We start from the raw sequence: 60948 nt of genomic DNA, 5'->3' as shown, positions 1-60948 counted from the left end.
CAGCAGCCAGAAAACCCCGTGGCCAGAAACCTGGGCGCCAACCAGCAGAATTAACAAGCTGATGAAATCCCAAGGTTGGTTGTATTGTTTCAAATGCTTGGGATTCAATCGAGTGGAATGTGCTCCCTGAGCTGTGGTGGTGCAGTGGTTAAGAGTGCAGTACTGCAGGTTACTTCTGCCGACTGCTGGCTGCCTGCAATTTGGCAGTTCAATTCTAACTGGCTCAGGATTAACTCAGCCTTCCATCCTTCGGAGGTCGATACAATAAGGATCTGGATTGTTGGGGGCAATAGGCTGACTCTGTAAACCGCTTAGAGAGGGCTGTAAAGCACAGTGAAGCAGTATATAAGTCTAAGTGCTATTGCAAAGGGAGGGAGGGAGCGAGGGAGGGAGGGAGGGAGGAAGGAAGGAAGGAAGGAAGGAATGAGCCATGGTGGCACAGTGGTTAAATGCAGTATTGTAGGCTGACTCTGCCGACTGCCAGCAATTCGATCTCAACTGGCCCATGGTGCCTCTGCCAGCGAAAACGGGATCTGGCAGAAGGCTGCTGGAGCCCAGACTCCATTTTTGCTGGCAGAGGACTAGCAAAACAAACTAAAAATAAAATAAAAAAGGAGAAATGTTTCCCCTTTTGCATTTGAACATCCAAAAAGGGACAGGAAAGGGGAAGGGGAAAGGGGAAGGACAAAGAAAAAGAAGGAAAGATGAAAAGATAGGAAGGAAGGAAGGAAGGAAGGAAGGAAGGAAGGAAGGAAGGAAGGAAGGAAGGAAGGAAATAATGAAAGGGAGGGAGGGAGGGTCTGAGGGAAGTCCAAAGGTGCCGCCCCCCCTCCCCGATACAAGTGATGTTGAGCTCCCCCCCCCCCCATCAAACACAACCCTGATGCAGCTCTCAATGAAATCAAGTTTGACACCCCTGTCGTAGGGAAACAAGGCAAAACTTGGGGAGGGGGGCGCACTAGAGTGAGCATAGGTGTGGAATTTTGAAAGTATGTGTTGGGTGCCCCCTGGTGGACAAGTCACTAAGTACTTTTCAAAAAGGAAGCTGGGACTTTGCTTCCCACCACCTCCTCGTAAACTTTCTACCTTTCCCACAAAACTTTGTCCACCCTGCCGAGTTTTTTTTTTATTGCCAAAGGATGCTCAGTGGATTTTTTGGGGGTGGGGGGGAGCTTATTCAAGCCACCAGTTAGATAAACCAAGGATGTTGGGATGTTGTGAACCCGGCCTTTGTCAACCTGCTTTCTGGATCTTTGGGGGGAAAGCTCAGAATTGAATCCAGAATAAGGGCTTCTTCCTTTTTATAAAGGAAAGGAAAAGGACTGACCTGGCTCTGCAAACTATTATTTTGATCTCACAAGTCTCACGCTACATCTCTTTAGACTGAGCGGGCTTCTAAATTTGGCTTCTTTTGCAGGCAAGACAGCTCGGTGTCCCTGACAAGGTTTTATTAATGTCTTGTTTGCAGAGAGCTGGCTGTTCCTAGGGCAGGCAGTTCCTGCAGGGGAGCCAAAATCTGCAATGGCCTTGCAAGGGCAGGCATTTTTTCAAAGGACTTGGCCCCAAAAATAAACATTTCTTTTGCTGTTGTTAGTTGCAAAGTTGTGTCCAAGCCATTGAAACCCCTGGACAACATCCCTCCAGGCCTTCCTGTCCTCCACCACCCTCTGGAGTCCATTTAAGCTCACGCCGACTGATTCAGTGACTCCATCCAGCCACCTCCTTCTCTGCCGTCCCCTCCTTCTTTTGCCCTCCATCGTTCCCAGCATGAGGCTCTTCTCCAGGGAGTCCTTCTTCCCTGGAGAATCAGGTGGCCAAAGTACTTGAGTTTCCTCTCCAGGATCTGGCCTTCTAAAGAGCAGTCAGGGTGGATCTCTGGCCTTGCAGTGCCAGGGACTTGCAGGAGACTTCTCCAGCACCAGAGCTCAAAGGCCTCCGTTCTTTGGTGCTCAGCCTTCCTTATGGTCCAACTTCCGCAGCCATCCATTGCAACAGCAAAAGAGAGGATCTCCTACAAGCAGAAGTGAGCTCACTGGGCAGTTCCCCCCCCCCCCCCCCCCGTTGCCTTCTTCTGCAATGTGTTTGCACCTCCCAGTCTAACCAATAAAACACCATGCTTTCCTTTGTGGTTTCTCATCCAAGTCTTAACCAGCTCTAACCCTGCTTGGATTTCACCAAGCTTCTGAACTTCCAAGGCTGGATTTGAGAAAGGGTGCAAGTGGCTGAGTTCCCACGCACCAAGGTTTGGAGAGGGCATCTCCTCGTGGGGTTTTCAGTGTCCGGGGTGGCGGCTAATGATCCCGAGCAATCCAACCCCTTGCACTGGGCAGAAGTAGTTCCTCAAACCCCCACTAAGCTTTAACCTTAAACTGTCCTCTGTGGGTTTCTTAAGCAATCCCTAAGGGAGTGTGCATAAGCGCACCAGCATGCCTACCATCCCCATTGATTTGTACTCATTTCACATGATCATGTCCATGCTTATACTTATTTGTCATCATTTCTTTATACTCTTTTTCCTGTGCTCATGTCTATGTTTGACCAACTAAATAAATGAAACAAACAAATAAATAAACAAATAAATAAATAGCACCAAGAAACCCAGCCGCTTCTGACAGGAAGAACCATCAACCCAAGGAACAGAAGTTGCTCCGGAAGTTGTGGGAGCTTCATCACTGGAAGCTTTCAAGAAGAGACTGGACTGCCATCTGTCAGAAATGGTGAAGGGTCTCCTGCTTGGGCAGGGGGTTGGACTAGATGACTTACAAGGTCCCTTCCAACTCTGATCATCTGTAAACCTGTAATACCTAAGCAATCAACCCAAGGAACAGAAGTTGCCTTCAGAAATTGAGAGAGCTTCATCACTGGAAACTTTCAATAAGAGATTGGTCTGCCATTTGTCAGAAATGGTGATGGGTCTCTTGCTTGAGGAGGGGGAGGAGGAGGTTGGCCTAGATGACCTACAAGGTCCCTTCCAACTCTGTTATTCTATATTCAATGGAATGACTTGCCTTCAGGAGTTGTGAGAGCATCATCCCTGGAAGCTTTCAAGAAGAGACCTGACTGCCATCTGTCAGAAATGGTGAAGGGTCTCCTGCTTGGGTGGGGGTTGGACTAGATGACCTACAAGGTCCCTTCCAACTCTGCTCATCTGTAAATCTTCCCAACCTGGCGTCCAAGGCGGGGGGGGGGGGGGAGAGAGAGAGCCTCAAGGGCGGCGCCGGGAGGCCGGGAAGCGGCTGGCCACAGGGGCGGAGCTGGCCCGCCCTCCCCGGGGCGGGAGGTGCCAGGAAGGTTGCCCCGCCGCACCGTCTCCAAGCGGCCACTTTGAAAAAAAAATGGGCCGGCGAAGGCGAGGAAGGCGGCGGCCGGCGATCGTCCCGCCGCGCTAAGCGAACCGCGATCCAGCCTTGCCTGATGCCCGGCCAGCATGTTGGCTTTCTCCCTCCTAGTGGCCCTGCTTTGCCCGGGAGTTGGGGGAACCGACCCGAAGGCGCGCAGAGCCGGGGGAGAAGGATCGGGAGGAAGAGAAGGAGGCGTCGCAGAGCCCTGGTGTCCTTACAAGGTGCTGAGCGAAGACGGCCCGGGACGGCTATGCTTCCGCAGCCCGGCGCTGGGTTTCCACTGCGCTCCGGAGCGCTGCACGGCTCACCGCTCGCCCGGCCGCGCCTTGCTGGCCAACGTGCTCCGCAACGGCAGCGTCTTGCTGCAGTGGGCCTGGCCGGCCGATCGGCAGCCTCCCCTGCGGGGCTTCGCGCTCTCCTGCTCGTGGGAAGGCGCCTACACGCGTTTCCAGTGCGAGAGCGTGCGGCTGGGCGCCGCCTGCCGGGACTACCTGCTGGCCGACCCGCACGGCAGTGTCCGCTACCGCCTCTGCCTCCAGCCCGTCTTGGGCGGCGGGGACGAGCCGGCGGCGGTAGCCGAGTGCGTGGAGTTCACCGTGGAGCCGGCCGGCATGCGGGATATCGTCGTGGCCATGACGGCCGTCGGGGGCTCCATCTGCGTCATGCTAGTCCTCATCTGCCTCCTGGTGGCTTACCTGACCGAGAACCTTACGCCCTCTTCGGCCAAGCGGGGCAGCTGAGCCCCGACGCTCGGATCTGGCCCGTCAGACCTTCTTCTGCCGCTTTGGGGCGGCGGGGGTTCAGCCGCTGCCTTCCAGCTGGAGAGCGGGACTACAACTCCCGCAAGGTCCCGGCCGGGGCTTAAAGCGCGAATGGAGGCTGCGGCATGCTGGGAGGCGTAGTTTTGGGCGGAGTGTTTCTTGGTCCCTGTTTGGGAAAGAAGGTGACTTCCCCACCCCACCCCGCCCTCCAAGTAAAGGGTTTTTCTTCCATGGAGGATTAGACTCCCGAGTTCTCTCTTTTGGTTTGGCAGTCTGGAGCGAAGACCACCAGGAGATCTCAGGAGGGTAACCTCCCAGAAGATGGCAACGACAAACCAGGGGCTCAAAAAAACTCAACACCTTGCCTGGGTGCATCCCATCACGCTGCTGGGGAGTTGAGCTGAACTAAGGGATTGAATAGGGACACAGTAGCTCAGTGAGTAAGACGCTGAGCTTGTCGATCAGAAAGGTCGGTGGTTCGAATCCCTAGCGCCGCGTAACGGAGTGAGCTCCCGTGACTTGTCCCAGCTTCTGCCAACCTAGCCATTCGAAAGCAAGTAAAAAATGCAAGGAGAAAAAATAGGGACCACCTTTAGTGGGAAGGGAACAGCATTCTATGCGCCTTTGGCTTTGAGTCATGCCAGCTACATGACCACAGAGACATCTTCGGACAGCGCTGGTTCTTCGGCTTTGAAACAGAGATGAACACCGCCCCCTAGAGTCAAGAACGATTAGCGCATGTGAGGGGAACCTTTACCTTTCTAAGGGATTTCATATTTGCCTTTTTTCTTTTGAGCAATGAGAAAATTCTAGACTGTCCTACTGAAAGGGGACGAGAGGGCTGCTTTCTGACTTACAGCTGGCTCTTCACCTGGTCCTCCTGGTGCTCATCTGGGGATGAGGGGCCCTTGGGACAGCTGCTTGTGGGAATGACTTCTCTGGAAAGGCATGCTGGAGTTGATCCGGAGGTAAAGTGCCCCGATGCAGGGCCAAACTTTTCAGTTGATGGTTGGATATAAGCAGCTTCCACCTTGGGAGAATCTGTTGGGAAGGATAAGTAGCCGCAGGGCTTTTTCGGTGCGGCAATTGCTGGGTTCGAACCCAGAAGCTGCTGGGTGCACAGGAAAAAGGCTCTGTTCTAGAAACCCTCTTCAAACTGTCCCAGCCACATAACATTTGAAAAAAGCCTTCATCTGAATTTGAATCAATCAGGAAACTCCATTTGGGGATCTATCCATGCCAGGGAAAATTCCTTGGGCTGCAGCTAAATGTAGCAATTGCCACATTTCCTTGTGTTTCTCCCATTATTTATTTATTTATTTAGTTTGTCAAAAATGTATGAGATAACAGGTATAACTCTAAACATGGACATGAACACAGGAAATGGGTATGAATAAATGGGGACAGTAGGACAGGGATGGTAGGCACTCTGGTGCGCTTATGCATGCCCCCTTTACAGACCTCTTACGAATGGGGTGAGGTCCAAGGTAGATAGTTTAAGATTATCTTGCCTTCAAATCTTCAGTAAACCCTCCACTTTCTTTTCTTTTTTTAAATTAATTTTCTTGCTGGCTAGACAAAGATACTGAATTTCCTAGCTTCATCTCAGTATCCAAAGTGGTTTTATATATAGCGTTCCGAGAGATGAATTCGAGAAATTGAAATGTTTTTGAGGGCTGGTTTAGAGAGGGTGATGGATGTTTAAAACACGTGCTTAGATGTTGGCTATTGCTGATGAGAATAACATCCAGTTTTCCCCTGGATCAGTGCTCGGGAGAAAAATGACTGACTTTGCGTTGAAATAGTTTAATTCCATTCCCCGAGGTATCTACTGTGCAATCCTATGCATGTCTACTGAGAAGTAAACTTCATTGTTCAATGAGTTTACTCCCAAGTAAGTGTATATTTGGTTGCAGTAGTGACCGTTTAGCTAAGTTTCCTTGGATACCTTATTCATGTGCTTGTGGAATTTAATATACTGTGATATATTGATCAACATGGAACATAAATACTGAGCAAAGTAGGCTTATTGCATAAAAGTGGCAATTACAAGTCTGGTCAATTTCAGCTGTAACAAACAAAAGCATTTATTAACTTATGTCCCAGTTTTTCTACCCTCAGGGACCCCAGATGACTAACAGGAAAAAAAAGAAAGAAAAGAAAAATATAAGCAATTAAAAACCTGTGAAAATAGCATTATTAACATTCCTCTTTGGCTTTAATCTGAGCACTTTTAATATTATTCCTGAATCGACAATCCTGCCTAATACTGTAGTGTGTTATGCAGTGATCCAATATACTATGGTTTATTTAATAATTTACAGTTAAGCAGTTTTGTGAATCCAGAACTCTAACTGTAACTTTGATTTTCAGCTGGGAATAGCTTTTAAGGACATTTTTATAAAATCGCAGACCAGCTATTTGATCTTCCAAATATAAATATAAATATATAAAATGAAAAACTGTTACCGTGAAAGAAGAAAATTAACTTTCTAATGAACGACAGAGTGGGGTTCCAGCTGAAGATTGTCCACATTTCACCACTGTAGGCAGTTTCTTGCTTTGACTTCCATTCCGTGTTGACATCCAAGTTCAAAACTGAAAAGAAATAAAATTAAAATCAGGACCAACCCAAGACATTCCACTGCCTGAAGCAAAGGGCAAAAGTCTGGAATAGTAGGAGCGACACTTGTTTTGTGTGTGTGCGTGTGGTTTAAAAGCACTGATTCATTCTATAGCCTTTTTATTCCGTCTCCAGATAAAGAGGCTGACAGAATGATTAATAATAAAAAAGGCAGTTTCTACCAGCTAGTTTCACAATCTAAAACAATCCAGAAAGAAAACAAAATGAGAGGAAAGAAAATAAAAAGTCTTAAGTCAAATGTTAAGAAGCATTCTCGATAGAACTAGTCTTTCAAGACTTCAAGGCTTTCTAGGCTGTTTAAAGGCTCTGAAAACGGAGATTATGCCAGAGCTTTGAATTCTAAGAAGTAAATTCTACAACATTTCTGTGTCGGATTGTCCTCTGCTCTATCCCGCCGCTTCCGTGGTAGCTCCAATGTAGCCAGGCTTGTTAAGCATTATTCTGTGCCTTCAGGCTGGATGTTGTCCTCTGCTATTCCCAGTTTTTGTTCTAAAGGATAACCAAACTCCTCCATTACTGTAGTCGCCTTCACTGGGCAAGTTTGTGCACTTTTAGATTTGATGTCCACACATTCTTTCCCCTGGCATTCCCAGTGGAAACTAAGGAACCCCCAACAAATGTGTTACTTGTTTTATAATGGTTGCTGCTAGGTTTTTTTTTTTTTTTAAATAAATGCCTTTGAGGAGCAAGGGTTTTTTTTGTCACTGTGCAACACGAAGGGTTGAGAGCCATGTAAAAAGAAGCAACTCACTGGCTCCCAGGCCACTCCATCAAGAACAAATAAAAGTGGATTAAAAACAGTATACGGGTCAACTTTTTATGTTTGTTTTTGCATGTGCCTTGGTACAATCTATCTATCTATCTATCTATCTATCTATCTATCTATCTATCTATCTATCTAGGGCTCTGTGTGTGTGTGTGTGTGTGTGTTTGTGTGTGTGTGTATGTGTGTGTGTGTATGTTCCAGCATAACTCTGGAACACCTCAAGCAATTTCAACCAAATTTGGTACACAGATGACTTGCTCTCTGAAGAAAAATACTGGGAGTAAGACACCCGTAACACCCCTTGGAGGGGGTGTTCTGTTAAGATGCAGCCTATTGTGCCTTCAAATGGCCTCTACTGTATTGCCGTAAGATGGCTTCTACTGTACAGCGCAGGGGAGTTGCCATAGTAACAGCTTCACAGTATTCCACAAGGGGGCTCCCTCTGGTATGAGGGAAAAATCCAACATTAGAAATTACGTTTGGTCCGGACATTTTCCCCCTATAAATAAATATCCGGGCAACACTGGGTTATCGGCTAGTTAAACCATTATTACAGGTTTACAAAAGATAGGGCTCAGATGCATCAATATGGATGTGATTGTTCAAGTAACATACGTAACAACAAAAATAAGACAAGATGAGGCTGTGTCCTATGTTGGCTTGTGTTGGATGCTATCGTCTAAGGTTAAAATCTTAACTTCCTTTGGTGGGAAGGTCACAGCGTTCCGTGTGCCTTCAACATTGAATCATGCCAGCCATATGACCATGGAGACGTCTTTGGACAGCACTGGCTCTTTGGCTTTGAAACTGAGATGAGCACTGCCCTCTAGAGTCGGGAACGACTAGCACATATGTGCGAGGGGAACCTTTACCTTTATAGTCCTGGGGAGGGGATGTCTGTTTATGTCTTTCTGTTTGTAGTGATGGGAAAGGGAATAACGGCAGCGAAACAAATTGGCAGATATTGGACAGAGTAATAGCTCTCTGCTCAACAGACCAGCTTCCAAATCTATGACATCCTTCAAAATATATAGCACCCACTGCATGGTTGATAGATTATACATATCTTAATATATTTTAAATCAACTATCACTGGCAAGGAATTTTAAGCAAAAAAAATATCCTTCACTCTTTTCTCTCTCTTCTGGTCTAAGTGACTGTAAATAACTTCTCTCTCTCTCTCTCTCTCTCTCTCTCTCTCCCTCCCTCTCTCTCTCTCTCTCTCTCTCTCTCTCTCTCTCTCTCTCTCTCTCTCTCTCCTTCCTCCCCTTTTCTCCAAGTAAAGAGTTTTTTTGCTTAAAAACTGGGGGGGGGGAGAAGAGCCAGGGGGAAGAGGAAGAAAGCACCTTCCTCGCCATATTGACAAATAGAAAACAGGATGGGAACAGAGGTCTATTTTTAAATCGGATGATGAACACATGTGAGGCAGGAATAGAAATGGAACTGCACCAGACTGATTTCTCAAAGAGCTGTAAATAAAGGCGCACATTGCCCTTCCCTCAGTCCTAATTGCCAATTCAGGCATAGGAAAGGGAGGGATAAAAACACAAAAGAGAGTTTGGGAGGGGTGGATTTAGGGGAAGAGATCGAATTGAATCATTGGCAGAGAAGAGAACAGCCCTGTGAGGTGGTGTACAATTTTAGACTCTGGTCAGAATGATTGAAAGTCCAACTCTTTTAAGATGATATATATGTCTTATTATTTCCTTGAATTCAAAAATGATGAAGCCAGCTCTGCTCTCTTTGGGAGTTCTGCTTTGGTGAATTCTTTCGTTGCTACGTACACATGGAGGCAGCTTTGCTAGATTGCCTTTCCCAGATAATCTTGTATAGGATGTTAGCATCCACCCCTCCTAGAAAAATGAAATAACCTGGGAAATATTGAAAAGGCAGAATATTATATTTCCCTGGATCAGAAATGGAGAAACATGTTTTTAGGCAGAAAACGGACTTACTCTTAATAGCCCCCACATTTGTCAATGGGCCATTAAAACGCCTGGGCCACTCTATTCTACATAACAAATATCTCCCCCTTCAGCTTCAGGGTGATGAGATGAAGGCATGATAGTATTCGCTCCTTACCCATCTCACCACCGGGCACCTGGGAAGAAGCAATGCTCAACCAAATCTGGACTCAAAACAGCCTAGAGAGTTGCCCCTGCATGGATCTATGAGAGTCTGACAACCAATCAGAAGACAAGATCAAGATCAAAGACCAGAGAGGGCATAAAACCAGGAACTTTCAGCATCTTGGTCTCTTTTTCTTCTTCACCCAACATCTGGAAGCATGTGATCCCCCTTTTCTGTTCAGGAACTCAAGCCATATGATCCTGTCCACCATTAAACCAACTTTCCAAGCAGCCTCCATGTTTCCAGAGTCTTTCCCCACACTTGGAACTGAAACCAGAAGGACATTTCTTCCAACATTTGATTTACACTAATAACTGTCATAGGTTTTTTTTTTAATGTGTGGCAGCTTATTAAAATGAAAGTGGGCATTTGTGCATTACTGGAATATATCCCCACCCTCTTAAAAAAAGCCCATTGAAAATCTTAACATGAAGATGGATACAGTCTAAGACTTAACTTTTTCTTTTCTGGGTAAAAGTCTCCGCTGACTAAGTTATCATCCTAGAGAGAAACTTAAGTTCCAATAAGGCAAAGTCCAGGAAGAACAAAGCTAGGAAGGCTAAATGAAGCAAGGCAGAGTTTGTGTTGCAAAGGCTACAGTCCGAGGAGAGAAATAAGCACCATGGATAGCTCTGATGCCCAAGCTGTGTAGCTGCTACCAGTAGAAAGTCCAAATGTTGTAGTCGCTCTCTTAAACCCAAAGGATCACCTTGTGGGGCAGAGAAGGCGGAGGTTGATTGGGATGCAGATTAACCTCCCTTTTATTGCAAGGAGGTCTTTCTCAACTGAGGGGGGCAGCCTGTCAGCCCTGAAGTCATTTTTGGGAGCATCTTCAGGGCTTTCACAGCAAGGCTGGGTGGAGCTGTGGCAACATAAGGGGGGTAGTAGAGATGGCTGGGGGGGGGGATGTGTAGCCAAAATAGCATTCTTTCCCATGGGAGCCAAGGATGCTCTATTGGTTGTTGGAAGGGCGTGGACCAAAGTCAGCCAGGAGTTGGGACTGCGACCTGAAGGGCAAGAATTTTGGGTTTTGATTTGGGTGGGGTCCTTCAGAGTCAGGTTTTCACCTGCTGTGCCAATATGACATCCCCTATAAAATTATGCTTTGAGGAAACTCTAGGCCTCAGAGTTTTGATTGCTTTGGGGTTGTTACTTAGAAACCTGAAAAGTTGCTTCAGCAACAAATAAAAACTGATCTCTAAGATGCAGACCCTCTTAAGGTAAAGGCCTCCAGTTTGTTTGTCATTGTGTGTGCCACTGCTCCCATCCTTACCCTGCCAATCACAGCTCCTTTTGGCAAATGGAACAGAGCCTAAACTTTATTTACAGCTTCTCTTCGCACCTGTGTGCCATAATTAGAATTTCCAAAAAGGGGGGGGGGAGTTAGTAGGCAAAAGCTAACCTCATCTTTGTTTTGCTATGACTTGCATTCTGCTGGTGCTCAATGCCAAAGCAATGGTCATTTTTACAAATAAAAATAAAAATTCGGCCTAAAGATCCGAATTGAAAACAAGTTACAGCAGCTCATTTAGTGCCCGTTTGACTTATGGCCATTTTTCAAACTTATGACCGTTACAGCATCCCCCATTGGGGATTAACTTTCGGGTGTTTAACAGCTGGTTCATATTTTATGATGGTTGCAATGTCCAAGGATCACGTGATCGCCTTTGGTGACCTTCTGACAAGCAAAGTCAATGGGGAAGCCAGATTCACTTAACAACCATGTTACGAATTTAACGGCTTCAGGGATTCACTTAACAAACGTGGCAAGACAAGTTGGAAATGGGGCAAAACTCACTTAACACATTTCTCACTTAGCAACATAAACTCTGGGCTCAATTGTGGTCATACGTCAAGGACTACATTTAGTACATCCATCACAATAAAAATCAGGTAGTTACTTCAACTAATCCGTCCCTCAAAAACCTATGCTTGGAGGGAGCATTTTTTAATCCTCAGCTACCTATATTTCCCAAAGTTAAGTAGATATTGTGGGGTAAACGCTGCAAGATTTTTGCTTCTGCCTCACAAAGAACAGAATAGACCAAAATTCTTCTCATTCCAAAGGGATTCTTTGTCCACATTAGGTTATGCCTGTCCATAATTCCTGAAGGAATCAAGAAGAAAATGGTGTTTTCTAACTAGTGAGCTTGTTTTTGAAGAAAGCTACTGGGATCTGGGAATCTGTGGGCTATGTAGGGATCTGCCAGTGAGCCTCAGTGTTATTAAAAGCTTTAGAGGGACTGATTTGTGCATTTTGCATCCTTTTGAAATCCAAAAGAACTGACCAGTCCTATTTCTTCGCTTGCCAATTTATTTTATTTATTTATTTATTAGACATATTTATATGCCGCCCAATCCCGAAGGACTCCGGGCGGCTTACAAAAATAAAGAGAAAAAAACACACAACGAAACACATAACGAAAGAAACAGTTTAAAAACAGCAACACCTCATACATTCATTCTAATCGGGGCTGGACCTCAACAGTGAGGTCAACAGACCCAGGCCTGCCGGATTGCCAACCTTAGCTGGAAAAAGAATCCATCCATTGTATTTCTTTAACCCTTTTCACTGGGTTTTTTTCTTTTTTTGCCTGGTCCGGGGATTCAAATCTTTGCAACATTTGACTGCCATCTAGCGGAGATCGGCTATTCTCAGGATCTGCTAACAGGGAAATTGGCAATGAGAAGTCTCAAAAGAGCAGCATAAAAGTTGGGGTGGTGAATCAGGACTGGAGAAACCTAGATTTGAATCTGATTTGGGCCATGGAATCTTATAGGTGGCTGTTTACTTCTTGCGCTAAGAGTCTGCAGAGAGAGAAATTCTCCTTTCATGAAGGGCTCATGAGAACTTCTTTGTCAGCGAGCTTGCATAAATTTTTTGGGGCGCCACACCGGCAGTAATGCTGGCATCACCCCACCCCTGGGCCAAAAATAGACATGGTCCAGAGCTTCAGGAGTTTGCCAACTTGTTTGTGTAAAGGAGTACTGGGGCAGAAGCTGTCCATTTGTGATGTCAGATCCTTAAGAATGTTTTGTTATCTGTCATTCTGAAAAAAAAAAACAACCAGATCTAAATCCTAGCATTTGGGCTCTTTCAACGGCAGAGCCATGTCAAATGTCGAAGTCTTACAAACCCCGGCTGTGATTATTGACAATGGATCCGGGTCTTGCAAAGCGGGGCTTTCTGGGGAGGCGGAACCGAAAGTCATTGTCCCGTCCGTGGTTGGTCGTTTCCAAGAGAAACCGGAGAAAATTTATATTGGGGGAGGAGCCATGGCCAAGAAAGGGGCCTTGCTGAGTTATCCTGTGGAACGTGGGGTTATTTCCTGCTGGGATGATATGAAGAAGCTGATGAGATATATCTACAGGTACGAACTTAAAGTGAAGCCCAGCACAAGGCCTGCGTTTCTTTCAGAGCCCCCCAGGAATCCGCTGAAGAACCGGGAAAAAATCACAGAGCTCATGTTTGAAAGCTTTCGAGTCCCAGCGTTGTACCTTGCGATCCAAGCGACTCTAGCATTGTATGCCTCGGCTCGTACCACTGGTTTGGTGCTGGACAGCGGAGACGGAGTGACCCATGCCGTCCCAATTTACGACGGATACTGCTTACCTCATGGGGTATCCAAACTCCCTCTGGCAGGAAGGGACGTGACGGACTACTTTGCCAATCTCCTGATGGAGAAGAACCCTGGTTTAGTGAGCCGGGCCAAGAAAACCATACTGAGGCGCATCAAAGAGAATTTTTGCTACGTGGCTTTGGATCCCAAACAAGAAGCTCTGAAGAAAGTGGAACAGAAGGTGAAGCTGCCCGATGGGAATACCATCAAGATCCATCTGGATCTCTGCCAAGCGCCAGAAATCCTTTTCACACCCAAGACCATCGGTGTCGAGGCACCGGGCATCCATACCATGATCACCAGGAGTATCCACAAGTGTGACAAGGACATTTGGGCTCCCTTATATGGCAACGTGGTCCTCTCAGGAGGTTCCTCTCTTTTCTGCGGTTTGGATGAAAGAATCTTTAAAGAGATTGAGCATCACGTCCCAAACGGGGTTCCCATACGGATCATAACACCCCCGGAAAGGTCCTGGGCAGCTTGGGTGGGCGCATCAATTATTAGTAACTTGGTATCTTTTCAACCAATGTGGTTTACAAAGGAGGACTACAAAGAATTCGGGGTGGCTGCGATACACCGGAAATGTTTTTAGGCAGCCGGGATGTCAAATTCCGCTAACGAAAAAGTAGGAAAAAGTATTTAATGGAACCAAAAGCAATTTTTTTAAATGCTGACTTGGGAGACTGTTACAATGATTAAAAGTGCACGAAGGACAGTCAGTTGAGCAATGTGTCTCAATTAAATGTATTCTTAACCTTGATGTGTTTAAAACCTTTTTTTTTTCTTTTGCAGTTTTCCTAGTGGAGTATTTTAGAGTTGAAGGGCTGGTAAAGTTATATGACAGGCACTGCAGTTAAATCTCTCTGTTTTTTGTGGTTTTTTTAAGGATGCGCTTCGGGCTAAATTTTAACAAATCTTGGAATGTTGTTGCTGGGAAAGTTTAGAAAAGAAGCCCCTTTTTCTAGGTGCACACCAACGCACCAAACCTACATTGTCCACGTTTGCCCACAAACAAGCCAGGCACATTTCAACCTACTGGTTATGTTGTCCTGATGGAATAAACCATTTGCATTTAAAAACATAGCTTGTCCAAGCCAGTCCCCTTAACTAACCATGAAGGTTGACGCCACACACTAAGCTCATATGGGCTTGGTTAATCAGTTGGATAGAGGCGGTGTGAAGAAACAAGATAGCCAATATTAATTCTTAACAATGGCATTCACACAACATGCTAGTTTGGGTCAAGATGGAATTTGACTCTTCTTGTTTTTATGGTTTAACATGATTTTCTTTTAAAGACCCCACAATCCATTACAGGGTGGAGTCTGGAGCTATTACTGGCCGGATGCCTTTCCTGTCACCAGAGCGGAGTTTTTTTCCCCAGCAGATACATTCTCATTGTGCCCAGAGAGAGAAATATCTGCCTCTACCTAGGATCGAACTCCCAGTCTCCTGATTGTGAGGCGAGAGTTCCACCTCTAGGCCACCACACCACACCCATGGTTTAACACCAATATAAATCTGGGTTAGTTGGCAGGCCACTTAATTGTCCAAATGTAGAAAGTGGGTTGATTTTCATGACTGGAATAAGCATCTTGTGTGAATGTATTGAAGAGAACTCAGGACTTCAGAGTTGACCTGTGAGACCCATAACTCTGGGAATACCTAGCCAGCATGGGAGGTGTAGTCCCCGCTCCTCTGGGAAGGCCCTGTTCGAATAGAAAGCCTGTCAGGAACCTTCTCCCCGTTTTTCAGGAGTCCATTTCTTGCGTTTCCCTGAGGTAACAGCAAAGGCTCATGGGAAATGTATTTCATTCGGGCGGGGAAAAGCCCGCTTCGGGCCGAACCCGCGACGCTCGCCTACAAATCCCAGCATGCCTTGAGCCGAAACGACGGCGGTTAAACGGATAATCCAGGGCGCGGTGTGCTCCGCGGCCGTTAGGGCGGCGCTGTTTCCGCCGCCTTTCCCTTTTGTGGGGCGCCGGAAACGGCTTCTTAGAGAGGCGAGTATTGGGTGTTGTCTCCCCTAATCCCGTTTCTCCTCACAACAGACCAGGCCTAAATGGTTAAAAAAGGATTTAAAAAAACCACACACACACATACCCCCTTACCTCACGGAACTATAATGAACGAGAGGGGAGGTTGGGCGGCCGCTCTGCCCCCTTCCCCCTCTATGGTTTGGCCAGCCGGACGGCGGAAGTGAAGGGACGGCGGATATGCCCGACACGTCGCCGGGCCCCGCCTTTTCCGGTCTGCGCGGCCGCCATTTTCTTCGTGTGGGGAAGAGAGAGAGAAGGAAGAAGCCGTCGTCGTCGTCGCCGCCTGGAGGAGCAGCTGCGTCTTCCCTGCCGCCGTCGGGAACGTCGCCGTGGGCCCTCACCTCCCCCCAGCCCCTACTCTCTCTCTGCCTCTTGCCGCGGGGGGGAGGAGGAGCGCCCCGCCAACCAGCCATGCCCTCCTCGCCGCTCCGGGTGGCTGTAGTTTGCTCCAGTAACCAAAACCGCAGCATGGAGGCCCACAATATCCTCAGGTAACGCCACGCCTGCCCGCCTTCCGACGAGGACCACGCGGCCCTCTTCCCCCTGGAGAGAAAAAATGGGATGCGGGGTTGAAGCGGGCAGTGAAGAGACCCTGATCGCCCTCCCCGCTTCTCCATATAAAACACGACGCCATTGAAACCTTGGGTTGAGGGGATTCCTTCTCCCTAAGGCCGGCAGGAGGAGGAATTGATTGGAATTATTATTATTATTATTATTATTATTATTATTATTATTATTATTATTGAGTAGCCAGCAATGGGGGTGTTGAATCATAACCCCCAATTATTTGCAGCATCCTCCCCAAGGCCTGGTACCCTAACAAAACGTGTTTTTGGTTATTTATTAGAATTATGTATTAGTATTCTAATATATTTATATTTATTACTAGAATTCTAATATATTTATATTTATGACTAGAACTCCAATTATCAGAATTTTAATGTATTTATATTTGTTACTAGAATTCTGATTATTAGAATTCTAATATATTTATATTTATTATTAGAATTCTAATGATTAAAATTCTAATCAATTATATTGATTAGAATTATACAGCTCCTATTGCTTTAGGAGCTAAGGGTGGTGTACATAGATTCCCGCCTCCTCCTATTTGCCCCACAACAACAACAACCCTATCAGATAGCCAAGCTGGAAGAGACCCTGGCCTGAAAGTCATCCATTAGGTATGTATTGAAGCTGCGTTTCATCATGCTTTGCTAGCTGCCTCTGGATAAATTTTAAGATATTTTTTTTAAATGCACTCAACAAACTTTTTGCCCCTTTGGTACATCTCAGATGCTTCTGGTTCAAATCTCCATTCTCCCCCATTTCTCCTCCTGCATTTGGATTAGGGAAATGCCCTAAATTCAAAGACCAGACAAGGGAGTGGGGATAACAAGGCAAACTGTTCGGTCCTCCCTATATTGCTTTATTGATGGCCAACAGTATGGGGACAGCTCCCTAGTCAAGATTCTGAATTAATATAATCCATTCAGGGGCTGATCCCACTGGCCTCTTTGTGAAGTTAGCTTAAATGCTGCTACCTGGATGAACGAAGGTAAGATTCCCTGGATTTGAATTGAGATTGTGGTGGTTACACAGACTCATCCGTGTGTAGAAATTAACTGCCCCTCCCCAGGTGTTTCTGATTTCTCCGCCTTACATTTCCTGGTGGCCTCTCCAAATAATAACCTGTTCTGACTGCTTTGGTTTCTGGATCAGCCACAAATGTCTAGACACTACCACAACTTCTTTTACCCCGGTGTTTCCTGAAATTCCGCACTTCTAGATCTGTTGCTCCATCTCCCATCATCCACAGCCATCCAGTGCTGCCTAGAATAGTAGTGTTAACAGTCCATAGTGAAAACTCTAGAAGACACTGAGAAATGCTGGGAGAAGAAAATTATATAGCAGTAGCAGTTAGACTTATATACCGCTTCTTAGGGCTTTCAGCCCTCTCTAAGCAGTTTACAGAGTCAGCATATTGCCCCCACAATCCGGGTCCTCATTTTACCCACCTCAGAAGGATGGAAGGCTGAGTCAACCCTGAGCCGGTGAGATTTGAACAGCCGAACTGCTGAACTAGCAGTCAGCTGAAGTAGCCTGCAGTACAGCACTCTAACCACTGCGCCACCTCGGCTCCTTGCAGTTAGTTTATATTTGCTTTCAAGAAGAACTTTGCTAAAGTTATATTCTCTCTTGTTCTATTAGAGGCTTATTTGGTGCCTCTTTAAAAAAAAACACTTCCTGACATGTAATGGCTGTTCAGTTTTGGGGTGGAGCTTCCTCTAGCATGACATGATGATTATGGCCATTTTATCTTGTTCATTAGAGGAGAGAGACAGATTCAAAAAAAACCTTTTCAGCTGGTATGTTTAGGGAGTGGAGAGGTACATTTAGTTTTAAAATCTTGCCAGGTTTCTTTTCAGTCTTGATTCCCCACCCCCAAGCTCTACCATGTAAATACCAATTTAAAGGAGAAGGCACTCTGTTGTAATTTAAATACCACTTCCTTCATAGAACTTGTAGTTCTTTCCTTTTCAGATTCATATCTAGAGCCAGCTTATTCTCCATTCTCAGCCCCTCCCTTCTGACATAGTTGCTCAGTAATGTTTAACATTTTGTTTGCTTTAGTGTTGTTCAGAAGGCTTCCTGTGCGGCTTTCCTTTTACAAGAGAGCTTGAAATATGTGCTAACCGCAATTTAAACTGAGTCACCGAGAAGAGGTGGGGGTGGCAAACACTTCAGACTCTGAAATTACAAACCATTCAATTTTATTTTTCGGGGAAAAATATTTCCTAACTCAGTAAAGACTGTACAGTCCTTGATGCTGTCTGAGCTTAGTTGTATGCTTGGATATTTGGATGATACCTACCCAACTAGGTAATATCAGGAAATATTTGCAAGCAAACAGCCATGCTCAGCACCATGGGCTCCACAGTTCAACCCTGAGCTACAAATATTCCCTTCTATTGACATCAGTAAGGATTGGGCAAGTGAATGCAATGCTGGGTTTAGTTGGAAGAGGAAAAATGAAGGGTGACAACGCAAAGTCAATGGGGAAGCCACATTCACTTAACAACTGCGTGACTAACTTAAATTGCAGCGATTCACTTAACTGTGGCAAGAAAGGTTGTAAAATGGGGCAAGGCACTTTACAAATGTCTCCCTTAGCAACAGAAAATTGGGACTCAGTTATGGCCCTAAGTCGAAAACTGCCTGTGGTTTGGAGAAGGGCATAACTGACTAGAAAGCTAGACACGCTTGCTTAAGCATTGGCACTCACTTGTTTCCCAAGCTTCTCACAGCCTACCCAGAGCCAGCTTCTAAGTTAGGACAGTGGGAGGAAGACCCCGTAGGTGGTAATTTACAGACCATTTTGCTTCCTGTTTTGGGAGAGGTGGTATTGTGCCTGAGATTCTCCAATACGGATTTTATACCGAGCAGATTTGTTTTGGCAGTTTTCAGGAGCTCTGGGCATATCTCTCCGATGTGAATCACTTGAAAAACCATGTGACTCGGTCAGCGTTACATAATTTTGCAACTGGTTCTTTGAGTATTTGGGTGCCAGCCTTTGAAACCCAGGATCCAATCTATTTCTTGCTCTCTTTTTGTTTTGTTTCATCCAAAAACTCTTCCTTTTTCTCCTCTGAAAATGCACTGTTACAGTCAGCAAAATCGGTTCTGGGCATTCGCATAAGCAAAGGCGCCTGGGGGCTGATTTGTCACCACAGATTTACAGTGAGGCTGCCAGTAAAATAGCTGGAGATGATAGAATGTGCAATTATATTTTTTTGAAGAAATGCCAGCAGAAACAGATCACGTGGAATGTATCCCTGTGTATGTCGGGCTTCCCAGCCAACATTAGTCAGGAAGTAGCTCTCAGCAAGAAATGGCTGAGTGTCCCCTCCCCTGAAGTCATCTCTTGCTTTTATTCTCATAGTTGCTTCTTTAAATTGCTTTGATATGTGATCATAACCAAGTGACGTGCAAGTGGATTGAGGAAAATAAGGAGGAGAGGTTAGGAAACCTACAATTCAGAGGCCATAAGACCTGTTGTATGTGTTTATTTTTGAATGTATATCCCGGCTGCTTCACATGGAAACATTCAATGAGGGAACAGCGTTAGCCCCTTTCAAACATTTCCCTTCCCAGATGTGTTGGACTACAGTCTTCATCGCTCCCTACTGGGGAGAATTAAATCCCCAACACATCTGGAGGGAAAGCTGCCATGTTGGAGAAAGCTGATCTAACACCTTGGCTTAAAATAATTCGAAACGGCAGAATAACTGCTTCTGAATAGTGACTCTATATTTTGGTGGGTGGATGGGTAGAAACTCAGGAGTGATGCAGTGCCCTAGAGGTGGAGCTCTTGCCTCGCAATCCAGAGGCTGCGAGTTCGATCCTAGGTAGAGGCATATATTTCTCTCTCTGGCCACACTGAAAATATATCTGCTGGAAAAAAAAACTCTGCTCTGGTGAAGGAAGGCATCCAGCCAGTAAACACTCTGTTAGCCCCGTTCAGTTGCCCAGACTGTAACCCGCAAAGGATTATGGATTAAACTAAGATGATGATGGACAGAAACTGTTAAGTTTCCTTTTCATAAAGCTCTTCTACAGAATCCTTGCCTCTGATGTGCCCCTCCTGTCTTCTAGTGCCACCTGCTCAAACTCAGCAGGACTCTGTGCTTCAGAGATAAGTTGCCAATTCCTCTGAAAATCCCTCTCCCTTATTCTTAGATTTGCTTCTGGACCCACTGTGAGTTGTTCACTGCATGTCCTGGTCAGGATCTGAAGTGTTTTTGATACACACATTAGTGTTTTAGTCTCCTGCCAGTCCTTTTGGAGTGACAAACCAAAAGGAGATAATGAGACTTCCCTTAGATGCTTGTACCAAAGTCCAAGGGGTGGGATGAGATTCCTGGTTGTTAGTCTCTGTTAACAAGTCACCATCTCTCATCCTACCTTGAGAAAAGCAGCTTAGTTTGATTCATCGGGATATTTCAGGTTTGGCCCTTCCTTAGCTGCAGGGCTGATGATTGGTCGCCTTTAATGGTATCCACCATTAAAGGCCCTCATTAACTCAGTTTCTGGGCGAGGTCTTTGAATGAAACTGGTGCCAGTGACTGCTTGGCTCAAGAAAAAACAGATTGTCACTGCCTGCTTGTTAATTATTAGCTGACCCCTGCTTGTCCAGTGATGTTTGCCCAGCGAATTCCCTTGTTGGAGGAGTTGGCTTCCTGGAATTATTTAAGAGCAGTTAAATCCAGTTTTGTATCTAGGACATCTACGTCCGTCCGTCCTTGTAAACATTGAACAATATTGCTAACAACGCGATCAGCTCCTACAAAGACCCATCTGCCTCATTTCTGAGCTAATGAGCAAAACGGAAAATAGATTAGTCCTCGGCTTACGACCGCAGTTGAGGCTAAAATTTCTCTTGCTAAGTGAGACATGTGTTAAGTGCTTTTTTGCCCCATTCGACAGCCTTCCTTGCCACAGTTGTTAAGCAAATCATTGCAGTTAAGCTGGCTTCCTCGTTGGCTTTGCTTGTGGAAGGCCGCAAAAGGGGATCACATCACACACACACACACACACACAGACAGTGCAACCGTTATAAATATGAGTCACTTGCCAAGCGTCTGAATTTCGATCATGTGACCATCGAGATGCTGCAATGGTCATAAAGGTGAAAAATGGTCATGTCATTCTTAGGTGCTGTTATAACGGTCACTAAAGGGACTGTTGTAAGTCAAGGACTACTTGTATTTCTCTTAACTCACAGAGGTGGTTTTTAACTTGCCAAAGGCGGACTTATATTCCATCTCTGTCTTAACAGAAAGTTTCCTTTTGTAATTTTTTTTAAAAATGGTGGTTTTTCAAGTTTGAGAACATTTGGCCACCTGTTCAGGAAATACCTGTTTTTCTTTTCCTTTTCTTCCCATTATACTTGAAATGCTGCCTCTAGGTCAGGGGTCGGCAACTTTAAGCCACAAAGGTCCTAACCGGAACCCCCCCTCCCCCCGTTTAATTCTGCAGCCGACCCAAAGTCTGGCTCCCCCACCATAGTCTCATCCTAGCGCGACGTCCTTTTTCCTCTACCTGTCCTAACCGAAGGCCCTATCCATTGTGGAGCCGGCCGGCGACAGGGAGCTGCAGCAGAGGGAGGAAAGACCCACATGCGGCTCTGGAGCCACATAGGTTGCCAATCCCTGCTCTAGGTTTCTGATCGGGCTGGCACTATTAGTTTGAAAGCAGTAATACTTTCAATATATTAGAGAATTGGAAAAAAATGATTCCTTAACAAATTCTGAAATTATATCCTTTTCTTCAAATTCTACCACCTTGGTGTGTGTGTGTGTGAAAGAGAGGGGGAGAGGGAGAGAGAAAACCTGCATTTCTTTGGTAACGTTGTGGATGCTAAACTAATAAAGAACCCCGAACTATTTTAGTCACCCCAATGGAGACTCCCTTTTTATTACACATGGGGGGGGGAATCCTCTTCATCAAAGCAAGCTTTGAAACTCTCAAATACAAGCAAATGTATGCATATTTATATTGAAAAAGACCAATGCATGGAGTCCTTGACTTACAATAGTTCATTTAGTGACGGTTTGAAGTATCAGCGGCTCGGGGGGGAAAAAAGACAGGACCATTTGTCACACTTACAACCATCAAAGTGTCCCCATGGGTCACGTGATCAAAATTCAGCGGCCTGGCAACTGACTGCTATTTACGACTGCTGTCGTGCCCCGGGGTCATGTGATCCTCTTTTGCGAACTTCTGATTAGCAAAGTCAATGGGGAAGCTAGATTCATTTCACGGCCCTGTTACTTAATAACTGCTGTGATTCGCTTTACAGTGGCGGCAAGAAAGGTCGTAAAACAGGACAAAACTCGGTTAACAAATGTCTCACTTAGCAACATAAAATTCTGGGCTCAGTTGGGGTTGTAAGTCAAGGACAACCTGTAACACACGTGTTTATGAACAGATGGCACTCATGTAACTCAACGGGCTTTGCAGGCATGTTGCGTTGAAATTGTTAATCACGTTTCTGGCATGAGCCTTGAAATATATTCCTAAATAGATTCTGGAAGCTGCAGAAGCTGTTTTTCAAATGCTCAAACTCTTCGAATTTTGAAACTAAACCTGCCTCACTTCCCAGATCGTATTTTTGCAGAGAAATAAGAGTATACAGGTTATTCTGGTTATTCACATATCACAGGTTTTAGGGAAGCGACACTATTTCCTAGCTGCAACCTGCAGGACACACTGCGTTCCTACAACGTTTTCAATAAAAGGAGGTTTGAAATGTGCACGTGTGGTTTTATTTTTTCCTAGCTAAATTTTTATTACAGATTCTTGCTTTACTATTTTCAAGGATCAGGACTTGTGGCATGGCAGATGTCCTCAGAAAGATTTACTAGGGAGCATAGCTAATGGGTGAGGAATTTGTAGACCGGTAGCATCTGAAGCTCTGCAGGCTCCTACCTTCTGCTTTGCCCACTGAACAAGCAGCATTCCAGGCAATTCCCACTACATATTAATGAGTAATATGGTAATTTGGGGGAAGAATAATAATAATGAATGCAGAGTTTTAGTTAGCTCAAGCCAAGCTACTTCATCTAGCCCAGGGGTCAGCAACCTTAAACACTCAAAGAGCCACAGCGGTCCTAACCGGAAGCTCCCCATTCAATTTTAGAGCCAACCAGAAGTCCGGTTCCCCCACCATAGAGTCTCCTCCTAGCATAGCATCCTTTTTCCTCTACCTGTCCTAACCGAAAGCCCAATCAATTGTGAAGCCGACCGATGGTAGGGAGCCACAGCAGAGGGAGGAAAGAGCCACATGCGGCTCCAGAGGCACAGGTTGCTGACCCTGATCTAGCCCATGTATTGATTGCAGTTCTCCATCTGGTGCCTGGTTTGGAATATGGGAAGTTGGGGAATTCTGTGCTTTGCTCCAACACAGAATTCTTTGGGGGGTGGAAGGGGATGTATATAAATTTGCACGATGTCAATATTGTGGTCTAGCCAGAGCTTGCTTATGATCCCTTGTGTTTATTATCCTTGAATTCTGCTTTTTTTTTTTTTTTCCTCCAGCGTCCCCACCCAGGGAATTTTCCCTCTTCAAATATCGTCCATGGGCTGGGTTGGGAGAGTGCCTTCACATGTCACGGGAGCCCAAATACAGCTTTAAGGGTACTTGGTCGATTTGAAGGGAGTTACAGTCTCGTGGTTAATATGTTTGACCTATCCAGCCAGTGTGAATTTGTCAAGGTTATCATGACTCATTTAAATCAAACCATATGACTTCCAGCAATTTGCGTTTAAACAGGCCAGTGATATCGTGGGAAGCTTCACATCTACCAGGAGAAGAAGAGCCCAGATTGTCTCTGTTTATACATTCCCACTTTTGACTTCCCGCTGTTCAATTCAAGGGATGGTCTACAGAGAGTCCTTGACCCCCAATTGAGCAAGAGAGTAGCTAAGTGAGCTTTGCCTCCATTTTGCGACCTTCCTTGCCACTGTTGTTAAGTGAATCACTGCAGTTAAGCAACGCAGTTTGTTAAGTGAATCTGGCCTCCTCCTTGACTTTGCTTGGGGGGGGTGTCACGTGATCCCACAAAAGGAGGATCATGTGACACACACACCCCAAGCTCCCCCCGCCCGCAACCGTTGTAAATGCATACCAGCTGCTAAGCGCCTGAATTTTGATCCCATGACCTTGGGGAATGCTTGAAATAGTTATGTGAAAAAAAAGATCCTAAACCCGCTTTTTTTTTAGTGCCAATGAAAGTTCAAACAAACTCCCTGAATGAAAGGTCATAGGTCAAGGACTACCTGTATGGTGGATTAAAATGATTGTTTATTAACTGTGAATTGCCATTCTCTGCTTTAGATGTCCCAGTAGTTTAATTCTCCAAACCATCCCCCAAATGGAAGAGATTTTGGAATTTTATAGGCCTGTACCAAGTGCTCCAGCGTCGGCAGTGATCTCTCTTATTTCTTGCCTGTTGAATTAGGATAGAATTTTGTGTTTCTTGTTCCCATCAGAGTGGTTTTTTTTCTTTTGGATTGTGTTCCACCGACTCCCACCTTTTCAACATGCCAGGAAACAGCAGCCGTCTTTCCCTGCTGTAGACATGGAACTCGAAAACACAAAGAACTAACCTCTTATTATAGGAGGCTTAAATTGAAGAGGTTTGCTCAACCAAAAAGCTTAAATGCCGTTTCTCAAAGATGCAGTGCGAATATGTCTCGGCTTCTGCATGCCGAGCCCAGAAAGTTGTGTTGCTCATGGAATGGTGGAAGACAAGGCCTTCTGTTAGCCATGTTTTCCCTTATTACAGGTTTCCTTATTTTTCACATGGTAGAGGTAGAAGGTATTAACTTGTAAGTCACTAAGTGTAGAGAGTAAAGGGTAACCCTACCAGAGACTACCGTGTTTCCCTGAAAATACGACGTCCTAATAATAAGGCCACGCCACATTTTTCTGGTGGGCAAAAATATAAGCCCTCCCCCGCAAATAAACCCCCTGGACAACCCCCCACCTCCGGCCAGACAGAGTACCGCTCACCAACCTACCGGTATCCCGAAGATGCCAAACCGTGGAAACTGGGGTGAGAGGCAAAGGTGATCACGTTGCTTGGTGTCTTCGAGATACTGCTAGGTTGGTGAGCAGCGCTGTGCCCAGCTGAAGAGGGGGGTTTCCGGGTGGCTGCTCTCTTGCGAGCGGGCTCCCAAAGAGCCGGGCACAGCCTCATGGGCGACCGCTGCCCGGCTTGGCACTTTCAAAATGCCAGTAAATGGTGCTCTGCATGGCTGGAGAGGTGGGTTATGTGAGTGGCTATTCTGCTCTCGCTCACGCGCTTTCCAGCCTCACGATGCCCTGGCCCAGCTCTCCCCGCAGAGCCAAGGCACCTCTGCTGCCACCGCATAGCTTTTTCGGCAGCTTCCAAACCGAGTCTTCTGGCAGTGGCCACTCTGGGCGTACGCTCTATGGTTGTGGGCCAGCTGCTGGCAGAGCGTACAACCATAGCGTGTACGCCCAGAGCGGCCACTGCTGGAAGACTCGGTTTGGAAGCAAACCAAAAAGCCATGTGGTGGCAGCGGAGGTGCCTTGGCTCTGCAGAGAGAGCTGGGCCAGGGCATCGTGAGGCTGGGAGGCGCACGAGCAAGAGCGGAACAGCCACTCGCGCAACCCCCCTCCAGCCGTGCAGAGTGCCATTCACTGGCATTTCGAAGGCGCCAAGCCAAGGGAGCCGAGCAGCGGTGAACAGGCGCTCACACAGCTTGGCGATACCCCTAGGTCAGTGAATGGCGCTGTGCCTGGCTGGAAAGGGGGCTTGTCAGGTAGCTGCTCGTGAGCATGGTTACTTCATGGCTGCTGTGTTGCAATGCTGCGACAGCGCAACACTGCCATTCGCCCATGTTGCTGTGCCCGGCTCTTTGGGAGCCCGCTTCTAAGAGCAGCCGCCCAGCAACCCCAAAACAATAAACCCTTCCCCCATAATAAGGCCCAAGCCATATTTTGTGGGTAAAAAGAAAATAAGACCCTGTCGTATTTTCAGGGAAACACGATAGGAGGAGGAAGGGCAGGTTCACCACAAATGGCCTCAATGGGTCACAGAAGGTAGAACAAAGTGATATAATAGCAATAGCACTTAGACTTATATGCTGCTTTACAGCCCTCTCTAAGCACTTTCCAGAGTCAGCCTCTTGCCCCCAACAATTTGGGTCCTCATTTTACCCACCTGGGAAGGCTGAGTCAACCTTGAGTCTGGTGGGATTTGAACTGCCAAATTGCAGGTAGTCAGCAGAAGTAGCCTGCAGTACTGCACTGTAACCACTGCGCCACCATGGCTCATGGTGGCACATGCCACTTTCCCACCTGTTTCTACAGAGGCTGGAAATATTACTTGGAAAAATTTTTCTTGAGCAGCCCAGAAAATTGAACAAACACCTGTGATATCAGCCTCTTCAAGTGTTTCATTGGCTCACAACTCCATCCTGTCCTGATGGTGTGTGTGTGTGTTAGTTAATAACAACATCCTATCAGTCTGCCCCAGTTCATTGGGGATTTGGGATGCTAGGACAGATGTCATTCATTTTCCGTTCACTTCCACTTGGGCTCTCACAAGCCAGGTTGACAGTTGCAACCTAGCATCCACCTCGCCCTGGCTTAAGCTGATCTAAATTGCACCACTTTAGATGGCCATTTAGTGCTTTAAAAAAAACTAAGCGTGTCGTGGGGTCGAACGCAAAGCGTTGAGCTTTGTAAAATATAAATTCTGTGGCAGGATTGGCCTCTACCTGTTTTTAGGCATATTTTTACCATAGAAAAATCTCCATAAATGTTTTAATTCACTTCTGCAGAGAGAGCTATCGGCCGGGTTTATTGAAACACTTTTGTTTTAATTTACAAAAGGATTGTTGAGATTTTGCCATGTTTCCCCTAATTATTGCCGTGTCTTAATGCCCACCTTTTAGCTTTGATGTCTGTATTCCGGTTTGTTTGTTTTTTAAGTCCCCGAAGTTGTTGATTTTCTTCAAAGAAATCATTTGTTTCGTATACCTTTAAGGAAATAGGGAAGGGGGGTTTTTTTTGGTCACTTCCTCCTTTCTTCCTCAGAACAGCTGAAAGAGGAGGTGATGACTAACCCAAGAACACTCAGTGGCTGGCGTTGCACAACAGTGATCCACACCCGTGACACTGAAAACAGGGAACTGGAGCTTTTATTCTGCAATTCTTCTTCTGGTTTCTCAATTTTGTCTTCTGACCTGGCGTTGTCTTAATTCCAATGTCTCCATTGCAAATCAGAGGGACGTGGTCAAAACAATTCAAAAGAAGGCGTCTGTGTGGTTGTATTATTCACTTTGCCACCAGCATGGCAGAGTCATATGGTGTCAAACCCACAGTTCGCTTTCTCTTTCTAAGTAGCAGATATTGCGTAAATCGAGGGAAAAGTTTAGATGGCCAGGAAAACCACCTCTGGGACAATGATCCTATTCTGGGCGTTGATGTTAGTTGCTCTTCTGCAAAATGGCCCTAACTGGTAGGATTCCGTGACCCATCCAGAGCAGAGAATCTCATGAGAAAGAGCTCCAAGCTCACAATCTGGAAATCGCTAACCTTCTCCTTGGCTTGATTTTGGTATCACCTGGCTCCAGTCTTGCAGGCCCACCAATTCTTCTAGCTGTAGTTCCAGAGATGCTTTTTTCCCCAAGAGGCAACTGAACTTTCTGGTTTTTTTTTCTTTGAAAAACCAGGCCACGTGGGAGGTTTATCTGAGTGGTGCAAATGTGGGTGGAGCCTTTTTTGGAACTGCAGAAAAGGACTGTAACTGGGGATAGATGATGTCATATTCCCCTCCCCCCTCGGTTGAGAGAGGGCTGTTCAATTTTGATATAATGATTCATTCAGTTATGTCAAAATTGAACAGCCGCCTCTCAATAGAGGGGGAGAGATATGACATCTTCTATCTCCAGTCCCAGTCCTTTTCTGCTGTTCCAAAAAGGCTCCACACCCGTTTGCGCCACTCAGGTTGATCCCCAAAGACAGACAAACTTCCAGGTGGCCTCAATGACCCTCTCAAAGGATGCAAAGGACCAGCTGTCTGCAAGGGGTGTCAATCCTTCCATTCCCCACCATCCAATTAGAGCTGAAGACGCTTCTTGGATGAGAAGCAAAATGTCTTCAAAGAAAAAACAGAAAATCCAGTTGCCTCCTGAAAAAACACCCTTAGGACAACTATGACCTGGATGACTGAGAACCTCCATTAACATCTTCCAACTCCACAAAATAAGCCCCCAAAGGATCCACTTGATCCCTTTTTTACATGATGTCAGGGCTCGGCTTCATAAACGGATTCTGTCCACCTTATTATGCAGGGACCTTGGCAGTAAGCGTCATAACCCACACGGAAGTAATGCCTATCGTTTTCCACCAGCGGCAAATGTTTCGATTCGTGTTAAATTGCGGTTAAGAATTAACCAGGGTTGGTACAGCAGCTAAGTTGTGGCAACTAGACTCCTGCCTCAAGCCTGCTTTCTCTCCATCGTGGAGCCCTTAAAGATGTATCAGGACTTGAGTGCTCAGAATTCAGCGTTGATGTGACGTTGTCAAATATAGGGTGCTTGTGGTGTGACGACCTTGAAATAACTCGGTTGAGTAGATGGTCTGCAGAGCCCCTTCTCTGAGATTTCCAAAAGCAATTCCTCATTTGCCCCATTTCATGGGGGAAACTTAGTTGTTTCCCACAAGCGCTCTCGGCTGTGTCAGAGCTGTGAACCATGGGCCTGTGGTATCCACTGCAGGAGGAAGCCCTCTTCCTCGCTCGTGACCGCTTCTCAACGCGCCCCGAGACGAAGCACAATTGGACAAGCTTAAAAAGCACAGGGTATTTCAGTTGTCGAACCAGATGTCCATCTGGAGACTGACTCACTTCCTAAAATTAGCCCTGTCATTTGCATTTGGAATGAAACAAAATGTTCTCGCTGGAATTCTCAGCTGATGGAGCAAAAAGCGCATTGTGTTAGTTTGGTGTGTGTGTGTGTGTGTGTGTGTGTGTAAGACAAACGGTGGAGTTTCTGAGAGTTGGTTTCTGCTGCTGGTCTTTGCTTTGAGTTAAAAAACAGACAAACCCAAAACATGTCCCTCATGAAAAACCATTTTTAACAGGAAACGCTTAATTTCCCACATGCTTCAAACAAGAGGAAAAATGAATGATTCAAACTGCTAATAGATATATATATATATTTGGCACTCAGGCATAGAGAAAAATGTTTCCTTCGCAGCCGTTTGTTAAGATTTCAATTTATTCTTGTGACGGGATAGACAAAAGAAATGGGCTTTCCTCTGAATTTTCTTTTTCTTTTTTTAACAACAAGCTGCCGTACATAATTATAATATCAAAAGTGTCAGGGCAGCGAATACATTTATTTATAAATTTTATATGGCCACCCACTCGCTCTCAGTGTCTCTGGGCGGATTTACAAATGTAATAAATACATAAAAATAAAAGCCTCAGTCTTTAGGCCTATAGGAAGAATCTCAACGGCCCAAAGAACCATGTGCTTACTCTCCCCTAATCCTGGCTTGGCTTCAGGCACTGGGTGAACCCAGCCAAAATTCTGAAACTCTAGTTTATGCTTGTGTGACCCCAAGCAAATTGTTTTTCGTTCGGTTGAACAGTTGGAGACCAAACAGTGCCTTTGTGTAATGCACAAACCAGGCACAGGATGTTAGTATCATTTAACACAGAGGTGTCAAACTCAAGGGGAGGGGGGGCAGATCCGGTCCATGGGGTGCTTAGATCTGGCCTGGAGATCTGCTAGGCCGCTAGATGCAAAACTTGGCAAGGAGTCTCGGAGAGTCACGAACCAATGAAGTGAACTAATTGTCTCCTGCAAACTCCACTCCCCTTTCGCTCCTCTCTTATTTCTTCTGGGAGGAGCCATTCATTGTCCACCTGTGGCCTTACTCCTTGTTCTTTAGCTCTTCCCTTCGTCTGGCAACTCTATGCATGTGCACACTGGGAACAGGCTCCAGCTGTTCCTCTGCCTCACTGATGTCTGACTCTGAAGGCGGCTGATAACTGGCACACGGCCCTGGCCCCCTCTCTGCCTCCGACACAGAGCCTTCACCAGACTCCGGGACTGGCCCATGTTTCTTCCCAACCTCCTCACTGTCCGAATCTGCTGCTGGCGGGCCACAACAGGAGCCCATTTTCGCTGGCAGAGCGATTCCACCCCCCCGACACTAGTGGCATTGAGCTGCCCACGGCCACCCTAGCCACTAAGGTCAAACACAACCCTGATGCAGCCCTCCATGAAATCAAGTTGGACACCCCTGATTTAACACGTACACGTACCATGTTGTCCTCTGGGATTTGAAAATGCCATCTTAGGGAGAAGTACCTGAGCAGTGCCATGAATTAAATTCTTCCTGTGAATGGAGTATTAAATTAGACGCTTCCTTGCATTGGCTACAGCGCCATGTCATTTTCACTCAGAGCTGCCTTTGGGACGTCACCTCTAAATGATACGGGCAGCTCTCCTTGGGACTGATTATCCCCACTTTGCAGTAAATGAAAATGGGATCATTTTTCTATCCGGGCAACTTCTAGCAAAAAGGAAAAAAAAGCAGGTAAAAATTATTTGAGGGAATCGTGCAATTGATCTGATGCCCCTTCTCAGATCTTTTGATAGACGTGAAAGAAACAAACAGCCGTATGGTCTTTTAGGGGAAGCTGGGGATTAAGACCGAAATCAGAAACTTTCTATTACTTCTTATTCACTCATGGGAGGGACTTCTACACGTGTCACTGGACAAATACTCTGTATTAATCAAAATCCAACTTTTGGGGGCAAATATATCTCTAAAGTTATTTGAAGACACGGGCCCTGTCCTGAGGCTAAGAAGCTGGAAGGAAAACCAGGGAGGCAAAGGAAACTGAATTAACACCAAAGGAAAGGGGGAGTGTAAATACATATTTATACCCAGATTTGTGAGGTTTAATTTCTGTGGTGCTGATGATGCTCCTTCCCCAATCTTGTGACCTCCAGATGCAAATTTCCAGGTGACATTTGCCAAAGGAGAAGCTGAAGTCTCAGTTCTTTGGGTGAAATTTATATAAGATCCTTCCATTGAATTGTGTATTTTATTTTTTTGCAAACTTCTGTTCAGGCAGCCTTCTCGCTCATTGGGATCTTTGCTCGGATGCCCACGGCAGCATCATTGTGGCCCTGCACAAGGTGTCCCATATGGTTTCTTTCCTCTTCCTTCCTTACTTCTTTCCTTCTTCCCAGGGTGAATTTGATTTAAATCAACTCAATTTCGATCGTAATTTTTAAAGAGCAACTGTCGTCTGTCCCCCAGTGGCTCCTCCTCTGACCCGCTGTTGACTCCATGACAGTCCCATTCACTTTAATGGGACGGCTGGTGATGCGGCAGTGGCCCAACAATGGGAGGGACGTGATGGGCAGCGGATGTCCCCTAACAGGCACTGCCATGGTGGATCTGAAATGACAGGTGCTCTTTAAATGTAAGGACTCATTCTTGTGGTAGTTTGAATCTTTAATATGATTACTTGCAAACAAAATGATGGTTTTCCTATGTAGCTTGCAGAGCTTGGATTCATTGAATGTGTTTACCAAAAAATGTAAATATTGTGGACTATACAACCTCATGCTACATAACTAAGTTCCATTTCATGCTGAATAAACTGAATTATTAATGTATGTTAAATAGAAAACTTTCTTTAGATAGATTTTTACTCCAAAAGCATTTTATTAAGATAAATTTGATAAAAATAAGAAAAATCCGATTTTTTTTTTTAAATCAATTTTTATCCACCCTGCTTCTTTCTCTTCCAACATAATGAAAAAAGCATAGTGAGAACGTTTTGAGGCAGGACTTACTTATTGCCAGGAAAGGGATGCTGACATTTCTGACATTGGCACGATATTTTCTCTAGCCTGTTCTGACCTAGGCTTCTTGATACAGTAAAAAGCACACACTTAGTCCAAAAAACCCTCTTTTTATTTCAACGGCTGTGAATTAAGTTCATTCACACCTCATAATGAGTCCCAAATAGTTGTAGAGTCCTACAGTAGGCTGTCAAAGTCTTTCGAGATAAGGTGGATAAGCATCCACTTTTATCTTCCTTGAAATGCTGCCAAAGACTTAATCAGCAATTAGCTTGGCATGGCCACACGGAGCAAAGAGTCAAAACGGAGTTTCAGAAATTGACCACCATGAATCAAGTTGCTTCCGGCAAAGGCTTAAGTGCTTTTGCTCCTCCTTTATGTCCTATGGGAGGGGCCAATCACCTCCAAGCTTTACTCCTAAGTCGTCCCTACTGTCTTAACTGTGCTTGCCTTTTGGCATGCGCACATTATGAACAGGAGGAGCCTGTTCCTCTCCCTCATTGCTATCCATCTCTGGAGGCAGCACATAACTCCCAGATGGCCCTGGCCCCCTCTCTGCCTCCAACGCAGAGTCCTTGTCCGAGCCTTTCCCAGACTCCAGGACTGGCCATATTCCTCCCCAGCTCCTCACTGTCTGACTCTGCTCCGCAGGCCGCAACATAGCCTCTGTTTCGAAGTTCTGAAGCTCAGCCTTCTTCCTCCTCCTTTGGGGAGACAGAGAGCTATATAAATTTTATTAATAAGTTCTAAAAATGCTCTCACAAGACTGGTTGCGCTTCTGATCTTGAAAATATTTGCATCCAGTTTAGAAGGTGCTGAAATAACAACATTATCCCTGATGTAATGTGCAGGTTGGCAAGAGAGGTTACTGCTTGGCAGTGGGTTGGGGCACGTTCTGTCTTGGTAGCATTCTACAACTTGGCATCCTGGCATCTCCCGTGAAAAGAGGCCGCAGGTGTGTCCACAGTCTTCCACGTACATGATTTTCTCGAATGTTTGTTGTCCTATTTTGCAGATATATGGGCTGGGTGGATGGTGGGTTGGTAGAACGGCACCAAAACCAATAATGCACTTCTCTTTTATTGTATTTCCATCCTACACAATACAACCAACAAAAAAGGTGAATAAAGTAATGCACAATAGAGATTAATTCCATTGATCTCGGTGGGTCTACCCGGACTGTGTCAGGATCTCAGCTGCTGCTGTAGACAATCAAGAATTGGTTAGTTTTGGGGTGGCAAACTGACTGATTGTCCGCAGCAGCTTAGATTCTGACATAGTCCAGATAGACCACTGAGTTTAATGGAATTAATCTCTATTACATGTTATTTTGGGGACGCAGTGGCTAGGATGCTGAGCTTGTCAATCAGAAGGTTGGCGATTCGAATCCCTAGCACCGCGTAACAGAGTGAGCGCGCCTGTTACTTGTCCCCGCTTCTGCCAATCTAGCATTTCGAAAGCGCGTCAAAAATGCAAAAATAGGGACCACTTTGGTAGGAAAGTAACTGGGTTCCGTGTGTCTTCGGCATTTAGTCATGTCGGCCACATGACCACATGACCACAGAGACGTCTTTGGACAGCGCTGGCTCTTTGGCTTTGAAACAGAGATGAGCACTGCCTCCTAGAGTTAGGAACAACTAGCACGTATGTGCGAGGGGAGCCTTTACCTTTATGTGTTATTTTATTCACCTTTCTTTTGCTACTTCTGTTGTGTAGGATGGAAGGCTGAGTACGGTTCAGTGACCTTTCAAAGCAAACTTCAAAGAGACTAAAGTCCACTTGTTTATTTAAAAAAAAAAATTAAAATAAGCTATGGGATTTGTATTTATTTATAGTTCAGATTTCTACAGATGTACCGATACTTAGTTTGTTATGGAATGTAAAAATCTTAGCAAGCAGGACATAGAGCTCTATTTATAGCATGTGCTTGCAATCTGCCTGCTAAATTTATCCAGAGATGATCACAAATGTAGGAATGGAACCATGACGACTTGGGGTTGTGAACCACAAACTAGCTAGTTGGTTTTTCCTTTGTTGTAATATATGAATGCAGATGGTTGAGTTAATTGGATAATCGAACTAGGTATATCTGGGTCTTGTGGATGGGAAAGCAATTCTGGAGCCAAGTTGGCTTTGAATGGTTGATACCTTGGCACTTGTAAGGTGAGTATGTTACTCAGTTCCGACACCTTCAAACAGCCTTTTGTTAAGCTGGTAGCTAAAGGATTTTTATACTTGTGCTGCAAAACTCTAGACACCCACTGGGTGGCAGCAAAGAGCTACACACCCGCACACACCTAACTCTTTTCCACCATCTGGAGCTTGTTTCAAGCAGTGCAGCCCAAATAAGGGTAGAAGGCCCCCAGTTAGGAAACAAAGTTTATTCTTGCCTTCAGCAGAGAGTTAGACTCGCTTGACTAAAATGTGCCATTCTGTTGCTGGAAGCCCAGCTGCTGATGCTTAATTAGGCTTAAAAATTGTCCAACTTTTTAAGGGAAGGGAGGTAAATCCCGCTAAATGAATAGATTTGACTGGAGGCAGCTATTAATCAACATATGAACATGGACAGAGATTTGCTGCTTGGGTGAACAGGAACATGCAGGCTTGATTTAAATTAGAGGTTGTTTTTACAGAGTGAAGAGAAAAATACTTCTCTTGGACGAATCACATTTCTTTGGTCTTTTTCTCAGAAGTCATAACAACTGAGGAACTCCTGAGTCTACCAAGACTGGGGGTGCCTTTATAAATTTAATTAGAGAAAGCAAGGAGAAAGCAAAACACCATCAAATCTTAACCGTGAGCCAAGAGGCAGTCTAGCTCTCCCCCGTAGTGCTAAGCCCGATCGACACACATCCAGTCATGTTTTTTTAAACCGTCACTTGTTAAAGAAGCCATGATGTCAGGCTTGGCGTGCAGTTTTAAACCCTCATGACATCCCAACGCACCAAGCCTAAAGCAAGTCACATTATGACTTCCATTAATCAGCATCTGTGTACCGTAAAGAAGGATTATCCTCACATTTGGAGCTCAGGTGTCTCTTTGAAGCTGGTAACTGACATTGAAAGCGGAGGAGGGGACTCGGGAGGGATGGAAGGACATTTGAAAGCCTTTTTTTTTTTGGCAGTCTCTTGGATGCCAGGAAGAATAGGCCAAGCGCTTCCATTTATAGGCCCGAAGGGTTGGAAAATTGCTTCCCTGTGTACAGCCAGCCCTGAGGTCTAGCGATGCTTTCTCCTTGCCATTGGAGATAGCTTCCTAATTTGTGTTGAAAGCTCGCCAGCGAGCGACACTGTTTGGTTAGTATTTACGCAACCCAATTGCTTTTTTGAGTCCCTCTGAGATTCATTAATGCTGTTCCAAAGAGCCGGCTTCCTGCTTGTGGGGGAGCAGTTAGTGCCTTAGGAAATGATAAAGACAGCCATAAACAAAAGAAAGACTGCTCAACCTCCTTACGCTCTCCTGCCCAATGATTTCACCAATTTTGCCAGCTGATGCTCCCATTCCTTTTCTGATTCCGTCCCTTTTCCTGTAATCTGAATCGAGGGAATGAAATGAATGAAAAGTTGTTTGGATGCTGAACAAAGTAGAGAATACATCAGCCCTGGCACGGCAGCTGAGACCTTGGGGCTACAGGTTTACGGTGTTCTTTGAACAAACATAGAAGGAAACCCTTTGAACTAAACCTGGCCAATGAAGGGAATGTTTTTTTTAACCTCTGGCTACGTTGCTTCATCTCATGTGAAGTGTTGATACCACTTTATAAGGCCTTGGTAAGGCCATGCTTGGAATCCTGCATCCAGTTTTGGTCGCCACGATGTAGAAAAGATGTGGAGACTCTAGAAAGAGGGCAGAGAAGAGCAACAAAGATGGTTAGACTGGAGGCTAAAACATATGAAGAACAGTTGCTGGAACTGGGTATGTCTGATGAAAAGAAGGACTAGGGGAGACATGATAGCAGTGTTCCAATATCTCAGGGGCTGCCCCAAAGAAGAGTGAGTCAAGCTATTCTCCAAAGCACCTGAGGGTAGAACAAGAAGCAATGGGTGGAAATTAATCAAGGAGAGAAGCAACCCAGAACTGAGGAGAAATTTCCTGACAGAGCAATTAATCAGAGGAACAACTTGCCTCCAGAAGTTGTGAATGCTCCAACACTGGAAGTTTTGAAGAAGACGTTGGATATCCATCTGAAGTAGTGTAGGGTTTCCTGCCTAGGCTGGGGTTGGACTAGAAGACCTCCAGGGTCCCTTCCAACTCTGCTATTCTATTCATCAAGCCCGACTTTCCTTCTTAAAAATTAACTTTTCAAAGAAATATTTTTGTTAGATATAATACCAGTAGGTTATGATAAAGGGAGTGTATACTTAATGCTACATGTATTGATGGCGGCAAGAATAGCATTTGCACAATATTGGAAAAAGAACACCCCACCAGATGGAAAATATAATCCGGAAAATATTGGGACCGTGCAGAGATGGATAGATTGACATTGAAAATAAAAGATAAAGGAGATACAGAGTACTCATTCAACATGGAATTGGTTTTATCAAGGGTTAGAGATAAGAGGTAGAAATTAGATGAAGAAAGATCATTGTTATGTTAAGTAAAACATGAACGTTGTTTATAAGTATGCTAGTATAATTAATATCATAAATAAGCTAACATCTTTGTAAATATGGTTATAATTATTACATATACTATCATTAGCACTATCAATATATCTGTTACTGGTTTGTTTGTTTTCATTCTGTAAAATGAAATGCCCAGACAGTACACTGTCTTCAAAATACTTCTATATTTTGACTTTTTTAAAAAAATAATTTTAATCATGTTTGCCATTTGGTCCTGTAGGATGCCTCTGTCTCTGCTTTCAACTGCATACAGCGTGTACGCTTGCTTTCTAAAATAGCCTTCCTTGAAGGCTTTTTCAACATCCATTTGCAGTTTGCTGAGTTTGCAATTGATGTCTGTTTGCAAAAAGGCACATTTCCCCCCTCCCCCCTTGAAATCACACTGGTTAAAAGATTAACCAAAGTCCTAGGAGGAACTACCGTATTTTTGGGAGTATAAGACGCACCTTTTCCCCTCCAAAAAGAGGGTGGAAATTTGGATGTGTTTTATACATCGAACGTAGCCCCGGCCACACTCACCAGAGTCCAAAAAACGAGAGGCATGGAGGCAATAATGGTCCGTGGCAATCCCTGCAGCCTGGAACAGCTGATTGGGGGTATTCCGGCAGTCCGATCCACCCGCCAATCAGCTGTGCTGATGAATCAGACTGCAATAAGTGCTGAAGCTGACCTGACTGGTCCAGGTTTGCAGCAGCAATCGCATTCAGAAAGCACAGTAACTGATTCAGCAGGATTCAAAATAATAACAACATACAACACATTACCAAAAGCAGGTTTTCCGAAGGAGCAGTAAATACAAGCAAAACACAAGCAGTTTCACTTTCAGTTCTTGGCTAAGCCAGGCTCCTTCCTGTCTCCTTGTTGCTTACACAGCAAATTTCAGAGTCCAAAGAGCCCTCATTGGCTGACTTAGTTGCTATGCCTATTCATTGGCTGACCTTGTTACCATGTGTCAGCTGAATACCATGGATTTTCTTCTTATTTTCCTCCCAAAAAACTAAGGTTTATACTCCGAAAAATACGGTAACCAAGATCTTGACTTTCAGTTCTTTTTATTTGATCGTGTTGCAACCTGAAGTAGTATCTGACAGCCATTCTCAAAGTTCCCCTTAACGTAAGTTAAAAGTATCAGTAAGACGCCGTGGGATGATAAAAAAGCAAAAAATTGTGGAATTTGGGCATGAATCGTCAAATTTTGTCTCTGCATCTGTTCCAACTAAAAGAGCTTCCCCTCTCCCCCTTTCTCTTTTTCAGTAAACGTGGTTTCAGCGTCCGATCGTTTGGTACCGGGACTCACGTGAAGCTGCCAGGACCTGCCCCGGACAAGCCCAACGTTTACGATTTCAAAACGACATACGATCAGATGTACAGTGACCTCCTTAGAAAAGACAAAGAACTGTATCCCTGCGGACGGGCGTTTCATAACCCCGCGCTCTGCTCTTTTCCGAGGCGTCTTTGTGCTCCTTTGCATAAGGAACAACTGGCTACTTGACTCTGGCCCAAGTCTGGTGTTTCCAGGTCTCAGCAGCAGGTGCTTCACACTGTAGAAAGGGCTCCTAGCGTGCCACCCCTTAAACTGAACCCCTGAGTAGAGCCGTTGTACGACAGGTTGGTTAGAGCAAGGGGACAACCGGCATCTCTCTTGGGATGCAATTGCTTTTCTGTGCCAGAAAGGAAGGGCGTAAATCAGTGGTAGCAATAAATTGGGAGACACTGCCTTGAACTCGGGGCCCTTTGGTTAACAACATCCCTCCTTCCACAGTCCAGAATTTGGCTCGAAGTCTATGCAGCTCCCCATTCGCCTACCCTGTTTCCCCAAAAGTAAGACTCGGGCTTTTGAGCGCATGTGCTAAAATAAGCCCTCCCTGAAAACATTGCAACACAGCAGCAGCCATGAGGTGACCTCCCTCGCCACCTCCTGCGCCTCAAAAATAACAGGACCTCCCTGAAAATAAGGCCAAGTACTTATTTCAGGGGTCAAAAGAAAATAAGACCCTGTCTTATTTTGGGGAAAACTTGGTATCTCCGGCCAGCTGCTCTCTCTTCTGCCTTGGGAGTATGGCCAGCGCACCAGAATCCAGAGGAGCAATGGGCGACGCCATGCATGCCCGGAGAGATGGCTTTGCGTGCCACTTCCGCACGCATGCCATAGGGTTGCCATCACGGAAGTAGGGGATTGCTTTGCCAACAAGGGGATTGCTTTGTAGAGTACAGACAAGATAACTGCCCTCCAATTTCTTTCTCTTTCCCTCCCCTCCACCTCTCATTCTCATGTCCTTCAAAAGAACCTGGAGAGAGGTGGAATTCCCATTTGATGTGGGGCATTGGGGAAGGCCCCTTCCCTCAGCCAGGAATTGAGGCACTGGTTCCCATAGGAAGGACAAGCCTTAACTGGATTCAGGGCTGGGATTTACCTTGGAGCTTTACCTGGGGCAAAGCCTGCCGCAGGCTGTCCTGGGATGCTAAGTCTTTCAGTCAAGGAAGCAGGTAATGGTTACACTGATCTGGAAGGAAGATCATGGCGTCCGTCCTTCTGGAACAGTTGGGACTGTGGTTGCCCCTCGTCAGCTCTTGCCCTTCAGTGCAGACATCTTGCCTTCTAGTATCCCTCTCAGCCTTCTTTCGAGAGTCCTTTAGGTTGAAAGCCCAGTTGGGGGGAACCAATAACGGGAGTTTGCTGCTTCCCCTTCAGCCCTTCTTGAGCTTTTCTCCAGAATCTGAGCAGATCAAACTTTCTCCCAAAAAAGCATTTGGAACCCTTTAGATGGGATGCTTGGTGGAAGAAGGGCTCCTCAGTCCCTTCTGCTGGAGCCCCCTTCTGTCGTTTCCAAACCAAGAAGAACTCTCATATTCTTTCCAAATAGGCCCCGGATGGAGATCTCTCAACGTCCTAGAAACTTCATCCACATCTTGTTCTGTGGCTCAGATCCTTAAAAATCTTTGAAAATATCCGTGGCCGAGGACAGAAGAAAGTTTACGTAGGAAAAAGGCTGCATTGCTTTCTTTTTTAGGACAGTGGTCCCCCAACCTTTGCGGCTTGGCAGGCCGGCTGGGGGAGGGGGAACAGGTCTGTGCAAGTGGTGGGCCACACCCACCTCCAGTCGCACAAGAGAGACGTCTTTGGAGAGAGAGGTGTCTTGGCACCATCAGGCTTCTCTGGGCTAAAAGCTTTTGCAAAGAGACGAAAACAGTGGTGGGATTCATTTTTTTTTTTACTGCCAGTTATGTGGGCGTGGCAGTGGAAGGATACTGCAAAATCCCCATTCCACCCCACTAACTTGCTTTCCAGCCCCGATCTCCTGTTCAGGACAACAAAAGATCATCAGCTGGGAGGCAGCAGGACGGGGCCAGCCTATTTGCTGATTCTCCGAACTACTCAAAATTTCTTACACTGGTTCTCCAGAACTGGTTGAACACCACATCTCTGGACAGAAGGCCTGAAGCCGTGTGGGATCGCTCCCCCGAAGCCTTTTGTCTGTTTGCAAAAGCTTTTTGGCCCGGAGAAGAGAAGCCTTCGGGGTGGGTGGGTGGGTTTAAGGGTGCTCCTTCAGACTCACTGAGGCTGCCCAATAATCCAAAAACAGATTTGGTGTCCTGTGGAGGCCGCCTTGGTTAGTCAGCAAAGATGAGCAGGGCGTGCTTGTCCCACTCAGCCTCTTCTCTCATCGCTCTGCTTTTGAAGTATCAAGAACAGGTTGCCCCGCTTGGGGGGAGGGGCGGAGGAACTGGGCCACATGAGCAACAGGCTAGTGCACGCCTAGAGCTCCTTTGGGGTGAGTGGGGCTGCATGCGCATGCGCACTGGCCCACCACTCCTGCAGCCTGGTTGGGAATAGGTCATGGCCCAAGAGTGGGCCACAGTCCAGAGGTTGGGTGCCCCTGCTCTAGGGGCTGACATGCAGCCCCTCTGGAATTTGGAGCTTACCGCTTTATTGGGTGTTAGTGGTAGGGAATGCTCCCAACACAAAGCTTTTCACCTCCCATCCTCTATGTTCTTCAGGCCCCAGCTGACCTAGAGAGGTGGGGCTGGTAGGGCAAACCCAGAGCAGTTGCATTTGGGGTGGGATGGCTTCAGTTGAGATGGGCTGTAGGACTCTGCTTCACAAGACCGTGGGTGGGAGACATTCTGATTCTTTGACACTGGACAAAAACATGGTCTGTTACTTCTCACTGAATTGATAAGCCTGCCATTACAGATCCCGCATGGGGTTGGAGGCGCCTGTGATGGATTCCCAGAGGGATCTTTTTGACCAAAGCCCACAAGGCCATCAGAAACCGAAATGGTTACCCTGGCTGTTCCAAAGCCTGCAGGGGCACACAAATGGAGACAGCTCCGTGGAACAACTCAGATCTTTTTGAAGCCACCACAACCATCACTATGGCTGGATTCCACCATACTATGATAACCAATCATAGTTTTGGGTTATAGTGGGGAATCTGTAGTGCTTAGGTACATGAGCGTATTGGGGGATTCCCTCACGGGGCTACCGAACCAGATCCACCTAAGCGTCCACTTGTCAGGAATGGCGAATAAGTGGTGAAGGATCCTTCTAGCTTTTCCAGAAACTTTTCTACTATTTGATTTTTAGGCTGGGTGGGCAAGTAGAAATCCAAGTAGATTTCCTAAGCATGCTTCCAAAAGTATCTGCAGGTCCCAGAAGCATTCTTGGAATGGCAGGCTGTGCTTGAGTGAACCTCTTTCTTTTGCAAATGGCTGGGCTTCCTAATTAATTAAAAGAAAATGAAATGTAAAAGAAATTTTGGGGGGTGGAATCTTACGGGACACTGAGAATTTAGCATGTTGTGTGTAAATGCCACCATCCTGGTTAAGTGAATATAAATTCACCTAAGGGGGGATTGAAGTAAGCCATAGCTTGGCACCTGTGACCCAGCCTTAACTAAACATGGCCAATTCCAAACAGTCACACACACACACACATTTTTGGAGGAAGTGCTAAACCTTGTCTCCTGTCTTTTATAAGCTGAGAAAATTTCTCAGGTCAAGGGAGCTGTTTCAAGCAAACTTTGACCAGGCCTTTCAGGGTGCCTGTAACCAGCATCAAACTTCCTACCATAAGGCGGATATATGTACACAGTGTGCTAGAGATTCGAACTTTCTGATCAACAAGCTCAGTGTCTTGGCCACTGAGCTGCCGCGGTTCAAATCCCTAGCACTGCATAACACAGTGAGCTCCCGTTACTTGTCCCAGCTTCTAACAACCTAGCCGTCCGAAAGCACGTTAAAAATGCAAGTAGAAAAATAGGAAACAACTTTGGTAGGAAGGGAACAACGTTCCGGGGACCTTTGGCGTTAAGAGTCATGCCGGCCACATGAATACAGAGACGTCTTCGGACTGCTGACTCTTTGGCTTTGAAACAGAGATGAGCACCGCCCCCTAGAGTGGGGAATGATTAGCACCTATGTGCAAGGGGAACCTTTACCTTTACCTTACACATTGTGCCTCTCTTAATATGTCTAGCTCTCTCCCAGCAAGACCAGGCGGGAATCCTTTTCCTTAATGTGAGTATTTTCCACATTAAGTTTGCTTTGGGCAAGAAGCCTTCCGTCCTATAAACTTCCACCAGTAGCCTGACGTGATACCTCCCCACCCCTTGTTGCCTCCAAACTGCAGACTTAACCTCTCAGTGAGAAGTAGCACGCAAAAGCATTAGGGGAGAAAGATGGGCCCCCTATGTCCTGGGTATAATGGGGGCTATGCTTGTTGCAGCCTTAATAGGATGAGATCCTATCAATTCCCCCCTCTCCCCTTTAAAATAGCACCTTCGGAAGATCTACCGACAGCTGGCACTCTTGTGAAATGATTTGTTTGTACTGAGCACTCAAACACCATTAAAAAAAATGCCTTTGGGTCCCCCCTTCCAGTCCATTCTCTTGGGGTTGCTTTTTATTTTGGTTTGGGTAGTTCTCTAGAGGAGTCCGCCCGATGTCCAAGCAAAGGGGGCAATGCAGACTAAGTCCCTAAGGTGTTGCAGAAGACACCTGGAGGGCAGCAACTGCGAAGTCCTGCACTGATGGTCAAATGCTGTGGGAGAGACCCCTTTTTAAGCTCGGGTTTTTTGTGGGGGGAGTGGGGAGTTTAGCTGAATCCGAACAGCCACAAAAACCTAAAGGGACTGAGACAGCATCTTGGGCCAACCTGCTTTTAAGATGGAGGACTTTACTGGAGTAGAAGGCCACCAATGGACGATGTTGGGCGGTCTTTGGGCCTGCTTCCTTTCTCTGCTTGCTTTCAGACCGCGATAGCGGCTCCTTCAGACCCTGAAGGCTGAAGCAGCAGACTCTTAATTCCATGGAGAGGAAGTGGTACCCTCCCTCCCCGTGTGTAAAAGGAGTGTTGGCCCACTGCTTTGACTCAAGGGGGGGAACCTTCCAGGCCATGGTGGATAATTTATGGTGAGGGTTTGGCTTCTTTCCCTGCTTCCCCTTCCAGTCCGCATGGTCAATCAAGAAATCGCCCAGGCTACCCAGACAGGAAGCATCACGACCAGGACCACCCGAGACAGTAAGGTAAAAAAAAAAAAGCTGCTTAGAATGGCAAAAACGTGTATTCCCACCCACCCACCAACCCCTGGAAACCAGCAGCACCACGCAACCCTTTCATTTCCCTTCTCTAGGAAGATCTGGGTTGACAGAAGTCCTGAAATTTTAGGGAAGATTCCCCTGATCATCGGTAGTCCTTGGAAATTAAGAGGACCTTGACAGGCAAGGTTAGGACAAAGCCCTTCTTTTACGTTTGCTGGAGTAGTTGGTTGGTTGGGAAGTCTTTTTAATTCCTAAATAGCTCCAAACAGATCACTTTCTTTAAAAGAAAAGAGTATTCATCAAGAATGAAGTATTGAGAAAGGCGGACATGTTTTAGGGAAGAAATGGAAAGCTCAGAAAACTTTGTAGGAGATCACCAGTGAGATTGAGGGAGGGAGGGGTGAAACATGCCATCAGCCTTGAGGCACTGCGTGCCCACAAGAGGTTTATATGCCTTGAATTCCTTCTAAACTCTCACTAATTTTGTTTGTTAGTTCAGATTCTTGTAGCGCTGCTTGATTATCTCCTGATTTCCCTAGCGTTTGACAAAACTATTCCTTTGGCCACCTTTCACACAAACCTGTGACCTGATAGCAGTCAATGGGGAGGAAAGTTGTAAGGACTATTATGAGGTAGAGTGAGCAGATGCAGATATTAGCCCAGATTTGACCACTCCTGATCGGTGATTGCAACATTTTTTTTAAAATGGACCTCTGCTCCCTCATATCACACAGGATTTAAATGTATACATAACAAGAGCAACACAAATGGCTTTTTTTCAGCTCTCAGATGAGACAGAGGCTGCTCCCTTCATTAAGACATTTGCAGGTTATTTTCCCATTTGGGATCACCCGCCCAGGATCAAAATTGGCATTGCAAAAATGACCATTGGATTCCGGAATTCCTTCTTTAAATTGTCCTACATAAATTCATTAATGAGTTTAAATTCTGATTTAAGAGATTCCCTTTTTCACTTAGATCTGCAACTTCAGCAATTCCGATTTTAGCCTCGAGAATGGAAAACCTTTCTCTTGAGATTGTGTTTGTCATTTCTCAAGTCTTTCTCAAACTGCGTGATAGAATGGATTTAAACAATCTCTAGGTGTTTACATTCACTGGGATGTAAAAATATCAGCTGATTTTAAAAGCTGCCAGGAAAACAAAAAAAGACACTTCCTAAAATTTGGATTTGCCCATTCAACCCAAAAGTATATCCTGCACCATTGGGCTGAAGAGAGGCCTGCAGAGCGGCATATTTTGCAAAAAAAGAAAAGTTGCTCAGCGGAGCAGCCAGAATATATAGCCAAAAATTAAAATAGCTTTCATCATCAAAGATAGCTTTTTAAAATAATTTCATCTAGGTCAGGAGACATAGGTGGGTTTTTTTTGCAGGGAATTGACAAATCCCTTTAACTAGGTATGGCATGGCTCTGTATTTCTGGGATGACAACCCGTGTCAGCTGGGGTTTAAAATCTGAAAGCCACGTGTCGCTTCTTCCTGCTTGGTTGATCTGGCCACTGGACTCATTCAATGTTGGAGAACACGTGTACTTTCCTACACGGGGGTGGAAAGGATATTTTCATGACTGGTTTTCCAGAACCGTCCACCCTTTTATTAATCATCCCCACAGAAATCATTACACAAGCAGGAGGCCTCATTTAATCCCTGGATTTGTGCAGTAGACTTAGAAAGGTGCTGCATCTCATCTTGCCAAGCTTAGCATGGACAGTGTTGGATTGAGTTTCTAGAATGGTGGGGTCTGAAGGGTACCAACGGGGTATGTTCCTCCCGGCCTAGGTCAGCTTACAGTGTGGCCTGGGAGAAGACCCAAGTTCTGGTGAAGATGTCAGACGTGGTCCCAGGCAAGTTCAGCCTGATGGGAGGAAGAGTTCTGCGCTGCTTTTGAGTTCAGTTGCCATTATCCATGGACAAAGAGATGACAGGAGCTTTTGAGACCAGAGATGACCCTGAGCCAAATGGAAGGTGCTTTGAAGTAGTCAGGTACTCCATACTTGGAAGGTAGACTAGAACCGTGATGGCGAACTAGTGGCACGTGTGCCATCGCCAGCTGCTCTTCTGGTTTCCAGTATGCACATGTGTGTTGGCCAGCTGGTCTTTATGGGCACCGTTTTCCGGGCCATTTTTGGCCCATTTTCTGGGAAAAAACAGCCTGAAAATTTCCCCCAAAATGGCATGTACATGCCAGCCAGCTGGTCTTTTGGTTTCCGATGCCCATGCCCGCACAATCCGGTTTGGGCACTCGGTGCCAAAAACGTTCCCCATCAATGGGCTAGAATGACAGAGTTGGAAGGGACCTTGAAGGTCTTCTAGTCCAATCTGCTGCTCAGGCAGGAAACCAGAAAGATGGTTGTCCAGTCTCTTCTTGAATACCTCCAGTGTTGGAACATTCAGGACTTCTGGGGATCTTGGAATAATCGTTCCACCTTGACTGTCCATCTGTTGGGGAGACATAGCCAGTTTTCTCTCACCAGCCTCCTTCAACCTGCTGCCCTGCAGGCGTGTTAGTCACGGAATTGAAGTCCAGCTCGTGAGAAGCCTAGCTCCTGACGCCGTTTGCCCTGGAAGGAAATACGTTCCAGTAGTTGGGTTTAGTTCCCACCCTCAATTCCAGAACAACCCTGATGCTTTTGTGTAGCTTCTTGCACGAATCCCGCTCTTCTGTTTTACAGGAAGTCCTTGAGTTACGGCCACATTAGAGACTTAACTTCCTCCCCAAGGATGCTGCAATTGCCATAAAAAAACCTGTGTCATTTGCCAAGCACCCAAATCGCGATGATGTGACCATAGGGACACTAAGACTATTGTTTTGAGGATCGATCACAAATTGCTTTTTTAAGCAGCCATAACCTCAAGCGGTGGCTCAGTAGCTAAGACCCTGAGCTTGTCGATCAGAGAGGTCAGCAGTTTGGCGGTTCGAATCCCTAGCGCCGTGTAACAGTGAGCTCCCATGACTTGTCCCAGCTTCTGCCAACCTAGCAGTTCAAAAGCAGGTAAAAAATGCAAGTAGAAAAATAGGAACCACCTTTGGTGGGAAGGGAACAGCGCTCCGTGCTCCTTCGGGAGTTGAGTCATGCCAGTCACATGACCACGGAGATGTCTTCAGACAGTGCTGGCTCTTCGGCTTTGAAACGGAGATTAGCTCTGCCCCCTAGAGTTGGGAACGACTATCATGTATGTGCAAGGGGAACCTTTAACCGCAAGCAATCACTAAATGAATGATGGCCGTTAAATTGAGGCCTATCTGTAAGTTAGTGAATCATGCAAAACATGGAAGATTTTAGAAGCAGCCGAGCCAGCCTTGGACAAAGACAACCATTAAAGAGCAATCAAGGCTTAAATCACTCTGTTTTAGGAGAGAGAGGAAAAGTTAGATTTAAAAAGTCTGGGAAAACAAACAAGACTTAATTGTTGCTCCCTTGATATCGGAGCCTTTTCAGCCTTTTCGGTGCCCTTTGGCCTTGGTCCTTGCCCTCAAGTAGCTTCCATAGAAAGCTGCAATCCAGAAGAGCAGAATCCTACTGGATTTTGCTAATCGCTTTGGAATTAGGACTCGGGGCCTACGGAGGAACGAGTTTAAACCTTTATTTTCTTGTTTTTATTTCCTCCTCCTTAACCAGACGTAAGGGAGAGAGAGCACAGCCTCCCACGCGGGGTGGGCTTATAGTTGGAAACAAGAGAAGCAAGATTCAAGTCAGAGAAAAAGAACTGGGATGGTTTCAAGTACACATTTGGGTAGAATTAACAGCCAGGTACAGTACAAAAAGTGAGCATTTTTTTATTTCTAGACGTAGAGGAAAGACAGAACGGAAGCTTAGCCTTTGGGGCAAATTCCCTGGCTTTTACCCAAAGCTCAGTAGCAGAGAAGGGATTGTTGACACCCTTCTCCAAGGGAAACAAAAGAGGCACGGACAGGTTTTGTTTTTGTTTTTTTTTACAAAAAAAAAAAAGTGATATATCTGGAAGAAAGGCTTAGGCCGGCTGAGCCACCATATTAGTAAGGCTTTGTTTTCACCTATTTAAGAACGCACATGGTTTGAACGGCCATTTTCAAATAAAAGAAAAAAATAATTGAGAAAACAGAATTCAACCACATTTTTCTTTCCTTTCCAGTCTCCCTGAATTCAATGGCTTTCTCCACTATGGATTCTGGGCGGGCAAAACTCAGCTATGACGTGTTCATCTGCCTTTTCATCCTGCCATCCTTCCTTGCCCCGGCTTGGCAAGTCAAAAACCCTTAATGCGACCCCTCTTGTTTCTCCTGACAGATCTTTCTGATGTGTTTAACAGATTGATAGGGTTGGAAGGGGCCTTATAGGTCATCTAGTCCAACCCCCTGCCCAAGCAGGAGACCCTACACCATTTCTCACATGGCAGTCCAATTTCTTCTTGAAAGTCTCCAGGGATGAAGCTCCCACAACTTCCGAATGCAACTTCTGTTCCATAGGTTGATTGTTCTCACTATCAGAAAAATTCTCCTTATTTCCAGGTTGAATCTCTCCTTGTTCAGTTTCCATCCATTATTCCTTGTCGGGCCTTCAGGGGCTTTGGAAAATAGCTTGACCCCCACCCCTCTGTGGCAGCCTCTCAAATATTGGGAAATGCTATCCTGTCTCCCCTGGTCCTTCTCTTCACTAGACTAGCCATGCCCAATTCCTGCAACCGTTCTTCATATATATTAGTCTCCAGTCCCCTAGTAATCTTTGTTGCTCTTCTCTGCACTTTTTCTAGAGTCTCAACATCTTTTTTATAGTGTGACCAAAACTGAATGCAGTACTCTAGGTATGTTCTGTTGGACTTCAAATCCTATCAGGCTCAGCCAATGCCAAGTTCACCCCCAGGGGGCACTGGGATGGTTAAGAGCAGGTCTAGGTTGTCTCAAATCATCGTGAAAGGATTGAGAGAAGGGGGTCTTGGGATTTTTGGGGTGGGTGGGAAACGATTCATCCTCTTGCGGTCTTTCCGAAGCCCGCGAAACCCACAGGTTTTTCTTGAGAAAAATCCCATCTCACGTCAGTTTTCCTGAGAGGAGAAACTTGGATGGCCATCGCCCCTGCTGGCAAAGAGGATTTGGAATGTAGGAAGAACCTGTACAAGAGCGGAAAAAACCACAGAAAAAGCAGTGATTGGAGAGGGAGCTTTGATTTTCCATCTGGCAGGTTGAGAAAGGGCCAACCATGATGAGTGCCAGTCCATAAGGAGTTGATGAGGACAAGCAAAATAAGACGATAGGAAGGAAACAAATATTAAAAGCAAATTTCCACAGGCTCCCTTCCAAATTTGGCAAGTGACCCTGACGGGGTCCTTGCTGAAATGTTGATAAATTCTTCTGAATGTTTTATCTCATTCCTCCTCCTCCTCCTGGCAGCTTGACCTTGGGTTCTACAACAATCGTGATCTATGGACGTGATTTTCACAACCATCCCTTCTAACAGACTTGGCAACCTGCCACGCTAATGCACATGCTTGGTTATCCAGATCATGGTTATCTCAAAGGTGTTCCCCCCCCCCCAAAAAAAGGCAACCGGACTTCCTTTGTTTTTTCCTTCAAGATGTTTCCCTTCTCATCCAAGAAGCTTCAATGGTTCCCAGCTCATGAAGCTTCTTGGATGAGAAGCGAAAACGTCTTCAAGGAACAACAAAGGAAATCCAGTTGCATTTTGGGGGGGAAAAAACAACACCTTTGAAATTGTCCTCGGGGATATTTTTGGACCGCTGCTCCCTGGCTGCTTTGCCATTGATAAGACTGGCTGCAGCTGATGGAGGTTGAGGTCCAAGGCATTTGGTGCCTCATCTCTTCAGTAGTTCGCACCAAGTCATTTTTTTTTAAACAGAAAAAGGGCCAAAGCATGACAGAAGGATTTCCATATTTTAGGTTAGATGTTAGGTTTGCTCTAATCTTCTAACTGCTGAAATATCCATGTAGCATTCCTTTGGATTTCCCCTCAAGATCTCGATCTTCACTTTCGGTGTGTGTGTGTGTGTGTGTGTGTGTGTGTACAATTGCATTTCTCCTTCTCTATTATCCCCGTTTCCCTGAAAATAAGACCTCCCTTGATAATAAGCCCAATCCGAAAATAAGGCCTAGTGCTTATTTTTGTGGGGGGGTCAGACCCTGTCTTATTTTTGGGGAAACACAGTAGCTTTGATATTGTCTGACCTTAGAAGGTGCTTCTCCTTTCTACCTTGATGCCCCCCCCCCCCTTTCTCGGTGTGTCCTGTGGAAGCACCGGAGTGACAGCTTTTGTGGTCTCCTATGTTACATTGTGACATCGGTTACCTTTTCAGTTCATTTTATCTATTGGGATTCTCCCACGCAAGTCAGTTGGTACATATTTCCTGCGTGGGCCTTTGGCATCTCGTAGGAAGAGCGGGCTTTCTTCAGTTCCTTTCTTTTTGGGGGGGGGCATACAGGGGTGACATTCGTGTATCCTTGTCCACTCTTACTCTTCGTGGCATCACCCTTGTTTGCTGTGGAATTCTCCTCCTGCAAACAGTTATTGGATCCAAGACATCAGCTAGGACAGCAGTCACCAACTGGTGGTTTGCAGAAAAATTATTTGCGTTTTTTATATTGCATTAAATCAGGGTTCTTCAAACTACGGCCCCTGAGACAGATACGTGCAATGAACGTTTGTGTAGCTGCAGAGTCTCCCCTTTGGAGTCTTTTGTATGGGTCAGAGGGGGGCAGAAATTCCGACTTGGGGTCTGCTTTGGCCTCCTGGTGCGGGGCTTTGGGTGAAGGCTGGAGGGAAGAGCCGCTGGTAGAGAAGAGCCGGAGGGCCTTGTTCCAGTGGGAATGTTATCATGGCCTGGAACTGGCTGACCATCTCAGCCCGCTGAGCCTCCAGGCGTTGGCACCTGGCCTTGCACTCCTGCAGGTCTTCCCTCTGCTTGGGAAGCCTATGCTCCTCAGTGAGGTGCTTCTGCTGAGCCTCCTCCTTGGTCAGATCCAATTTGAACTGAGCTGTTTTGCCAACTCTTTTTCCTGGTGGCTGCTTAGCTTCCTATTGGGGCCCAAAGGACTCCAGGCAGACAAGGAGTGGCTGGGAGGGGAGGGGTGAGTAGAAGCCATCGAGGCACTCCTCAACGTGAGTGACATCAAGTTGGCCATGTCCACTCAATCACATGACCACCTAGCCACGCCCACCCAGTCAGTCATTAGGCAGATCATGTTAGTGATCCGTGGGATTTAAAATTATGAATTTAGTGGTCCCTTTAGTGGAGACCCCTGATATAGGTGATGTTAATCACCAGCAGGGGAAACTGGCAGTTGGGACGGGTGAAGAGGATTTCCAGCAATAGCCCTCCCGTTCCTGCTTTGCTTGGAGACTTTTCAGAGACAACAGTCTACCAGATGTTTGAAACTTCCATCTTCCTTCAATTGCAGAAATGCTTTCAATGGGTAGCTGCAAGGAGTGAATTTTGAGGGGCTGTTACGGGATGTTTCCACCTCCCACATAAGTTGTGCACCACACTACAGGATTCCCTACTTAGATCCACCTAGCAGCTTTGAGGGTAGCGATAGGTGGCGAGATGTGTTTGTGACATAATTGTTGGACCTTTGGCCTTTTGCTCCAGTGTGGTGTGTGTTTTATTGCCTCGTCGTTTTCTTTGGATGTTCTGGCATTCTTCGATCTTGTTTGCCACTCAAGATTTGCTTGGCTCTATAAATTTAATAAAAATAACCAGCTAAGAACTGGAGGTTCTGGACCAAATCTGTCTCTGGTGTCAGAGGGCAGTTATTCATCATTTTAAGCAAGGTTGGTGGGATCAACTCGATCCCGTTTATTTCTGTTGGAGAAATGAATGTTTAATCGTTTTGAGATGTGACCTAATCTTCATCCTCACCATCCCTGGAACTGAGGAGAAATGACTTGGGAGGGTTTGGCGCTGCGATTGAGAGCACAAGATCAACCAAGGTAAGCTTGGAGCCCACCTCAAAAGGTGGGACAGTTCCAAAGCGTTGCTCCTCTTTGAAAAAGGAAGAAGGCAAGGACAGCAGAGGAAAAGTAGATGGGAGATCCAAAGTAGAAGAGAAAGCACTTGTGGAAGAAGGGGATTCAGGTTTCTCCACCCATTCTCCTGACTGCCTGGCTTGTAAAGTTCCTCCTTTGAGACACCAACAATGAGGACAGAAGTTCTCTGTTGCGTTAGTTCTCTTCGGAGATGGACATAGGCCACTGGAAAGCACAAGTAAGATAAGTCTAGCCTTGGATTTCAGTGTTGGCTGTAGATGCGAAGAAGTTGAACGCGAGAGCCACTTTTTAGACACTGGTTGGATCCACAATGCCAGGTGCTAGCTTGTTTTGTATTTTGGCTTACTACGTTTCATAAACCCAGCAAACGTGAGGTTAAACCAAGCTTTGTGACTTGATGAGTCATGTGAAGCTAGCCCTTCAGCAAATTGGGCCTTCAAGCAACTCCCTCTTGATGCCATCCTCTGAACCAGGCCTCCGGGACACTGTACGAATGTATAAAACATTCATCAGATCTTGTCAGAGCAGCGATATCTGCGGTTCCTTAGGGAATAAGGAAGTCAGATTAATTTTCTAAAAATTCCCTCTGTAGCTACTGGGAATTTGTGCTTTTGGCACAATGAGAGCCTGGGGATGCCCTCCTTGTCTACTCAGGCACGTCTCATGTAGCAGTGAATGATGCGCAGATTCTCATGAGGCCTTAGTCCAGCAATATATGAGGTTGGACGGTTGTGGGAATCCTCCCAGTTCTTGTCTGAAGACCCATCCTGTTTCTCAGCAACCTGAAGGATCTAGCATTTCTGGTTTTGGAGAAACCAGATATAACCATCTTTCTAACCATCATCTAACCATCTTGACTAGCAAGTATTGATAGTCTTCCATCTTCTGTGCTGGAAAGCTACCTGAGATGGCCACCATCACACCATCTTCTACAAGGTCTTTCATACAAAAACATGCCCTGCAAGCCAGTAACGTGACCCATCCGCTACTTCCATCCAGCATCGTGGGACGACCAACCTTCCAAGGTTGGTCGTCCAACCGACCAATCTTCCAAATTGTGAGAAACAATTTGTTTTTGTCTGCGCTGTTCATTTCTCCCAACTCTTGTCCCTCGCTAGGTCAATTTCTTCAACTCTTCCTTTTGTTCCAGCACATTCCCCATTTCTTTACTTGCTTGTTTGAAGTCCCATGCCCAAGACAGGGATGTTATGAGGATGGAAGAGAAAATATACTGTTTCTGTTTTGTGTACAAGACATATCATACTAGCATATTATGGAGAGGAGGCGGTTGTGGTTGTAGTACAATTGAGACATTTATTTAGTAACCACAGTCCTTCAAACCACAAGACGTAGACCTTCTATTGTGAGGTAGGTAGATTTAACAGATTAACAAGAGTTGGAAGGGACCTTATAAGTCATCTAGTTCAACTCCCTGTTCAAGCAGGAGACCCTACACCATTTCTGACAAATGGCAGACCAGTCTCTTGAAAGTCTCAAGTGATGAATCTCCCACAACTTCTGAAGGCAACTTCTGTTCCACTGGTTGATTGTTCTCACTGTCAGAAAGTTCCTCCTTATTTCCAGGTTGAATCTCTCCTTGATCAGTTTCCATCTATTCTTCCTTGTCTGGCCTTCGGGTACTTTGAAAAATAGCTTGACCCCCCCTCCTCTCTAAGGCATCCCCTCAAATATTGGAACACTGCTATCCTGTCTCTTCCTGGTCCTTCGACATTGAATCGTACCTTAGTTTCTTGGCCAAGCAGGTCCTGGAATTAATAATCCACATTATTTCCCATCTCTGCATAAAATCTGCTCCTTTCCTCTTGTTTTTGCCCTTGCAAATTTGATTGAATTATTTCAGCGCAGTACACCTCTCAAACTGGCCTAGCGGGGGCAGCAGCCTTTCAAATGACATGCCAAGCTGGGGTCGCTCTTGAGTTTTTGGAAGTCACTTGACTTCTGCTCTCAGATCTTATCTCGTCCACTTGGGTTTTGTTTATAGGTTTGTGAACCTTGCTCAATAGACCTAGTGTGTTGGCAAAGCTTGTCCCTCAACAAATGTGGGCTGTTCAACGCAAGTAAGAAAAGCATTATAGAATTGCACTCAAGGTGTGTAGGGTGGTTTCCAGCTTCAATCAAGTGTTCTGTTCTCCTATCAAATGGTTGGTAGATCTGGGCTGACATTGTCAATAACTCTGGGAAGACGTTGGGCTGGTGTTGAGTCTTCAACTTATGTCTCCATAAGTATCTACACTCCATAACTATCTGTAATTGTGGCTTTCACCTAATCAATCTTCTGGGTTGTAGCAGAAATGTGGTTTTGCTATTTGGGGTTGTAGATGTGTCCTCAGCCAAGACTGGTTGAAATCCCCACATAGGTCATTCTGGGATCTTTTTGAGTTTATTCCTAGAATTGGGTGAAAACTGACAAAAGCCGAGTTGATTTTCAGCCTTGATTTCTACGACTATTTGGCAGCCATTCCTAGAAAAATCAGCGGATCTCAAGTCCTTGGTGTTTGGGAACAACAAACAAGTTTCAAACCAAAGAATCAGTAGATGACGCAGAGAATGTTCAGCAGAATAAAAGGGCAAAAAACAATAAAATCACACCGGGTTGAAAAAAATACCACCTCCGTTTTATAATTAGCAGATCTGTAGCTTTGTGAAACCAAAAAAGGCTAGAATTGAGGTGCTGTCATCCAATTTTTTTCCCCCATTTAAATATTGCCTTCGTTGGGTGGATGGATGAATGAAGCAAAGACACCTGTTATCCCATTATTCCAGCCAAGCTTATTCACCAATAGAAAAGTTTCTGCCTTGAGATAAAAATGCCTAAATGTTAATATTAAAGCTTTTTAACAGATCGTTGCAAATTATCCCAGTTTAACAACACAGTCATCTAGTTGATGAAACACTATGGGAAATTGTTATTTTCCTAATTGTTATTTATTTGATTTATAGCCTGGGTTTTCCATCCAACCATACAGCTCCCAGTTTTCTAACTACCCAGAAGATTAAAAGTCTGTCCTGTATTTCTAAAATGATATTGAGGCTTGGGAAGGTTTGGTTTTATTTCCAGGGGCAAAAGGCTCCTTAGTTTTGAACTCATTTGAAAGTTCTGTTTTTTTCCCTCTCCTTCTGGGTCACTGATCCCCAGCTGAGTCCTGTTCGCAGTGACAAAAAGATCAGTTCCGTTCCACTTTTGTTGAGTTCCTTAACCCTGATTGCTTCAGCTATACACAGAATGGGATTTTGCACATGTTGGACCGAAACAAACGGATTAAGCCCCGCCCGGAAAGATTCCAGAATTGCAAAGACGTCTTCGATTTGATCTTAACGTGCGAAGAAAGAGTTTATGATCAAGTGATAGAAGGTGAGGCCTGGCCTTGGGGAGGTTCAAGAGTGGATGGGTTGGATTTGCAAGCTGGGGGGGGGGGGGGCTTTATAATGCTGTGTGCAAGTGACCTTGGGTGAGAGGGAAGAGACCTGTTGTGGTCCACCGGCAGCCTGCGGAGCTAGCAAGAGAGTCAGACAGGAAGTTGGAGAGGAACATGGGACAGTCCTGGAGTCGGGAAGGCTCTGATGAGGCTATCAGAGGCAGAGGAGACCAGAGCCATCTGGGAGTTATGTGCTGCCTCCGGAGTCTGACATCAGCAAGGCAGAGGAACAGGGGGAGCTGTCAGAAGGCAAGAACAGTTAAAACAAAAGGGGCGATTCAAGAGTAAGGCTTGGAGATGATTGGCCCCTCCCATAAGACATAAAGGAGGAGCAAAGGCACGTGAGCCTTTGCAGGAAACAACTTTGTTCGTTCTGGTCAGTTGAAAGTCTGAAGCTCCATTTTGGACTCTGTGCTCCGTGTGGCTAATTACAAGGCTAATTGCCAGTTAGGTCTTTAGCAGTGTTTCAAGGGAAGTAAAGGTGGGTGCTTATCAGCCTTATCCTGAAAGACTTTGACAGACTACTGTCAGACTCTTTACAAACTATTTGTGACTCATTACGGGCTGTGAATGACCATAATGAAATAAAAAGAGGGTGTTTGGAACTAAGTGTGTGCTTTTTACTGTCTCAGGAAGCCTAGGTCAGAACAAGACCTAGCCAAGGATCAGTCAGATAAGAGGCATCTGAGCCCACAGGAAAAAATTGGGGTGTGGAAAACATCAAAGAAGGAACCCCCTCTAGTTTCTTCAACTATAAAGGGGGCAAGGGAGTGGGCTTTCAGATTGGCAAGATTCTGTTAATGTAATCTTACCATAAAGTAGAATTAGTTCTACTAATTAAGTGGGGCAGTGTATGGAAGGAAGCTTGGGGGCTGGGGGTTGAATTCTACCCACCCGGGTGTCTTTACATCTTTAAAGTTTTGAATGCAGGTTTCTAGCTCTCATGATGTTCCACGTAGATATTTGAAGGGGCTCCCTCAGAAACAAAAAAGGGACGGTTTGCCTTTTGCTTTGATATATATATCCGTCTCTATTTTCCCAACCTCCTTAAATTATTCAAACCAGGCATATATAAAATTTGCAGATTTGGGGGATTTTTATTCGTTGGGTTCAGAATTTGAATCCTGGGGACCAAGCACATACCTAAATATGGCTGCAGTAAAACAGAAAAGCGGTTTTGTTTTTCATTTTCTTTAACCTTTTTTTTCCCCTCTCTGTCTTCTTAAGATTTAAATTCTAGAGAACAGGAAACATGTCAGCCTGTACACGTAATAAATGTCGATATTCAAGATAATCACGAAGAGGCAACTCTGGGTGCTTTCCTTATCTGCGAGCTGTGCCAATGTGTAAGTCCAAACACCCTGTTGCGGAAATTCCTAGGCTGGTTTCTGATACCACACCTTGCTTATTTAGCCTAACCCTATTGCAATATATACATTGGACTACATCTCCCATCCCCTCCATCTGGCTTGGCTCAGTGCCTTCCACCAAGGGCGGAACATGTGCACACAGCACCAGCTGTATTTTAATTGGGGTGGCGTACGGAAGGAAACTTGGGGATTGATATCTAGTCCCAAAACACCATTCATACTTTTTTTTAAAAGCCTCTTCCCCCACCCTTCGAATAAAATCTGAATGAATTATCGAAAGGAAGGAAGGAAGGAAGGAAGGAAGGAAGGAAGGAAGGAAGGAAGGAAGGAAGGAAGGAAGGAAGGAAGGAAGGAAAAGGCATAGAGCAAAGGAGACATGGTGGCTCAGTGGCTAAGACGCTGAGCTTGTCAATCAGAAAGGTTGGCGGTTCGAATCCCTAGCGCCTCATAACGGAGTGAGCTCCCGTGACTTGTCCCAGCTTCTGTCAACCTAGTTTGAAAGCATATAAAAAATGCAAGGAGAAAAAATAGGAACCACCTTTTGGTGGGAGGGTAACAGCGTTCCGTGCGCCTTCAGCATTGAGTCATGCCGGCCACATGACCACGGAAAACATCTTTGGCCTCTGCGCTGACCCTGCACTTACCTGGCATCCAAAATGGGCTGTGTGGAGACTCCGGGGAGGGGAGGGGAGGGGTCGGCCTGTACTTGTAACTATCGGTTCAGCAAACCAGATTAAAATTAATATCCGGTTCACCCAAACCAGTCCGAACTGGCTGAATCCCACCCCTGACAATTACTATCTCTGTATATTTTGGAGGGGGGAAGTTGAAGAAAACATTTGTTCTCCAGTGTAAAGTAATTAAATGTGTGTGTTCCTCCCCCCTTTCCTTTCTGCAGATACAACACACGGAAGATATGGAAAATGAGATAGATGAGCTATTACAAGAATTTGAAGAGAAAAGCGGGAGGACTTTTCTGCACACAGTCTGCTTTTATTAAAAAAAAAAAAAAAACCAATTCAGACGAACAAACCCATTTCCTCCAGGCCTTACCGCAGACGAAAGAGGCATGTTTAGTTTTGACTCAACGGGACATTTCCCCCCTCCCTTTGGGAAAGCCAACGTCCAATCCAACTCACTTTCTCGTTGCTGTTTTAATTTCCTTCGGCCCACTGTATTTTTATTTTATTGATATTATTATTATTATTATTTGCGGCGCAAGGGAGGGGGTTTCTATAGAGGGACGCAAATGAACTCTGCTGAGAAAAACTTGAGGGGGGAAAAGAAAAAAGAAAGAACTTCTCTTCCTTGAGCCTGGTTTATTTAAGACTGAAAAGATCAAGATTTGTTTTTAATCCCCTCTCCTCTTTTTCCCCCTTCCCCCTTTTCCCTTCCACTCTGGCTACCTTACTTGAATGGTTATAAGTAGGGTTTTAATTATACGAAGAATGTTTTCCACAAAAGAGATCGTTTCTATGTGCCAGTATAAAATCTTAACTTTATTTCGGTTGGTCGCTTTATTGGGGAGGGGGTGGGACACGAACTGAACAGCTGGAATATGGAAAGATTGGGCTGGAGCAATGCATATCTTGTATAATAGTAGCAATGAAATTGGAATCCTCTAATAAATGCAAATCTCATCGACTGTTTCTTCGGCTGCATACGTTGGATGGAGAGGAGGCTCGATCTCGCCTTTGCATAAGGGTTAGGCTCTACTGTAGGGAGTCCTCGACTTATGACCACAGTTGAGCCCATAATTTCTGCTAAGCAATTGTAAAATTGCTAAGCAAGCTGTTAAGTGAGTGATACCTCATTTTATGACCTGTTGTGCCACAGTTAAGCGAATTGCTGCAGTTATTAAGAGAACTGTGTGGTCGTTAAGTGAATCTGGCTTCCCCCTTTGATTTTGCTTGTCGGAAGCTGGCTGGGAAGGTTGCAAATGGCGAACACCAGACACACACACACACACACACACACAGAGAGACACCAGCATGCTGCAACTCATCATAAATACATGCCAGTTGCCGAATGCCCTAATTTTGATCACAAGACCATGGGGATGCTGCAAAAGTGAGGGGAGGGGGATGTGATCTTTTTTCAAGGCTGTTGTAACTTCAAATGGTCACTAAACAACAAATGGGTTGTAAGTCAAGGAGTACCTGTAGCCATTTCAGGAATATCTGTGCACAAGGTTTCCATTGTTTTCATTCATGATATTTGTAAACATTCCTGTGAATCTTTATCTACTACACAATATGAAGGTTTCTGAATTGAGGGTTATGGACTGTTATCTCTCATGGCTTGGCAGAGAAATATTTTCTGATTATCTAGTCACAGAATGGCTGTCCCAGTGTGGCCCGATTGTCTTCCAGGCCCAAGCTGGGTTTCTGGGTTTCTCCGCTCTTAGTTCAGTTCCTTAATCAGATAGATGGATAGATAGGATGGTTGGTAGGTAGGTAGGTAGGTAGGTAGATGATATAAGATGGATGGATGGATGGATTAGAATTAGATCAATAGAAGGTAAATAGGTAGGTAGATGATAGATTATGGATGAGAGAAGATAGAAGATAGATAGGCTAGATTAGAATTAAGTCGATAGAAGATAGATGGATGATAGAAGATGGATGGATTAGAATAGAAGATAGGTAGGTAGGTAGATTATGGATGTTAGAAGATAAATAGATTAGAATTAGATCAATAGAATGTGGGTAGGTAGGTAGATGATAGGTAGATTATGGATGATAGAAGATAGATTAGAATTATATCAATAGAAGATAGGTAGATGATGGATGATAGAAGATGGAATAGATGGTAGGTAGATTATAGATAGATAGATAGATAGATAGATAGATAGATAGATAGATAGATAGATAGATAGATAGATAGATAGATAGAAATTAGAAAATAGGTAGATGGTAAGTAGGTAGGTAGATGAGGGATGGATGGATGGATGAAAGATAGATACGCAGACAGACAAAGCTTTTATCTTATCTACAGCCATGGCATAGCTCTGATTCCAGTATCTACCAATTCTGTTTGGTTTTGGAGGTCAGTTTGGGTTAGTTAAATATTGAACTATATTATATAGGGCCAGCTCCAAAAGTGCATCAGGAGAATCAACAGAGGAGACAATTATTGTAGGTAAGTAATTGATTCAAGTCTTAAGCGCTCATAGAATGACAAGGCCAGCCTGTTGAAAGCCCACATGATCCCCGGAGAAAATTAAGAACATGCAGTGTCTCTTCACTGCCATCAAGAGGCCATCTGGATGTTTGCACTCTGCATCCTGTAGCCCTCCTTCATGTTGTATTTGTGCTGATAAATAAATAAAGGGAGACTAGTATAGATCTATTTCAAGCTATTTAGCTCTCATCAGCTAGCCATACCCTTACTGGGATATTGGGTTTCTGTCTGGATGGTCTCTTGTGATGAGCCGATGGACAGAGAATGGAAGTAGTGAACTTCCTCCCATATTTGGGCATACCGGGGGTTGTAACTCTAAATAGATAGATAGATAGATAGATAGATAGATAGATAGATAGATAGATAGATAGATAGATAGATAGATAGATAGATAGATAGATAGATAGATAGATAGATAGATAGATAATAGATATATGTGTTGTATATAGATATAGATTATGTATGTATAATATGTATGTATTCATAAGGATACAAGCCACAAAGTTACCTTTGTCATATGGTAACTGTCCTGCAGTCATAAGTGGGAGAAGATGGGGGATAGGAACGATGAGAAGACTAAGAGTAATAGTAATGCAGCCTTAATGAATAGTTTGACAGTGGTGAGGGAATTATTTGTTTAGCAGAGTGATGGCATTTGGGGGCGGGGGAGAGAAAAACTGTCCTTGTGTCTAATTGTTCTGGTGTGCAGTGCCCTATAGCGTTTTGAGCGTAGGAGTTGAGACAATTTACGTCCAGGATGCGAAGGGTCTGTAGATATTTACACAGCCTTCTTTTTGACTCCTGCAGTGTCCAGGTCCTCAATGGAAGGCAGGTTGGCAGCCATTGTTTTTTCTACAGTTCTGATTCTCCTCTGAAGTCCGTGTCTGTCTTGTTGGGTTGCAGAGCCCAAAATAGAGGTGAAGATGACAGACTTAGTGTGAACCCATGTTCTTCCTCTTGTTGCTTTGGGTAATGCTTACATATCTTCAACAACATCTTCTACTTTACTCCTGCACTGGTGACAATCCCCTCTTTCAATATGTCTTCCCCGAGATGGGGATGAAGAATATATTAAGTACCGGTAGCAGTTGATGGTCTGATATTATCCCCTTATCTCTGGTTGTAAGCTCTGCTACGAACCAAAATTCAGCCTCGCCGGGAAAGTCCCAACTTTTAAAACCTTATTCCACTGTGGGGTCCTTTGTCCTCCCAGAACTTGGCGGTTTTCTTGCAAGACATTTGATTACTCAACTTGATTACTTAACTAATCCTTGTTAGTGGTCTTATTCCACCATTGAAGGAATGGGTAGACCTTGAGACCATGGCTAAAATATCTGCATTTAGCATTTAGTAGCAGGGATTCTCTGTCATGTGTGAATGGCAAACATTCTCTTCAGTTCCTGGGTGGAAGAGGGAAGGGATGGTTTTCCATGTCAGCTAGGAATTAGCCATGAGGTAGTCCGAAATTGAGTGAGCTAAATCCACCAAAATCACTCTGAAGACTGAACTGGGACAAAGAGCCAGAAAGCATGCATGAGTTCTGCTATGCTCAAACACAAAGCTTTGGGGTGGGGTGGGGGGTGTAGCCACGCAGCATGATGGTGCCCTGGAGAAGGCAGGCATTTATTTTATTTTTTATTTTTGCAACTTGATGCTTCTGAACTCTTAACTTTGGACTGGAGGTCTTCTGGGAAGCTGCTGGAGGTGGGGACCAAAGAGGTGTCTCTCCACCACACACACACCCCACATACATCTCCTTTTAAATTGCATTTGTGTGTTTGTGTTATTTCTTTTCTCCCCCCTCCCTAAAAGTTAACCTCACTTTTGAGGGGTGCTGGGACTGAGTAAATTGCCCAGAAATGCCATTTATTCTGAGAAGCGTTACCTTCCCTGAATAAAAGGTGGGTTTTTTTCTTCTTCTGGGGGGTGGGGGGTGGGGAGAGAAGGGACTTTCAAAGCAAGGTGGGAGGCAACGGATGATTTTGGTACTAAGACCAGCGGCTGGGAAGAGGAGCAGGAAGAGAGAGCGAGAGATTCCCTCCCGCCCCCCCCCCACA

General features: G+C 45.4%; 3 protein-coding genes across 3 annotated transcripts; all 3 read left to right on the top strand.

Annotated features, from left to right (window-relative positions):
* The first annotated feature begins 3315 nt into the window (after positions 1–3315).
* Positions 3316–7547, top strand: FNDC10 (fibronectin type III domain containing 10). Its single transcript, XM_087702103.1, has one exon. The coding sequence runs from the start codon at positions 3428–3430 to the stop codon at positions 4079–4081; it is 654 nt and encodes a 217-aa protein (XP_087558229.1). The 5' UTR covers positions 3316–3427; the 3' UTR covers positions 4082–7547.
* Positions 7548–12745: 5198 nt separating this feature from the next.
* Positions 12746–14018, top strand: LOC106551737 (actin-related protein T2-like). The gene has a single exon (XM_014069884.2). It carries the CDS (start codon positions 12754–12756, stop codon positions 13852–13854), a length of 1101 nt encoding a protein of 366 aa, XP_013925359.2. The 5' UTR covers positions 12746–12753; the 3' UTR covers positions 13855–14018.
* Positions 14019–15512: 1494 nt separating this feature from the next.
* Positions 15513–57357, top strand: SSU72 (SSU72 homolog, RNA polymerase II CTD phosphatase). The gene is made up of 5 exons (XM_087702151.1): positions 15513–15792; positions 37615–37758; positions 54135–54274; positions 55566–55684; positions 56607–57357. The coding sequence occupies exons 1-5, from the start codon at positions 15713–15715 to the stop codon at positions 56706–56708; spliced, it is 585 nt and encodes a 194-aa protein (XP_087558277.1). The 5' UTR covers positions 15513–15712; the 3' UTR covers positions 56709–57357.
* The last annotated feature ends 3591 nt before the right edge of the window (positions 57358–60948 follow it).

Source organism: Thamnophis sirtalis, unplaced genomic scaffold (assembly GCF_051295495.1).
Source record: "Thamnophis sirtalis isolate CommonGarterSnake01/CBP01778 unplaced genomic scaffold, rThaSir2_p1.2 scaffold_15, whole genome shotgun sequence".
NCBI classification, from domain to species: domain Eukaryota; kingdom Metazoa; phylum Chordata; class Lepidosauria; order Squamata; family Natricidae; genus Thamnophis; species Thamnophis sirtalis.
Note: the sequence above shows the minus strand (reverse complement) of the source record. Positions and strands in the feature narration are given on the sequence as shown.

Coding starts and splice junctions, on each gene's coding strand:
- FNDC10 (XM_087702103.1), top strand. CDS start 3,428: ATGTTGGCTTTCTCCCTCCTAGTGGCCCTGCTTTGCCCGGGAGTTGGG.
- LOC106551737 (XM_014069884.2), top strand. CDS start 12,754: ATGTCAAATGTCGAAGTCTTACAAACCCCGGCTGTGATTATTGACAAT.
- SSU72 (XM_087702151.1), top strand. CDS start 15,713: ATGCCCTCCTCGCCGCTCCGGGTGGCTGTAGTTTGCTCCAGTAACCAA. Junction 15,793..37,614: donor GAGGCCCACAATATCCTCAG/GTAACGCCACGC, acceptor TCTCTTTTTCAG/TAAACGTGGTTTCAGCGTCC. Junction 37,759..54,134: donor CTTAGAAAAGACAAAGAACT/GTATCCCTGCGG, acceptor TGATTGCTTCAG/CTATACACAGAATGGGATTT.